The 70,939-nt window shown below is 41.0% G+C and overlaps 8 protein-coding genes across 10 annotated transcripts; 7 read left to right on the top strand and 1 right to left on the bottom strand.

The window, feature by feature from the left end:
* The first annotated feature begins 7,159 nt into the window (after positions 1–7,159).
* On the top strand, positions 7,160–8,761 carry LOC115682400 (uclacyanin 1-like). Its single transcript, XM_030606613.2, has 2 exons — positions 7,160–7,322; positions 8,086–8,761. The coding sequence occupies exons 1-2, from the start codon at positions 7,160–7,162 to the stop codon at positions 8,697–8,699; spliced, it is 777 nt and encodes a 258-aa protein (XP_030462473.1). The 3' UTR covers positions 8,700–8,761.
* A 27,446-nt stretch (positions 8,762–36,207) lies between these two features.
* Positions 36,208–37,161, top strand: LOC115682404 (cysteine-rich repeat secretory protein 38-like). Its single transcript, XM_030606618.2, has one exon. The coding sequence runs from the start codon at positions 36,262–36,264 to the stop codon at positions 36,982–36,984; it is 723 nt and encodes a 240-aa protein (XP_030462478.1). The 5' UTR covers positions 36,208–36,261; the 3' UTR covers positions 36,985–37,161.
* A 4,450-nt stretch (positions 37,162–41,611) lies between these two features.
* LOC115682403 (cysteine-rich repeat secretory protein 38-like) lies at positions 41,612–42,350 on the top strand. Its single transcript, XM_030606617.2, has one exon. The coding sequence runs from the start codon at positions 41,628–41,630 to the stop codon at positions 42,348–42,350; it is 723 nt and encodes a 240-aa protein (XP_030462477.1). The 5' UTR covers positions 41,612–41,627.
* Positions 42,351–46,280: 3,930 nt separating this feature from the next.
* On the top strand, positions 46,281–47,240 carry LOC115682402 (cysteine-rich repeat secretory protein 38-like). Its single transcript, XM_030606616.2, has one exon. It carries the CDS (start codon positions 46,343–46,345, stop codon positions 47,063–47,065), a length of 723 nt encoding a protein of 240 aa, XP_030462476.1. The 5' UTR covers positions 46,281–46,342; the 3' UTR covers positions 47,066–47,240.
* Positions 47,241–50,550: 3,310 nt separating this feature from the next.
* Positions 50,551–52,034, top strand: LOC115682401 (cysteine-rich repeat secretory protein 38-like). The gene is made up of 2 exons (XM_030606615.2): positions 50,551–50,924; positions 51,498–52,034. Exons 1-2 carry the CDS (start codon positions 50,584–50,586, stop codon positions 51,883–51,885), a joined length of 729 nt encoding a protein of 242 aa, XP_030462475.1. The 5' UTR covers positions 50,551–50,583; the 3' UTR covers positions 51,886–52,034.
* Positions 52,035–53,073: 1,039 nt separating this feature from the next.
* Positions 53,074–55,174, top strand: LOC115682406 (uclacyanin 1-like). Its single transcript, XM_030606619.2, has 2 exons — positions 53,074–53,701; positions 54,474–55,174. The coding sequence occupies exons 1-2, from the start codon at positions 53,539–53,541 to the stop codon at positions 55,007–55,009; spliced, it is 699 nt and encodes a 232-aa protein (XP_030462479.1). The 5' UTR covers positions 53,074–53,538; the 3' UTR covers positions 55,010–55,174.
* Positions 55,175–64,141: 8,967 nt separating this feature from the next.
* LOC115682270 (proline-rich receptor-like protein kinase PERK8) lies at positions 64,142–64,696 on the bottom strand. Its single transcript, XM_030606439.2, has one exon. The coding sequence runs from the start codon at positions 64,694–64,696 to the stop codon at positions 64,142–64,144; it is 555 nt and encodes a 184-aa protein (XP_030462299.1).
* A 1,350-nt stretch (positions 64,697–66,046) lies between these two features.
* On the top strand, positions 66,047–70,544 carry LOC115682293 (beta-amylase). Of its 3 annotated transcripts, none has more exons than XM_030606469.2 (8): positions 66,047–66,514; positions 66,951–67,022; positions 67,113–67,511; positions 68,767–68,931; positions 69,027–69,290; positions 69,388–69,597; positions 69,815–70,054; positions 70,129–70,544. In XM_030606469.2, the coding sequence occupies exons 1-8, from the start codon at positions 66,296–66,298 to the stop codon at positions 70,333–70,335; spliced, it is 1,776 nt and encodes a 591-aa protein (XP_030462329.1). In that variant the 5' UTR covers positions 66,047–66,295; the 3' UTR covers positions 70,336–70,544. The 3 variants fall into 3 exon arrangements, with proteins under 3 accessions (XP_030462329.1, XP_056158398.1, XP_056158399.1); XM_056302423.1 differs by having other exon boundaries at positions 69,800–70,054; XM_056302424.1 differs by lacking the exon at positions 66,951–67,022 and having other exon boundaries at positions 69,800–70,054.
* Positions 70,545–70,939: the final 395 nt, after the last annotated feature.

The raw sequence follows: 70,939 nt of genomic DNA, 5'->3' as shown, positions 1-70,939 counted from the left end.
CAACTCCATCATTCTAGACTCTCACTCTGCTTCTTCCCTTATTTAATCATCAAATCCTTTCTTCAAGGAGCCAAAACCTACCTAGTCTTCAATCTATACAAGAGTCACAAGAATGTTCCCCCCCCCCCCCCCCCCCCCAATTGATCCCTCTCCTCCTCCTTTCTTCCTTCCGTCTTCTCGACACGACCTTTGGCGCCGACCCGCTTTACCACATTTACTTCGACAAAGATAACTACACTTCCGGTAGCCCTTTCAAAACCAATATCAACAGCTTGCTCGATATCCTCATTTCCGAGGTCCCAACCAGCTCAAGTGGCGAGGAGAGTGATCAGGTGTATAGGCTTGCCCTTTGCCGGGGCGATGTATCAAGCTCCGACTGCAAAAGTTGCGCCTCTGATGCAGGCCCGAAGCTGCTATTGACACATAAATTTTAATTTTCCCATTTACTCATTTATTGCATAAAAAATTAGGAGTTGATCCTGACTTCTAAACAAATTTATTATTGTATTTTCATATTGTGTTCAAGTTGGACCTTGCTCAAGTTTGGCCACCGATAATTGCGCACGAAGAGTCCATTCATGCACATATATTTGACAATTAAGAGATTCGGTTCGTACTGTGGGGATGAATGAAAAAGGAAAAGAAAGGGTTGAAGCGAAGAAATTTCCATGAAATATTCTCCTCAACTTTGGCAAAAAGATCTCCCACATTGGAAAGCTCATCCCCACCATATCACACGGATTGTCTTTAGCATAACAAGGGGAGTTGTTTTCTAACGGTGGGAATTGGACAGCCCAGTCAAAGAATTGGTCATGTAAAGATTGGGAGCTTGAAGTGATAAGAATGAACCAAATCCCCATTCTTTTTTGAGCACCTCCAAATTTCATGAAATTCTTTTTGGCAAGACACATTCTGGAGAATTGAAATCGTGATAGGAATCAATGGGATTTGTCCAGCAAAATGGAAAGAATTAACACTCAAGAAAAGCCGAATGGAAAGATTGAGCGGAGAGAAAATCAAGGAGATAATGCTGGTTGTGAAATCGTAAATAATGACGAGTGAATGTGGACGAGTGCAAGGCAATGTGAGTGGGAGCAGAAAAGGCAACTTGAAGATTTTGAGGAGAGACGAGATTTGGAGGACTAATTCACAGCGACAAATCAAGTCTAAAATTCGGCAATCCCCATGATCATAGGATTATGGGTGTTCACACCTAAATTTTGCCTAGTCATTTAGGGTTTAACTGCATAGAAAATTAGGGATTAATTTTTAACCCCTAAACAAAAATATTTTCATTAAATTGCATGGCATATAGGCATTAGGTACATCTGCATTAATAGAGTCTATTGAAATATTTTTTTTCTAATTATAAAAAATGTAATAATTAAAAATATGGTTAAAAAGAAAAAGATAAAGAAGAAGAATAAGATTCGAGCCAGTTTGACCCGGCCCGTCCTGCATGAGCCCATTCCCTTCCTTTCTTTCCCTGGCCTATTTCTCTTATTTTGTTTAATCTTGGCCCAGCCTATGGCTTTCTCAGCCCGTAGCTCATTTTCCCTCTCTTCCTCTCTTCCTCTCTCCTTCCCGCGTGCATTCTGACCGAGACAGAGAGCAGGAGAAGACAGAGCAGTGAGGGTAGGTTGATCAGTGGCAGCTTCGAACTGAAAATAGAAAGAAAAACAGCTGGCTTCGTTGACTGACCTGGGACCGTTTTGGAGGGACGCCAAAGAGAGAGGACCGGCGGGGATCTAAAAGGAGGAGGCTCGGCGAGAGATATCGGGGGGGGGGGGGAGCAAGAGAGACCGAGAGGGAGAGCAAGAGAGAAAGGGCGAGAAAATCCACCCGCTCACCGGAATAGATGGGGTTTTCATAGGAGATTCACGTACTGGCCGCCATTTGTCGCCAAAAAGCCACACGAACCAGGTAAGCTCCAAAAATGCTCTGTTTTTCCCTTGCCTCTTGGGAATCAAAGATGACGGATCTGTTCGGGGATCTTTGGATTCTTTCAATGGAAGTTTATAGTCGTTTCATACTGATTGAGATCAACCTAAACATCGTATGTCGAAAAAATACCATGAACCTTGTTAAAATCGGATATGTAGCTCCATTTCTCAGTCACCTCCCACGTGTTCGACAAAATGCCTAAATGAAGCTCCGAATCTGTTTTTGCGAAACCGACACCCCAAAGCTTTGTTATATGCTTGCGTGGTTCTAATATAGTTCCTGACTTTGTGCTTTCCTTTGATTTTGTGGCATATCGCTCGATGTCCGAGTCGGTCGCGGATGAAACCTTTGCCGGAGGCGCCATTCCCCTCGCCGGAGGAGTTTGCGGTTTGAGGCCGCCTCAGTCAGTCCTATATTTCCTCAGCCTTTAGTGTGCATATACGTGTTTGATTTGCTGGAATGGCATTTGTTTTTTTTTTATGAGTGTTCTTGGTGACATTGACATCGCCGGAATGGTCCGACATTAGCCAGAGTGGTGGCCGGAAAGAGGACCGATGGACATGACTTGGTGGTGGTCGGCGATGTTGGCTATTGACGTCGACGGTTGGAGGTCGTGGTCGACGATGCTAGGGAAGTTCACAGGTGGAGAGGTTTCGGCGCAGTCTCGGCGTTGAAGAAGACAGGCGTGAGGAGGTCTCGGTGAAGAAGAAGGTATGCAGTAGGGGGGGAAGAAAAGGAATAAAAAATTAGAGAGAAAAAGAAATAGAAAAAGAGAGAAAATAGGAAAAGAAAAAATCAGAAAAGAAATAGGAAAAAACATCCCGGGCAGGTCAGAGAGAGTCGGGTCAGGTGTCAGGCAGATCGGGTCAGGGGACCGGTCCGGAATCTTTATTTTATTAATAAAAATTTAAAAAATCAAAATTTAAAAAATTCGAAAATGTTTAAAAGTCCAAAAAAATATTAATAAATCTGAAAAACATTAAAAATTTAAAAATTTAAAAAATTTAAAAAAATTAAAAGTTTAGAAAATTTTGGAAAAACTCCAAAAATCCATAAAATCAAAAAATATTGTTTGGGCTTTGGAACTTGCCTTTGCTTGCCCTTTTTGTGTGATTAATACCATGTTTGATTTCTCGCATCTTGAATTGTGTGTTTAATTTATGTTTGCCTGTGGTTGATTAGGCATGTTAGACTCGCATGTTGATTGTTACTTCCCTTAGCTTGGAATTTTGAGACTCTCAATTAGTGTGAACATGTTAGGCAGTAATTGAACAAGGTTAGGTACCGAAATGGCACTAGTTAGTCAATTAGTGTAATCAAGTCCCCGTACCCATTAAGTCTCTAGTTCGTAAAAGTAAAATATTTCACCCGTGCTTTACTTAGGTGTCTAATCGACCCACAAAAAACTGATTAGTGGTGACTCCTAGATGAAATTGATTTGCATGTTAACAACTCAAACTTTAAGTGGTGAGTTGGAATGGGCTTGGGAGAGCTCGAGCTAGGTTTAACTTAGTAATCTATTAGCCAAACCCCTTAGGCGACTAGGCCGGTTCGGGGAGGTTGCGACAATGGGTTCAGACTTTCCAATGATAAATGGAGGTCTTTTGCTGTAAAAAAGGGGCTGGTTGAGCCGTTGCAGAACATGAAGTGGAGCTCGAAATAGAGAGAGTTCAAAAATACGAGAAAAACAAGAGAGTTCTTTTCTATGGCTATGGTTTCGCCACATCTTTCTTCTCGATAATTTGTAGCAAATTCCTTTGTTCTAGTGAACCTAGTTGCGCCGCTCTTGCTATTCTCGATCCCGTGTCGCTTTTGTTTCTTCTTTGCGTCACTTCTTACATCGCTTCTTGTTTCTTCTTTGCGTCGGCGATGTTCGGCTTTGCGTTCTTGCTTGTTGCTATTGCTCATCGCTTCGTTATTTTTGTCTACCGTTGTTCGTCGTTGTTCGCTCTTTGTGTCGTCGCTGTTCGTTGTTGTTTCTTTTGTTCGCCTACTTGCATCCTCGCCGCCACTTGTTCGCCATTATTGTTCTTGCTACTCATCGTCGTTGTTCGCTCCCGTTTCTTTGCTTTGCTCTTGCTCGGCGTTGTTTTCGAGTTCATCATTGCTTGTTCGTCGTTCGCGATTCTTTGTTGCGCCACCTTGTTACCCGTTCTTCTTTGTTCGCCTCACTTTCCGCTATTGTTCGTTGCCGTTCATTGCTGTTCATTGTTGTTGCATACCTTCGGTTGCTTTCCGCAGTTCACTGTCAATTTCTTGCGGTTAGCTTAAACCAAGGTGAGGATGAGATCGGTTTAAATTTGTGGATTGTCAGTACATGATTTTAACTACATGTCATTTAGTCAATAAAACCTTAGCTTATCTAGTTATGTATTTTCTTTGCATTAACCAAGATATATTATGGCGTTTGGACCTTTAGACTCTAAGATCAAACCCTTAATATTATCTGGGTGTAATTCTTTGATCCGTAAAAGCATTTTTTTGAAATAAAGAGAAAAGATACCAAGTCCCTGAATCCCTTGAATCTCTAGTTCGTGGAAGTAAAATATGCTCCCATATTTTACTTGGGTATCTAATCGACCAATAACCGATTAGTGGCGACTCCAAAAGGTAAGATTAATTACATGATGGATTGAGTACCAAGTTGCGATCGGATGGGTTTGGGAGAGTCCGCACTAAACTTGAACGATTGCCTCGTGAGAGAAACCTTCGTTCTCGTTTAGTAAGTCCGTTAGCCTTCCCCCGTTGGTTTACCTTCACGAAGGTCGCGGCAGTTGCTGCGGCGGTGCCCTACCTAGAACGGTGCTATTATTTGGTATGGCAGCTTTAAACACTCCTCGACTCTTGTAGTCTGCTTTGAAGTGCAATATATACCCGATGCCAAACCGACTGAGAAAAGTGATAATTTCAAACTACACCAAAGGTTAACTTCTGCTTAAAATGGCTTCAACTTGAACTATATCTAGTCTAAAACAATGTTTTTTGTGGTAGGTATAATGTAGAAAATGCTCTTCATGTATACTACAATTAGATTAACTTTTTTAGCCATTAATTTAATAGGTTTTCAAACAAAAGATGTTCAATTTTTCAAATAGATCATTAATCCGAAAGTAAAAGGCGATGTCACTCATATGTTTGCAAAAGAATATGCTCTTGAGGCATAAATTAAGTGTGTTAAAGTAGGTAAATCATTTGATTACATTCTCAAATTAACCAATTCCACTTTCCCTCGATTCCTCCTATAGTTTCTCCTCCTCCTCCTCCTCCTTCTCCTTCTCCTTCTCCATCTCCTGCTACTGCTGCTGCTTCTTCTTCTCCTCCTCCTCCTCCTCCTCCTCCTCCTCCTCCTCCTTCTCCTCCTCCTCCTCTTTCTTCTTCTTCTTCTTCTTCTTCTTCTTCTGCTTCTCCTTTTGCTCCTTCTGCTCCTCCTTCTCCTTCTCCTGCTTCTCCTTCTTCTAACTCGGGCTCGGAGGGTACAAGACCTTGTTTGGCTTGGCTCAGTGCACGAGGGATCTATCGGTAGATGACTGCAAGACGTGCCCCGAGGGCGCGATAAGTGACCTGCCGAGCTGCTGCTATGGCAAACGAGGAGGGAGGACCGTTGGTGCTAGTTGCAACGTTAGATATGAACTTTACCCTTTCGTCGATGTTTGAGATTTGTTTGAAACTCAATCATCTCCGCAAATGGATGCGCCACGTATGGTGCATCATAGTTTGAAGAAATCAAATCCAATAATGGATGAATCTCACAAGGATGTTTAGTTTTTTCAGGTTTTAGCTTTATATAAAAAAAATTTCTTCTTGTTCCTAAGAGTGCCCATAGTAACTGAGCATGCATTAAAAGAAAGCAGTCTTAAACTTCAATGTAACACCTTCTAGGTCCTACATGAGAGAGGAGGTTGTGTGTTGATATATCAATGGAGACTCAGTTTAAGTTGCCAATTAAGGATCTCTTTGTGAGGGATTGGTTATGGACCTATATGAATTTGGATGGGATTGTTGCAAATGATATAAAGCATTAATTCTTGGACTGACTTGGGGGAAAATTTAGCTATAATATGTTTTTTTTTTTTGCTAAATTTTAGCTATAATATGTTGGTCCAAAGGAAGAGCGTCATTGGCCACTCTCGTCGGCTAAGAGATAAAAAAGAAAGAAAAGAAAAGACAAAATAAAATAATAAAAAAATCTAAAAAAATTGAAAATTTATAAAATTTGTCCATGTTGACGCCGGTTGTGCCAAGTAGAACGGTCGGCATCTATATCAGTGATTTTTAGCCAAAATTAGCTGGATAAACTATATTAACAAATCATTAAAAAGTTTAGAACTCAATTGCTACAATTGAAATGACTATGATTGAAATGACAGTTTGGTACAAATGTAATAGGTTTAAGACTATTTTGATACTTTTCCCTTCAGGTAGTTCAATCGTTTTCTTAAATTTCCCCATAACAAAACTAGGAATTTAAATCGTGAATCAAGGACGTATCGAGTAAACTTCATACTTCTCCTACAGTTTTTGTTTCGCAAAATCATCGATTGGGCGTGCTCGCCAGCTTCGTTGAAGTTGACCTATTGCTTTTGCTGCCATTGGTGGGTGGGATACATACAAAGAAGAAAAAGTCAACAAGTTTCTGCACCACATGGATGATGATCGCCACCAACTTCCCATAGAACAAATCCTAACCTCTCCGGTCAAAGCACAGGACATGGGGACGCCGCGTCCTCCGTCATCAAGCTCGACCTTCATCGCTAAAGAATGCCCCGGATGATGACGGCACCGATCTTTTTCCATCTCGGAAATACAAAGTCAAGCGCTGTTTGTCTGAACCAGGTCATCGTTATGTGAAGATCATGCATAGTTTAATGATCTCTCCTTGGCATTATGACAGCTTCAAACGATGGGTATTGCCACGAGAGGGATGATATGGAAGGCAAGCCAAGTCAACGAAGGGGAAAAACAAAAAGATTAACGAGTCAACTAGATCTTCCAATCTGGGGAACAACCTGTCCCGAGCCCAGAAGCTCTTAAGATGTCAAAACCAACCCCATCCAACAACTCATGAAAGATAATATTATCTTACTCTGTGAATTCACTTGCTCTGCTTCCACCTCCTATCTCTATATATATACAAAGCGCCCTTGCCAAGACAGAGGTACCAATTCAAGATCTCTCATTGAGCCTTTCTTCTGCAATCTTGTGACAGAGATCATAGATGGCAACTCTCAGATCATTGACTTGCTTTGTTCTAGCGGCATTGTTAATAGAAGTAGCCGCGGCAGTTAGCTACACGGTCGGAGGGAGCGGCGGGTGGGACACGAGTACTGATTTCCAGACTTGGGCATCATCTCAGAAGTTCATGGTAGGAGATACTCTGGGTGAGTAACATCCCAATGCTTCATTTATGATATGTTGTAGTCTTGATTGTATCACATGGGTTTGATTTGCGGCTTGTCATTTAAGTTGTGGTTGCATTTGCTTCGAACTTAGGCTCCGTTTGTTTCGCAGAATAATTTTTTTTTTTTTAAATGATCGCTTATAGTGCTCACAATGAATGAACGGAAATTTTGATCATCGTTCATGAAATTTAGATATAAATTGTTGTCGATAGCGAAGACATTTTTTATCAGCTAATTATTTCAAATGATATAAGCTATCATTTTTGGGACAATATTTTCTAAATTATTCATTTTTCGCAAAAAAAACGAGCCTTAAATATCTTTTTTTTCCTAAAAGTGTGAAGGACTTGAAAAGCAATGACATTCGAAATTGGGATATTACAGACTTCCATGACTTGATTATAAAGAAAGAAACAAACATATAAGATAGCCTATAATGCTATTTTAGGAGGGTTTTAGATAGTTCTACACAAATTATCCCTCAAATCACAAGTTGAATTTTTATTTGAGTTTCGATGCCATCACGGGTAGATCATAAATCCTTGGTCGGAATGAAAGCCTCCAAAATGGATCTCTGGTCATTGTGTGGTCCTAAATAACATGCTTTCTATACAAAGGGGTTCTTGCAAAAGTTTCTGTCAAAATGGCTCTAATTAAGCACTTGATGCTTGACCTCTATGCTAAAAATCTATGGGCGAGAGCAATACATTAGACACTAAGCGGTGCTCTCTATCCTTTACAGTCTTTCAGTACACACCAATCCATGATGTAACCGAAGTCACCAAGGCAGACTATGACTCTTGCCAAGCAACCAGCCCAATCAAAACAAGCACTGGTGGCTCCACCACTGTTTCACTCACATCTCCGGGCAAGAGATACTTCATTTGCGCTACCCCAGGACACTGCGCCGCAGGAATGAAGCTCGAAGTAGACACCCTCGCAGCCACTTCATCCCCGCCACCAGCCATTCCCGCCACCCCTCCACCCGCATCTCCCGCCACCCCACCACGGAGATCCCAAGCTGCTTCCCCGCCGTCAAAATCTCCACCTGCATCTCCCGCCACCCCACCACCGAGATCCCCAGCTGCTTCCCCGCCGTCAAAATCTCCAGCAGCCTCTCCTCCAGCAAAATCTCCAGCTAGTCCTCCACGTTCTGCTCTGTCTCCTACAACACCCGAATCCTCACCGGCAATGGCTCCTACAACACCCGAATCCTCACCAGCAACGACGCCAGGATTAGCTCCTCCAAGCGAAACTGGTGCGGAATCGGCAAAGTCATTGGCCAATAGAGGAAGTTTGACTTTTACTTGGGCCATGGGAGTATGCTTCGGAGTCGCGAGCCTTCTGGCTGTGTAAGGAGCTAAACATTCTTTTGTGATTCTGTTAGATCTCTGTATTTGATAATTTTTTTTGTATCTTCCCTCACATATTTCTGGTGTGTTTGAGAAGACACTGTACTTTTTAGAGCAGAGAAGGGATCATCATTCGTGACCCAATAATAAAATAGTCAGGCAGCTTTTACAGACACATGAGCGTTGTGGTATCTTGAAATTAGATTACTTTGGCGTCAATCCAACAAGGTAATCTTGAATTCTAGTGGCAGTTTCGTAAAGGACAGTCAAACCAGGGATATAAAATTCTGCGCACAATGGCCTCTTCCTCAGGACTGAAGCATTGCCTATCCGTTGAGCGAGTCATCCAGAGACTTTCAGATGAGATCAGACCCATCTCTTGATCTACCCTCAAATCACCACCAAGGCCATATATATGTTGAAAGTCTCGAGTCTCTCTATCTAAGCCTGGCCTGAGATTAGAATTGGTGGTAATTGCTAGCTGTCTGAAGTCAAACGATTCTTTTCCCCAACTGTTCTTCTCGCTTCAATTTCTGATTCTATCGAAACTAGGATGGTCCTTTGTACTATATAGTATATAGTACATACCAAGTCCCCAAAAACTGAAATTAGACTCTTATCCAATTCCGCACGGCACTGTCATCTAAATGGTCCTCCGACAAAAAGAAAAGGATGTAAGATGACCCTTGCATGCATTTCATTCACCAGTTCAATTTGGATTAATAATTACATCAAACCTTTGTGCCCATGCAACCGTTGACATAACATAAAGTACTGTGTACCAATATTATCCATATGTCCATTGGACCGGCCCTCCTTCCCCATCGAAAATGTCTATCACATGGCTGTGTTTGTGAAGAGTTTCACTTAGTGGGACCATCTACAATTGGATGCTTAAGATGGCCTAACAATAACAAAGAGAGAACCCCGTTCCAAGTTCAACCACCATATGCTTAGTAACAATAAGAAGTCACTTTTGGCAAAATTAGAAGAAGTCACAATACAAGATTAGAAGAAGTTGAAATAGTCAGCGGCGCCGACGAAGGGGACACTACAAATGTGCGTTATTACCTAAAATCACCAATTCTCTAGAATTTTTAAAATTCTGATTTGCTTAGTAAACGGAATTTAAGTGGCAAAAGGACACTACAAGTGCCATAAGTTGTGTACGGAGGCCACTTTGGTGCCATAACTTTTTTTTGGATCACTTTGGTGCCAAGTCGGAGGAAAAGAGATCACTTAAGTGCCAACTCCGGTAAGTTTGGCCGGAAATCCGACGTGGCATTTTTTTATTAATTTCTGACGCCGACGTGGCTCGCCGGAGGATGAGTCAGCGTGTACAGTCAGCATTTTTTATTTTAAATAATTTTTTTCCTTTTTTTCTTTTTTTTTCCTCTTCTTTCCTTTTTCCTTTCTTTTCTGTTTTTTCTTTTCTCCCCTCGCCAGCCGATTGGCCGGGCCACCGGCGAAGCCAGGGAAGGGCTGGGCGAGGGCGGCCTTGCCCATGACCGGCGAGGGGCAGCCTTGCCAGATCTAGGCGAGGCGACCCTCGCCGGCGACAGGCGAGGCGACCCTCGCCGGCCATGGGCAAGGCCGCCCTCGTCCAGCCCTTCCCGGGCTTCGCCGGTGGCTGGGCCAACCGGCCGGTGAGGGGAGAAAAGAAAAAAAAGAAAAGAAAGGAAAGAAGAGGAAAAAAAAAGAAAAAAAAGGAAAAAAAATATTTAAAATAAAAAATGCTGACTGTACACGCTGACTTATCCTCCGGTGAGCCACGTTGGCGGCAGAAATTAATAAAAAATGCCACATCGGATTTCCGACCAAACTTACCGGAGTTGGCACTTAAGTAATTTCTTTTCCTCCGACTTGGCACCAAAGTGATCCAAAAAAAGGTTATGGCACCAAAGTGACCTCCGTACACAACTTATGGCACTTGTAGTGTTCTTTTACCGAATTTAAGCAAATCAGAATTTACCAGTCAGATGGAATGTCATCCTAGGATATGCTCTGCTCAATTAATATTTATATTATTTTATGTGCTAATGTCGCAAATCAACGTTGATCGCTAGCAATAATTAAGAAACCACAAACAAAATATATTCATTCCTATTATATACACGTAGTTTTCCCTCCACTTATTAGCTTTTAATGGACTTTCTAATATGGTTTCCGTCCCACTTTATTTCGAGTGTGCGGCCCTGTTCATCAGATTTGCTATGTTGTTTTTATCTGGTTAAAGTGTGCCGCATTATTTGCTTGCGAAATTTATATCCCTTTGATATAGATGTGATTTCTTTTTATGTTTTAGTTTAAATTTTTGAATTGAACTTTCTAATGATCTCATTCGAGATAGCTACATTTACGCACAAGGTGAAGAGACTTTTGACTTGAGTAATTATTGAAAAATATGTCTGGACCCAAAGAGAAAACATGCATTGAGAAATACCCAAGATATACCAATGAGTTGTCTTCTAGAAAGATATATGTCAAGAAGAAAACAGATATGTTTGAGGTAGTATTTGCCTAACTAGTCAAAACTTGATGTTTACTTTTCCCCATTTGCCCTATAAGTCTAGCTTATTTGATAGATTTATCCAAAAATTAATTCTAGAAAGTGGAGTGCGTTACTAGATAATTTGTAATTTTCAATGGGGGTGTTTCTGCAAAAACAACTAAAACCTTCTCAAACTTATACAAATACTACATAGTGAAAATTTTCAAAACCATAAACATATTATACGATGATCAATTCAGTCTTAAATCTTTCAATTGTATCAATTTAGTCTCTTTTGATAATTTGTCAATGTAGTCATTTCGATCGATTTTGGGGGGAAATCGTTGACATGGATGCCAATCGTGGCCGTTCTATGTGGCACGGTCAACACTAATGTAAATGATTTTTAGAGTGTTTTTTATTTCTTTTTCTTTTTTTCCGTTGGCTCTGGGAGAGGGCCACACTTGCCACCTGGCCAGATCTCAGAGGGCGGCCCGCCCTGACTCTCCCTCAACCTCACAAAATCTGGGCAATGGGTGGTTGGCGAGGGTGACCCTTGCCTACTTGTGGCAGTTGCCAGAATCGACAACCGACCACAGGCAAAAGAAAAAAATAGGGAAAAAAGAAAAGACAAATTAGATAAGAAAAGAAAGAAAGAATAAATAAATAATTCGAAAAATTAACATCCAAGTCAGCGCCACCTATGTCACGTAGGACGGTCGACGTCCACATTAGCGAGTTTCGAAGGACTATATTAGCAAATCGTTAAAATATTTAGGACTAAATTGACACAATTAAAATGTTTAGGACTGAATTGGCCATTGTACAATAAGTTTTGGACTTTTTGAACAATTATCCCATACTACATGACCTACCCAAATTATATATAAGTATAGGTACCTTCATCTCATTCATGGATTATAAGAATAGGGTTCGCAATTGATAATTAATATGGTATAAATAGTACCACGTCAGCTTCATCTCATTCATGGATTATGAATCGTGTCTCGAATTTGAATCGTGTATGGAATCCAATCTATTGGAAGATATTGATTTGTTCAAAATCTGATGGGTCTCAAAGTTTGACCATGAAGTGAATTTAAATTAGGAAACTTTTGCTCACTTGTCTTTTTTGGCACAAGGGTTTTTTAGCTACAAGACAAAATAAGGGGCTCATCCGTTCCATAAATATATATTTTATTTAAGGGTTAAAAAAAGAGCTTGTCATAGGAAGATATAAAAAGCGAAGGTCTGCTTTTTTGTTTCCTAAGAGAAAAGCACCACTCAAAGGAAAAGAAAAAACGCTTACAGAGACACTTCTTGGTTGAGTCGTACACGATGATTTGTGTTTTGAGCGTTACATCCAATTGAGTTATTTATTTATAAGCATTGTGGGTTTGGGCTTAATATAGACGATAAAAATACTCGAGCATGTAAACAATTATAATTCTGATTCTTCGAATATTACTGGATTATTTACTGCTAGCTCTATCAATACTCAGACCAAATCACGTAAATATCTTATGTTTTTTATCATTCCTTATTTATTTCTCTAGTGATTTCGCTTTCTTCAACTGCAAAATCATGTCAATTTCCACTCTAATTTAACAACAACTGGTATTAAAGCTTAGGATCGGGTTTTCTAGATTTTAATTTGGGGCTTTTACTTGTCTAATTATTATCTGGAAATTTATGTTGTTACAATTATGTCTTAAACAAAAGTAAAAATTGAGAAGTTTAATGGGAGGAACAACTTTGGGTTATGGAGCGTTAAGATGCGTACGCTATTAACAACCTAAGGTTTCGCCAAGGTATTGGATCACAAAGATGGGTTGCCAATTTCGATAAAAGAGCTGATAAGGTATAGTTAATGGAGAAAGCAAATCAAATGAGGTATTAATAGAGGTGGTCAAGGAGAAGGATGCGGCAGAGTTGTGAGCAAAACTTCAGGCATTGTATGTAACAATAAGTTCGAACAATCGCTTGTATATGTTAAAGAATATATTTTAGTTTAGATACATTGAAGGTACGTCTATTAGATCTCTCTTAGATGAGTTTAATAAGCTCATGGGGAATTTAAAGAAAGTCAATAGATCTTAAATGATGAAGAATAGGGCATTATGTTGTTAGTTTCTTTACTCACTTTATTAATTTACTATTACTGGGGTGTACTACTATTATCTCAAAAGAGGTAAAGTCTGCCTTGTTTTCTAAGGAATGGTAAAGAAAATTGTCATCTAGCACAAGACGTAGCGTGGGGAATAGTGATACGAGGTAGAGATCACCAGCAGGGGTTTGGTAGCAACTGAGGTAAAAGCAAGCCGAAATCACGCCATAAAAGTTAAAGGGATGCGTGAAGTGCTTTGAGTGTCACGGGGAATGGCACATAAGGAGAGATTGTCTAAAGAGATGAGAGATAGAGTTGACAAGCAAAGTACCACAAGTAGTGGTGAACGTTGTCGAAGAGAGCACCAGTGATGCAGAGGCCACCGCACAGCATCCGCGACACCATAGCAAAATGACATTGCAGAATGGAAGAAGAGAACTTTACTAAAGCGAGCTTGATGCATGCTTTTATATGCAAGATTAGGCAAGAAATTTTGAGCCGAAATAGTAAACATGGCATTTTATTTTGTTAATTGATATCTATCATCCGCTATCAAGTGGAAGACTCCTGAGGAAGTATGTTGGGGAAACCTATTGATAACTCCGAATTACTAGTATTCAGATGTCCTACATATGCTTATGCGAGTGATGATAAGCTTAAGCCAAGGGCGAAGAAGTGTATATTTCCAGGTGATGCACATGGATAAAAGGCTACCGGTTGTGGTGCACTGATCCCAAATCACTCGATTTTCTAATGCAGAGACGTGATCTTCGACGAGACCACAATACTTCGACACAATAGTCATTGAGACACCATTAGTAAATCAAACAAATTATGGTGTTAGTAGTGAGATGGAGCTTTAGGTGAAGATTCTGGAGACCTCGAAGGTAATAGATGTTGAGATTGCATATGAGGCCGCAATTCCTAAAGTTGGTGATACTGAACAACTAGTAAGGCCACAACATACTATAGTCAAAGGTAGAGAGAGAAGGCAAATTAAATCATCGGTACGTTATGGTCGTATAAATATTTCTTATGCATTGACTGTAGTAGGTGATGAGATAAAGACATATGAGCCTTCATTTTACTCCGATCCAGTGGCTAACACTGAGTTGTCATAGTGGCTATGCCGTATGAGTGAAGAGATGGAATAACTCCATCGAAATTAGAGGGAGCTAATTAATGGGTCTACAAATAGAAGGAGGGCATTCTTGGTGTCGAGGTAACAAGATATAAGGTATGACTTGTTACGAAGGAGTATACACTGCAGGAGGGCATTGACTACAACCATGTGTTCTTTCCTGTAGTAAGACATATTTCTATTTGTATATTACTTGCATTAGTTGTTGCACATGATTTTGAGCTGGAGCAGCTAGACGTAAAATGACGTTTCTTCATAGTGACTTAGACGAGCGGATTTACATGAGGCAACTAGAGGGATTTGTCATTCTATGTAAGGAAGATCATGTTTGTTTGTTTAAGAAATTTTTTTATCGGCCGAAACAATCTCCTAAACAGTGGTATAAGCATTTTGATACTTTCATTGCTAGTTAGAACTATTTGAAAAGTCATATAGATAGCCGTTTTTACTTTAGGAGATTGGATGATGGATCTTTGATATATCTGTTATTATATGTTGAAGACATATTGATAGTAGTTAAAAATGTATTTGATATTGTTGTGCTAAAAAGATAGTTGAGAGTTTGTGATGAAAGATATAGGTTCTGCAAAGAAAAATATGGAAATGGAGATTTTGCATGAAAGGACTGTAGGAGTTTTATATTTGTCTCAAAAGCAATATATTGAGAATATTGTAATACGTTTTAACATGTAGTCAGCGAAATCTGTGAGTATACCTTTAGCGAAACACTTTAAACTTTCCAATAAGTTATCACCGCAATCTGAGGAGGAGGAGCTTATGTCTCGTGTTGCTTATTCTAATGCAGTGGATAACATTATGTTTAGGTTTAATATTTTACAAGCTGAGAGCGTAGTTAGTTATTATATGAAGTGTCTGTGAAGTTTATCCTCAAATATTTCAAAGGGACAATAGACGTTAATATAATGTACAGAAGAGACGGCAATAACAATGAGACCACTGGTTATATGAATTCGGATCACGCCGATGACTTGGATGAGTGTAGATCTTTAGCATGATATGTTTTTACGCTAGTAGGTAATGCAGTGAGTTTTAAAATGTCCTTACAAGATCATGTTACCTTGTCTCCGACTAAGGCATTGTACATGGCACTAACCTTTATAGCGAAAGAGGTGATATGGCCAAGGGGTTTGCTTTTGGACTTTGGGTTTAGGGCACAAAAGTGTTAATATACATTATGATAACTAGCATATAACCTGATTTATCACGAACTAATGAAGCATATTGACATCGGGTACCATTTCATCCGAGATATTTTAGTGAATGGTAAAGTTATTGTGAAAATGATCGCTATAGTAGAGAACCATGCGGACATGATGACTAAGCCCGTTCCTTGGGCAATCTTAATTGGCGTATGTAGAGAATTAGCGTCCGTCGATGCGTTAGGAGAGCAGCATGAATGATGAGCACTATAACTTGGCTTCAAATATCGAGTTAAGCTGGAAAATTGTTAAATTTTGTCTCAAGTTTGAACCGTGTACAGAGCCCAATCCATGAAAATATATTGATTTGTCCAAAATCTGACAAGTCCCCAAGTTTGACCGTCAAGTGAACTTAAATCAGGAAACTTGTTGTTCACTTGTCTTCTTCGAGCGCGAGGGTTTTTTTTTACAGTCAAAACCTTTCCCACTACAAAACAAAATAAGGGCTCATCTCTTCCATAATATATATTATTTGTAGGGTGCTACTTTTTCATTTCCTAAGAGAAGAGCGCCGCACAAAAGGAAAGAAAGAGAAGCGTACATAGACACTTCTTGGTTGAGCCAACACGGTGATTTGTGTTTTGAACATCACATCCAATTGAATTATTTATTGGTGAATTATTTGCCGCTGATTTTCTCCGTGAAATATGTACCGACACTCGGACTAGACCACGTAAATCTTTAGTATCCTTAATCGTTAATCATTTATTTCTCTGGTGATTTTACGTTGATTTAATTGCAAGATTCTATCGGTTTCCGCGTTAATTTTACAACTTAGTACTGTTGACACCTAAATTTTTTGAATTTCCCATGTAGTCTTTTATCACATAAAAGTTAGCGATTGAAGTTAACCTTCAAAAAAATTGATACCTCGTTGTTTCATTTTGTTGTATTTATTTGCATTAGGCACTTATAGTATTAACATGTTTAGCATTATGCATATTTGCATCAAGTCAGCCATGGGTGCTCGTATTAAATTCCAAAATTGCGGAAATTTGAAGGAAACCTTGATCAAAGATTTCAATCAAACTGAGCTAGCTGAATTTGGGGATTTTGAGGAATGCTTGGATTCTAAAGATTGATCAATGAAGCTTTCAAGGAAAAAGAATTTGGAGATGGGGATAGAGATTGGCCGAGGGATCTTGCAAAGCGTGATTGGTGAAAGAGGGTGAATTTCCTTGATGAATAAAGACCGTCATGAAGGCATTAGCTTCACGCCATTTTGGGAAGGGGATTTTCTTACTCTAAATCAATTAGAGAGATCTTCTCTCCGGCCAGCTAAACGGAGGAATTCTTGGGATATTTTTCCATAAATGATAAGTTCACGGCTGAAGACAAACGAAAGCGCGACAATTAAGAGGCGAAATCGGTGAAATAGACATCAATAAAAGGATAAAATTAAAGTAAGGAGCTGAAAAAGAATTTGGAGATGGGGATAGAGATTGGCCGAGGGATCTTGCAAAGCGTGATTGGTGAAAGAGGATGAATTTCCTTGATGAATAAAGACCGTCATGAAGGCAGTAGCTTCACGCCATTTTGGGAAGGGGATTTTCTTACTCTAAATCAATTAGAGAGATCTTCTCTCCGGCCAGCTAAACGGAGGAATTCTTGGGATATTTTTCCATAAATGATAAGTTCACGGCTGAAGACAAACGAAAGCGCGACAATTAAGAGGCGAAATCGGTGAAATAGACATCAATAAAAGGATAAAATTAAAGTAAGGAGCTGATTGGAATGTGCAAATGGGCTGGCCAAAATCGTGGAATTTCGTGAATCAAGGGAAGAGAAAAGGAAACTTAAAGATTTGCAAAGAAAGAGAGGTGCCCAGAGTCACTATAAAAGGGCACCTTCAGTCAAGAACAACTGGTGGGGGGTGGAGAAGATCCGGAGGAGCTCGTTATAGAGAGAGATCCAAATATGTGAGAGACAAAGGAGTTCTTCTCTGTGTGTGCAAAAGTTGGTATTCTCGTCGAACCACAAGAGCCATGGATCAATAAGATTTGCTGGTTATTCCAGTTCTCTCTCTCGCCATGAGAGCTTCTCTCTACCCTATTTTGTGGTAGCTCCTTTCAATCTTGATCCAAATTTCAAACCCTAATCCCTTTCCTATGTCAATCCGCTTTCTTTTTTCAATCTTTCAACTTCTCGTGGAAAAATCTTTTCACCTTCCCCCGTTACCCACAAACTACCAGCTCTTTCTTCTTCTCTTCTGTGTCCTTGGTTTTGACAACTTTTACCGGTCCACAAATGGTTATCGATGCAGTGGCCTTGGTGACAGAAGGTCGCTTGGTCTGCTAAAGCGACACCCCTCGGAATAGCCAAATCTGCCTTGGACAGCCCCATCTGCCGTCTTTTCATTGTACTGTTTTACTGGATCATCATTGAGCCATTGCCGCAAACGAGATTCACCGTTTCTTCGGTCCACAAGGTTGTACGTACTGATGTTCAATAGTGATGTGTTTGGGTGCAATGCGGTGGTGTCAAAGTATGGATGGTGCCATGTGTTAGACGATGCACAGAAGGTGTTCGATGAATTGTCCGAAAGAGGGATTTATAATGTTGCCTCGCTGAATTCGATTAGGCTCAAGCAGGGATCTAATGTGCTTATCTCGTTTAGGGGATTTCATCTCCAACAAATGATCTAAGTCAAGCATCTCTCTGTTCTTTTGCTTGTTCCTACACTTTTAGGGCTCTTTTTTGTGTATTCCGCTTTCTATGCATCTGTACTTCGGTTGTACTTTGACTTATACCGTTGTAAGTCTTTATCCTATCCCACCAGTATCTACATTTTATTCCTCACGCAATTCAGCAGACCACCATCAACTTCACCCCATTCCCCTGCTCCTTTCGTTCTTTATCAGAAGTTGCCTTTGTTTGCGTAGCAATTGGACCGGAGCTCTAGTCCTCCTCCTTGTACGTATCTTTTGTTTGTGCAGCAACGGGATCGGAGCTTTAGTCCTCCTCCTTATCTTTATCATCCAGATTAAGTTTGTTACTAATCTCTTCGATCGCCGGGCTGGAATCTTGCCATTGTGTCGGTGATGGTCGATGCCATATCTTCAGAAGGTCGCTTGGTCTGCTAAAGCGGAATTCTGGAGGCAAGCCAAGTTTATGTGCCCATTGTAGCCATGAATATTTTAGCCTGGAATTGTCGAGGCATTGCTGGAAACAGGACAATGAGAGAGTTGAAAGCCACATGCCGATCTTGCGACCCTGATATTGTGTTTCTATCGGAGAAAAAATGTGATACTAGCCGGATAGAAACTCTTACAAGAAGGATTGGATTTACTCGGTCCTTCTCTATTCCCGCGGAAAACAATCCGGGAGGTCTAGCAGTCATGTGGAAAGATCCCGTAACTTTATCCTTTTCCTTTGCAGACAAAAACCAAATCCATACAGAGGTTTCTGACAAAGAAAATCCAGAACAATTGCGGTGGCTTTCGTTAGTGTATGCACCTCCTTATTGTGGGCTTAACGAGTATTTTGGGAAGACTTCACAAGCCAGGTTCAAAACTTGGGAGAAGACTGGGTTGGAATTGGAGATTTCAATGAGACTATCTACGGCTATGACACATCCAATAGAAGAGGTCCGGGCCCATCTCGTCACTTTCTGGTGGATTTTATGGATGCCTTGGGTTGTATTGATCTTGGGTTCAAAGGCAAACCTTATACTTGGACAAATGGCAAAGAGGGCTTTGCAAGCGTTCGGAAAAGACTTGATCGAGCAGTTTGTTCGACATCATGGTGTGAGAAATTCCCTCGAGCAGGGATTGTCCACCTGCCGGTGGTAAACTCAGATCATTCTCCTATTTTGCTGAATTCAACTTCTATTGAGGATAACTCGAAACGTCCTTTTAAATTTGAAGCCGCATGGCTACGGGATCCAACTTGTGTTAATGAAGTGGAAAAGGCTTGGAACAATAATGTGGTTGGCAATTCATTAACCACATGGCATAGGAAGCTGAAATCGACAGAAATAGCTCTCAAAATGTGGAATAAAGAACATTTTGGTATTTGCCAACAACGCCTCAAGGAATTGATGGTAGCACTTGATTCCATTCAAAGGGATGACCCTTCAGTAGAGCATAGCAGGAGGGAAAAAGAAATCAAGGTGGCTATTAACGAGCAATGGGAGAGATTGGAGATGATATGGAAGCAAAAATCAAGACAATCATGGCTGCAGGAGGGTGATCAGAATACCAAATTCTTCCATCTTTCTACAACTATCAGAAGGCGCAAAAATTATATCCTGGCAGTTCAGGATGATGGAGGCCAATGGCTTATGAGTATAGATGAGATTAAAAACTTCTTTTTATCCAAGTATAAAGAGCTTTTCTCGGGACCATCACTAGATCCACACCCTCTCATTAGGGAACTCTTCCCTAAGGTAGTTTCTGATGAAGAAAACTTGGATCTTTTGGCACTTCCAACTGAGGATGAAATATATAGCGTCTTGAAAGAGATGGTCCCTCTTAAATCATCAGGCCCAGACGGATTCCATGCTATTTTCTACACGAAATGCTGGGAAGTGGTGAAGGCCCAGATTGTCCAATTTGTGCAGCACTTCTTTAACACATGTCAATTGCCTCATCTTCTCAATCATACTTTTATAGTTCTTATCCCAAAAACTCATAATCCACACACATTTAACCAATTTCGGCCCATAAGTCTATGTAACGTGAGTTATAAACTTATCTCTAAGTTGTTGGCAAATAGACTGAAAGGGTACCTCAGTCGTATTATCTCACCTTAGCAATCGGCTTTTGTTCTGAGTAAAAGCATACAAGAGAATTCTGTAATTGCACAAGAAATCTTACACTCCATGAGGAAGAAAAGAAAGGGGAGTCTATTCATGGGAGTCAAGGTTGATATGTCAAAAGCTTATGATAGAGTTGATTGGAATATACTTGATGCAATACTCTATAGTTTGGGGTTTTCGTCTCACTTTTGCAGGCTCATAAAAATATGTGTATCGTCGGTTCATTATTCTCTTCTCATCAACGGCAGACTTGCGGGAAGTTTTAAATCTCAGAAAGGACTCCGACAAGGTGACCTATCTCACCATACCTGTTTGTGATTTATTCTGAACTTCTTTCTAGAATTCTATCTAGAGCAGAGGATTTGAAGATTATTGCAGGTATAAGAGTAGGGCGAAAAAGTCCGCCTTTAACTCACCTTATGTATGCCGATGACTTGTTGTTATTTGTCGGAGCTACTAAACATCAAGTGAGAGCATTGAAGGAATGCCTTGAACTTTATTGCTCGTGGTCAGGTCAAAGCTTGAATCATCAGAAGTCATCTATCTTTTTTTCTAAAAATACTTCCACGGGCATGAAAAAGTTTTGTATGGATAAGCTCCACATGCAAAAGACAGATCTTGAATCACTATACCTTAGAAATCCCCTCTTCAATACAGGAAAAAGCAGGACAAAATATCAATTCCTTGAACAAAAGGTTGATAACAAACTTAGCTCCTGGAAAAGAAAGACACTATCTTGGGCGGGTAGAGCAACATATATCCGATCGGTTGTTCAGAGCACACCGATTTATGCTATGCAATCTAGTCGTTTGCCTCGGAGCACTGGTGATAGACTTGATGCCTCTATAAGAAAATTCTGGTGGGGTGTGCCAACCGAGAAAAATAGATATTTTACACCTAAATGTTGGGATTCTCTGTGTAGAAACAAGAAGAGTGGAGGAATGGGTTTTCGGCAGAATAGGGACTTCAACAATGCTTTGCTTTTGAAGCTCAGTTGGGGAATGATCCAAGATAGAGGCAAGTTATGGGTTCGAGTCCTTGAAGGGAAATATTTGCAAACCTCAAATTTCTGGAATCACAAGGTCAAGGCATCAGCCTCTCCTTTGTGGAAGGCAATCATAGATACCAGAGAAGTACTCAAACTTGGAACTCTATATCAAATAGGGGATGGAAAGTCAATCGAGGTCGGAAATCACCCATGGATTCCTAACGTCTCAACTCATCTGCCTTCTTTTATTGATCCAGACCCTGTTTTGAAGCACAGAAAGATAGAAAGCTTCTTTATCCCAGGGACAAAAACTTGGGATGTATTAAGTCTAAATCAAACATTTTGCCCAACCTTAGTCCAAGCCATCCTTCAGATCCATGTGCCAAACTCCATTGGGGTAGACAAACTGATTTGGCATCTAGCTATCGATGGAATATTTTCTGTTAAATCTGCTTACAAACTCATAAAGTCGCCAAATGAAAATGGTAACAACCGCGGTATTTTTAACAAAATCTGGAAAGCTAGAGCTCATGAGCGACACAAAATGATGCTGTGGAGGATAGCGACTAACGTTTTACCTTGTCGAGCCAACTTGTTTCAATTGATCCACATCCCATACCCCTCTTGCCCGTTGTGTGGAGCTTCGGAGGAAAATACAGTACATTTGTTCACAAAATGTCCTCTAGCCCAAATTATGTGGAGACAGAGCCCATGGGGTATTATCTCGTCTGCTTGGAACTTCAGGTCTCCGGAAGAGATGGTGAATCACTTTTTTGATTCAGGAAAAATAGTACAGAGAACGGGAGTGGATTGCAAGCTCTTCACCCTCTATGCAGCAATTCTTTGCACTAGAATGTGGCGTTACAAGAATGCAAAGATTCATGATCATACTACTCTAGTTCCTTCTCAGGCCATTCAGATGGTCATACAAGATTTCTTGGAATATTCAAATATGTTCAGGAGGGAGGACAAAGTGAAGTTAAGCGAGGAACCGGATTTTATTGGGGTAAGGTCAAACTCTTGGATACCTCCATCAAATCAAGAGTTGAAATTTAATGTAGATGGTGCGTGGAAAGATAACAGAGGTGCCATAGGTATTATTGCACGATCGTATAGAGGCTCAGTTGTCCAAGCGTGGACAAGACGAGGAAGATGGAACTCGCCAGTGGAAGTGGAAGCTGCAGCTCTTCTTCTCGCATGCAAAGCTGCTCAATCTCTCGGCATCCACAAAGCGGTTTTTGAAAGTGATTGTAAGATGTTAATTGATGCTATTCAACAAAAGGGCATTTGTCCTTGGTGTATTCATGCTTTCGTCTCGGACTCTCGGTTATTTCTCAGCAACAACCCAGAATGGAGCTTCAAGTGGATCAACAGATCTAGTAATGTTGCTACTCATGAGCTTGCAAAATGGGCTTCTTTTCATTTAGGAAATGCATCATCTTTCTCTTTTAATGATCTCCCCTCTAAAGTCAAAAGCTTAGTGCTCGCGGAGTCTTCTTTTATTTATCATGTTGATGTAGGCTCCAACTCTTCTGTGTAATATTTGTACTTCTATGATGCAATGGAAGGTTCGATTTAGCAACAAAAAAAAAAAGGAGTTCTTCTCTGTGGCTGTTGTTCTCCCATCTCCCTTTTCTCCGTGATTCGCAGCAAATTCCTTTGTTCCAGTGAGCTTCTCACAAGAGCGATTGCATCGCTCTTGCTGCTCATTGCTGCTGTGTCGCTGCTGTTTGCTGCGGCACCACTGCTGTTTGCTGTTGTTCGTCGCTGTTCACTACTGTCTACTGCTCTTCATTGCTGCGCCGCTGCTATTCGTCATTGTTTGCTGCTGTTTATCGCTGTTCGCTGTTCACTGCTGCTCGTTGCAGTTCGCCGCTCGCTGCTATTCGTCGTTGCTGCTCACCGTTTGTTGCTGTTTCACTGTTGTTCATCGCTGACACTCGCTGCTTGCTGTTGCGTCACTGTTGCTGCTGCTCGCTATTGTTCATTGCTGCTGCACGTTGCTGTTCGCTGCTGCTGCATTCCTCTTCTTCTGCTGTGACTGTCTTGCTCACGACCTGCTGGTGTCTCCTCAAATCCACTGTTGCTGCCTTTCGTGACTTATCAAGTCTTTCCTCGGGGAAATCCTAAATAAGGTAATCAAGGTTTGACAAATTTCATGTAATGGTTTCATTTTAATATGTAGTTTTTAAACACATGATATGTAGTGATGAAACCTTAGGGTGTTCTAGTTGTTTCAGTGCATCAACAAAGACATATTTGGCTTTCGAACCTTTAGACACTAAGGTCAAACCCTAATATTGTCTTGCGTGGATTGCTATGGTTGAGTATGATATCAATGACGTGATTAATTTGGACGTCGTCATTGCGCAAATTTACACTCTAGGTTTTCACATTAGAGCCATGCATGGTTAGTCTCGTAACACATATAGGTTTCGAATATGCTAGTTTTATAATACATGTAGATTCAGGTTAGTTCATGGCTTTCATAAAAAAAAATCAAATAAGAAGGTTATTTAGAATCATTTAGATTGCATGTAGACCTAGGGTTAATTAGGCTTAGGTCATACAACACATGTCATTTAGAACTAAGTTTTAATAATTGTATCATGTAGATAGTTTTAGTTATTACATTACATGCGTCGTCCGCATTGCTCAGAGTTCAATATTAGTGGATAGTTCATTAGGCCATATTAGAGTCTTAGGTTTAAACCTGCTATTTTTAAAATAAAAATAATAGAAATAAATTCATGGTTTCTTTTAGGTCATTCATACACGTTAATGAACTTAGAAGTACATGCATGCATTATCGTGAGAGGAACCTTCGTTACCATTTAGTAAGTCCGTTAACCTTTCCTCTGGTGGTTCACCTCCGGGAAGGTCACGATAGCTTGGCGACTCCGCTGGAGACGTGAATTAAAATTCATAGTGGACTTAGGCCTGAATTTCTCTTTTCGAAAAATGTTTTTGTTTGGCAGTGCGGAATCAGGTACGCCACTAACGTTAGGTGTTAAATGATTTTGTAGATGGAAGTTATAAGGGGTGGAGTGTATGCTAACCCTTGTTTTGCAGAGAGGTGTTGTGAATGAATGCTTTAGTTTATTATTGAAGCGGTATATACATTGTATAAACTATTGTGCCTGTTTTACATGCTTTAGCACTACACCTTTGCACACACGTCCCGTGACCGGACCCGAGTCACATGCTAGGAAAACAATTAGGATGGTGTTAAGAGGTTTCGACCACGCCTGCAGACGCGCAGATTAAGAGCCGCCCTCTTTAACCCCGCTTTTTCTAGGTGTCGAAAGTGTTCGTCTTTACTCGCAGACCCGCGACAGTAAGGACAAACTTTCGACTAAGCCGGTATCAAGAGGACCCAATTTAGCCAGCAGACACGTCTGACTAGTCAATATATCCTCTTGGACTATAGTTTCAAGCCTTTTAGTATATCTCACCTATAGGCGTCAAACCTCACATGTACATACGCATGTCTTTGTGCTTTGCTAACCTCCATTGTCACTGTAAGTGTTCTATACTCCTTGTCCCTTTTTTTTATTACATCGTGTTTCCCAATCATTCCGTCTCGATCAATTATATGCCCTCCATGATCAAGTACAAACATTTTCAAATCAATGGGGCATTTGTTTTGATAGGTGTGGAATACCTCTTCAGTGGTACTTTCTAATGAAATCACTGCAAAAGACCATATCCCCGTTTGATCTGAAGATAAGTTGAGTGCTTTGTTTTCATTTCCAGAGACAGTCTCACTGAAGACCCCAATTCCCTTTTCTTTATCATTACACTGATTTTCGTTTTTTGAAATAAGGAAAATGACACTCAAGAAAAAGATGACCAAGAAATGGGTGCCCAAATGGAAGGATGACGACAAGATGGCACAGTTCCAACGTCGAGTGGACGAGTTGAGAATTGTACTGCTACAACTGTTGGATCGCCTAGACAACTTCGCTGCGACTCCACCTCTGCCTCCTGAGTCGTACTTGATAAACTGAACAAAGCCCACTGATGTCAACTCGAGCAGTAAAGTTGTAACAAGTGCTAGTTCTTCTCGAAAGCCGAATGCCTCGCTCCGGAAGAGGTATGAAGAGGGTGATCCAGAAGTCGGTACATTGAGACAACCAAGCGGCAAGTATGACTACCATATGCTATACTCTAGACCGCCGAGTGTTGACATTGACATCAAGGACATTATACCCACCGGATGGGATAATTTGCCAGATGATGAAGCTGTCTAAACGATAGGTGATGTCATTTACCATTGGAACAAGATGATAGGATGAGTTCGAATCGCCTAGAGAGGGAGCATTTTTAATTATTCGCACACTCCTTTGTGTATGAGTCTTTCTTGCTTTTCAGTTTTTTTTTTATTGCTTTTCAGGACGTGATTGCTTTCTAGCACTTTCCTTTTTCAATAATGTAGTTCATTCCTTTAGTTCAATAAAATTGCAGTTCATAAAAATGTTCATGTTTTGAGGGCATGTTGAAGTATACCAAACGAACCCTATGATGAAATCTCTTCGAAGGTTGGGCTTTTGCATAATCCCTCCAAAATTTGTGAAAATCAAAATTTTTGGCATGCATAACACCTCGCATTAAAAAAAAAGAAAAAAAGAAAACCTGTTGATACTTTGAAATAAAGGGGCTTGACAGATTCCGATGATCTAGCGGAGGAATAAACCCTTGAGTTTTTGCAAACCGAGTTGCAACTTGATATTGCCATTCATTATCTACCTTGGAACATTCTTGCATTCAAGATTCGAGGGAGGATTGACAACACATCATCAGGTCCTAACATATGCTCTTGTATTTTATGCAGATGTCAGAAATGCATTAGTTTTGCGGAGGCTAAATCACCTTCAAATGTGTCCTTGAGGAAATGGTGGTATTCGCTCCAATTTAAGCTTGAATTGCTTCGAAAATAGACTTATCTCTTTTTCTTTTTTTCTTTTTTAACAGAATTTGCAAAGATGGAAAAGATCAATGTGGGCAAATCTCATATTGATAAAGGATTGTCTCCTAATTGGGCGCGAAGCTATCTCCAAGAGTGAAAAGGAGTGTTCTCTCTTAAAAGTCCCTACACGCCAGTGACAGTCGACAAATTGGGGCAAGTTGATAGCAAATGTGGAGATCTAACAGAACGGAGAGTAAAAAGGATCACCCAACTTTTGAAGAATAGCGTATCCCAAGATCAATTATGGAAATAAAACCCCCTCTTTTTTTTTCAGGTGACAAGCTGAGGGGCATGTACGATCGGAGTCCTACAAGTGTCGATTGTTTCGAGGATGCCTCTTTGTCTAAATTGAGTAACAACTTAAAGAATGGACTTGAATGGGTGATTAGTCAAAGATCCAGAGTCCCAAATCTTTGTATAGAACCTCTATGAGCTCTCTTTTCAAAGAGGGACAAGGCACGACACCTAGTAGTTTTGATCTAACACTTGGTCTTTTGCATATATGCTTGTGTCTTTGTGGTAATCAAGTCTTTCATGATACAATGGCTTGTCTATCCAAAAATTGCAAGGTCACTTGTGATGAACCAATGAGTTGATGGAATGTTCAAACTTTCTCAAATGAGGTTTTGCATGATGTTTTGTCTATCTAAGTCACCAACCTCCTTTGAAATTTGTCTAGTCAGACGATTTAATGTATGACGTGTGGTGCTGAGAATGCCAAATGAGGCGTGTCAGGATGATGAAAGGCAAACTCTATCTTACACACAGTCCCTTATACACTGAGAGGTGAGCCTAGAAAAATTTTGTGTTCTCAAGGTCAAGGGTTTTCTCGTGAAAGGTATGCAACCCAAAATGATGAGGGGCATTCCATTTCTATACCCTAAATAGTACAAGTGATCCATCATTTCACCCATTTGAGCCTGAATGTTAGAAGAAATTCTTTCAAAGTAGCCATGTCAAGAACCGCCTTACATTGGGGCAAACTGGAGGTAAGGGTGACATTACAAGGTGAAAAATGGATAGAACTTTATTGCCTTCACTTGCATCAATCTTCGAGTGTTATTAATACATATGAACTCAAATGTGAATTTAAGTGCCTTAAAGTGATGAAGAGCATTTCCTTCTCTATCATACGCACTTTATCCCTTGCGTAACCCAATTGAGCCTGTAAATTCATTTCTCAAACCCGATTGGTGATCATCCCCTATACTGGGGCAAGGCAAATGAGTTACTACATTGAGTCAGCATGATTCGGAGCATCAACTAGAGATAAAGACCCTGAGAATTCAAAAGAACTAAATTGTTGATGGCACATTTGGTTGAGTCCTTTGGAGCACCGCAAGAAATGTGTCGAAGAAGAAAAAAGAGAAAAAAAAAAAAGAAAAGATGAAAAGAGAGGGGTGAAAGAAAAACTGTTGAAGCCCACTCGTTAAGGCTAAAAGCCAAGTTTGCGAAACTCATCCTCATGAAAAGGTGGTGATTTCGTAAAGATCAGTGTTACTCTCATGGTCGGTAAAGCATTTACACGAGAAGACAATCCTTGTTGAAAGAGAAGATTGGTAACGATGCCAAGATAATCACCAACTTCAAACATGCCAGCTGCAAAAGAAGTAGTCGCGCCCTCTGAAACTCATTCCCTTTGGTCCAAAACCATGGCAATTTGGCGCCTTCACTGGTATCCTCTCAATGCCTATATAAATGCATGCAAACAACACTCTCATCTCATTCTCATCACAGACTCAGCACGAAGGTGACACCACTTCATCTCACAGCACATATCTATCACATCTTTAAGTAACAACGTCTTCGGCCGGCTTTGTCTTGCTCTCGCTTTGTTCCGTCCTCCTCCTCCGGGCCGCCCTCGGCACCAACCCGCTCTTCCACTTTTGCTCCACCACCGAGAACTTCACCACGAACAGCCTGTACCAATCGAACCTTGACAAGCTCACCAGCTTCCTCTACACCAAGACCCCTTCCTCAGGCTTCAGCCTCGGCTCCGTTGGCCAGTACCAAGACCAGGTCTACGGCCTCGCACTGTGCTGAGGCGACACATCGCCCTCGGTCTGCAAGGCCTGCATGGCCGATGCTGGTGCCGAGATCCGCCGCCTCTGCCCACGCAACAAGGGGGCAATAATCTGGTACGACAACTGCATGTTCAAGTACCTCAACTCCGACTTCTTCGGCCAGATCGACAATGTCAACAAGTTCTACATGTGGAACCTGAACGACGTGAGCGACCCTGTGGCGTTCAATGGCAAGGTAAGGGGGATGCTGACCAGGCTGACTAAGGCAGCCTACTCGGTGCCGAGGCTGTACGCGACCGGAGAGCAGGGACAGGGGGGTAAGACGAAGCTGTATGGATTAGTGCAGTGTACGAGGGATCTGTCGCCGGCTGAGTGCAAGGAGTGTCTGGAGGGCGCAATCGGCGAGCTTCCAAGCTGCTGCGACGGGAAGGAAGGTGGGCGAGTGGTTGGCGGGAGCTGCAACTTTAGATTCGAGATTTACCCTTTTGTCAATGTTTAAGAGTCCTTAGCTCAAGGACCTAAGTGTGGTTTGATTATACCCTAGCTAGGGTGTTCCTAGCCTAATACATGGTAAATAAAGGGGAAAAGTCCCAATAAAGTTCTAAAAATACTGCACTCATACCGATTCAGTCCTTAACTTTTACTAATTCAGTCCTGAACTTTTGAACTGTGTCAAAAAAGTTCTAAACCATTAGATGAATTCATCAATATGCTCTGACTAGTTCTTGCACAAATGTTCACGTTATGTTTATTATAACGTAGCAAGGGCTATGCACAAGTCTATAATTTGTGGTTGTCATGACATAAGAGTGATTATACGTGGGTACATGATAGTGTGGTCTTTCACAAGTTGATGCCGACAACATTTTTGTCTAATAATTACATATAATCTTCCATCGCCATTTTCCCAATGTTATGTAGGTAAAAATGTTTTTGGAATGGTTGATGCGGAACTTATTATTATTATTGTGGAAACAACTTTTGCATTTGTGACGGTTCAATACCATAGGCAAAGAGAATTTCTGGGGTTGTGTCCAAATATTGACATATCTAATCGTGTCAATTTTTAAAATTGTATTACATATGAATGGTGTGTTAACATTTTTTTTTTGGTCGAGAATGGTGTGTTTACTTTAAAAAGGCCAAAACAAATAGGTTCCATGCAGTAGGAATTCTTTAAATCTTATATGGAGAATGAGTAAAGTCTAGTACACTCGATCTTGGTGGGCACATGCTCTAATATCACCACTTGTACCTTTAAACACATTGGCAAAAAAAATTAAAAAGAAAAATAACGAAAAAAAGGAAATCTACGACTCTCTCGCCCTACTCATAATTTCCCTCTCCTGGGTTCGAGCCGTGAGCTCAACTCATTGGCTGCCATCCCCTTCGTCCACGCCACCACGACGTCCACACCTTCTCGGACGTGGTATTCACTGCCCATCTCCATCACGAAGCCATTGCCGAGCCACCATGAACTCGAGAAAGCAGCCTCTCTCTCTCTCTCTCTCTCTCTCTCTCTCTCTCTCTCTCTCTCTCTCTCTCTCTCTCTCTCTCTCTCTCTCTCTCTCTCTCTCCAAACACACTACTAGCTTCTACAGCATCAAATCAAGGCCGATAGAAGGTCGTGAACCTCCGACGGTCGCAGATCGAGAGGCGGGTCTGTGGTTGCCTACCTCGAAATTGGCCTCGATGGGAGGTCGTGAGGGGGTGGGGAGAGAGACCAACGAGGACTTGGATAGTAATGACAGAGAGGTAGGGAGACGTGATGGTGAGGCCTTCGATGGCTTGGTGAGGCTAACGATGGCATAGAGAGAGGGCACAGGTTGCTGAGAACATATTACATACACACGAAGAAGAGAAAGGAGAGAGGAGTGGGGAAATTGTTGTTGCGACCTTCCCAGAGGTGAATCACTAAGGGAAAGTTAATGAATTACTAAGCAGGTTCGAACATTTACTCAATAAAGAGATGGTACCGTCGTTAGCATAGACTCTCTTAAGTTCATACTAATCACAATTTTGAGGTTTTAATTAAATTATTTAGACATGTAATTCAATTCGTTTAAGAGTAGCCACTAATCCATTATGAATCGATTAGAAACTCAAATAAAATGTGTGAGAATCACTTTATTTTTGCAAACTAAAAATTTAATGTTGGGGGGGGAGGGAGGGGAAGAAGAGAGAGCGAGAGAGAGACTAACGAGGGCTGGGATAGTACTAACAGAGAGGTAGGGAGTCACAGGGTGGGCTGACCTGGCGATGGCGAGGCCTTCGATGGCCAAAACGGCAGCTTGGTGAGGCTAACGATGGCGTAGAGAGTGGGCACAGGTGGTTGAGAACATTTTACATACACACGAAGGAGAGAAAGGTGTGGGGGAATTGTTGTCGTGATCTTCTCATAAGTGAATCACTAAGGGAAAGCTAATGAATTACTAAGCAGGTACGAATATTTACTCAATAAAGAGATGGTACCGTCGCCAGGAAAAATTCGCTTATGCATCTATTGAATAATTATTGGGACATATAAATCAATACACCTAGAGGTAGTCTCGAGAAAATCCAGCCAAGAAAATGAACATAGGGGGTGTTTGGTTGGGCTTTGCCAAGGAGCTTTGAGCCTCCAAAGCCCTTTGGGGGAATTATTTTGTGTTTGGTAAATTATTTTTGAAGCTCTTTGGCCAAATGTTGGCCTTCACAAGGCTGAAAGCTCAAGGCACCCCAGTCTTCACACTCAGTCACGCTCACCTCACCTTGCTCACCTCGCTCATCGATCTCCCTCACTCGACTCGCGACGCCTCGCTCGCCGACCTCGCCTCACTCTCCGGCCTCGCGTCGCCTCCTCTCCGGCCTCGCGTCGCCTCCTCGCTCGTCGACCTCCCTCGCTCGGCTTGCCGCGACTCAGGAACAGTTCTTCCTTTTTGCTTCTCAGCTGCGTGCGAGCCAGCGAGGTTGCTCGGAATCGCGAATCGCTGCCTTCTTTCCAAGTAAATCGAAGCTAAAGATCGTTCCTTTACTCGGGAATACCGCGGCGAAGCCGATCGGCGCGTCGTTTCCTCGCTTGTTCCGGCGGATTTGGTGCTGTTCCGCGGTTGTTGAGGCTTTATTTGGCTTGCTTACTGGTGGTAGTGAAGTGGGGGTGGGTCGTTTGCCTTCGGGTTTGTCGTGGGTCGGTTCGTTGCTTCGTTTGGCGAAGTGGGTGTGCATGGTCGGGGATCGATGTGATGAGGCTGAGTCCGTTTCTTGGTCGCCCTTTTGGTGTGTGTTTTGAGGGTTTTTTTTAGCTGCTTCGGCCTTGTTTGGTGCTGATGTGTGGGTTGAAATGTTGTCTTTGTCTTTGCGCATCTGGCGCTTGTGTGGGCATTTCGGTGGGCGATGATTGTTTAGCTCCTGGTTTTGTTTGTGGGTTTGCGAGATTCGTGTTAGAGTCATGAATTTGTTTGGGTTTTTTTGGGTTGATGCGCCGCTTTGCATAACTTTTTTTTTTGGGTTGGATTTAGATTTTGCGAGGCTTGCGAACTCTGTCGGTGTTGCTTCTCTCCAAGTAGAGAGGCAACTCTCGGCCCTTGTGAAGCAATGCTAGTTCCTGTTTTCGTGAACTGAAAAATGTGCTGCATACGATTGGGTTTTTCCTCTTTAGGTTATAGTTTTTTTGGTCCTTATGATGTAATATTTAAGGATAATGTATTTCATTCTTAGGGATATGTGATGTGTATTATAATGAAATGACTCCTTTTTTTTAAAATTTGTGAATATATTTCTATTATGTTATTCTCGTCGCGAAAATATAAAAGTTACCGTCATTATTGTTTTTACTTCAATTTTAAACAATTAAATTTAAAAAAACATAAATTGGTTACACCAAAGGACTTTCTAAATATATGTTTACCAAACAGCTTGCATTTCCCCAAAACACTTTTCAATGGATGTTTGCCAAACAGTCCTGCATTTCCCCAAAGCCCTTTGTGCTAAATGGCTTTTCATTTGGCCAAAGACTTTCCCCAAATGCCGAACCAAACAGGCCCATAGTCACCACTGCCCAGCAACCTTTAGCTGTCTCATAAATAATCAAGCATGGAACGTCACAATACGGATTTTTAACTTGATGACTTTGTACAGATGTTCACTACATCTAATCGTATTTGGGTTCAAAATGTACTAAAGCGCAAAATTTTAATTTACAACATTTTTCCCATCGAAACTAAAAAGTAAAACATCTTAAAATGATTTTTGTCTGTTTTATGATGTTATATTGTTTATTTGTAATCAAGTGTAAATGGGATTCTTTTATGAAGAAAATTATCTAAAAAGTCCTAAACCATTCGGTCCTAAACCTTTCAATTGTACAAATCTAATCCTATACCTTTTGACGATTTATCAATTTAGTCATAAACCTATCAATTACGTCAATTTAATCCTAAACCTTTTGGCGATTTGTCCATATAGTCATTCCGGCCAAATATCCAAATAATAGATTTAGGATTAAATTGACAAATCTTCAAAATGTTTAGGACTAAATCGACACAATTGAATGATTTATGATTGAATTGGCTGTGGTGCGATAGGTTTAGAACATTTGGACAATAATCCCTTCTTTTATGTGCTCTACAATACTTTACAATGACTAATGGTGTTTTCACCATAAGCAAGGGGAAAACGTTGTAAAATGTAAGATCTCATAATTTATGGTGTCATGGCATTTCATAATATATAAAAGTATTAATTCTTTTAATTGAATGAGGCCACGCTGATTTTCATAACTATTCTACAATGTCATAAAAACACAAACAAATGGATTCTATAGTACAATAAAAATCCCATTCTATAATTTCAAAAACTCTTCCAGTTGCCTACTCTTTGAAAAAGTTTCTTGTGGTCATAATTGCACCCATCTTCGTTGAATTAAGGACGAGACACACAGCTTCGGTTGATTCAACAAGTTATTGAGTCGCATGTCTTTACAAGCGCAAGATACGCTCTACACGAGAGAACTACTGTATTCAACAGGGAAAGTGACACAAATAGTTTATATACGATGTCGTTCGAAATTCGAAATCATTTGAATATTTCATAACCACGTGATTCGTTTTACCATGCCAGAGGTGGAATGGATAATTCTTCGTAGCGTAAATAATTCGCCGGGTCACAACGAAGATCAGAAGAAGTTCGAGATGGTCAGCGACGCTGACGAAGAGGACACTAGATACGTGCGTGATTACCTAAAATCACCAACTCTCTAGAATTCAAAATTCTGATTTGCCCAGTAAACGCAATTACCAGTCAAATGGGTTGTTTATCTGCCATTATCTTGGGGGATGTTGTCCTGGGTCATGCTCTGATGAATCAATCATGACTAAAATTATAAATTTGTTACATTATTTTATGTGCTAATGTTGGATGCCATTGTATTTAGCACTAATAGGTAATCACACAAGAAATATATTCATTTCTGTTAAAATATTACGGATCACTTGTTTTCGTGGTTTATATGCTCTTAATATACATGCGAGTCTTCCTCCATCTATCCGCTTAAACTTTTGGTTGGACTCTTCAATATGGTTTCAAATTCAGGTTCTGCCCCAATTCATATTGCGTGTGCGGCTCCCAGTTCATCAAATTGTTCGTGTCGTAAATTCGACTTGTGTGTGTGAAGCGCATTAAGGTATCCAATATCATTTGCTTACGGGATTCATATGTTTTTTTTATAAGTATGTGATCTACATTCACCTATCAGTTTAAGTTTTTGGATTGTACTATCCATCAATTTTCCGTGATACAAATCCGTTTGCACACACGGTGAAGGGACTTCTAGACTTGAGTAATTATCGAAAAATATGTCTGGACCCACAAAGAAAAAATGCATTGAAATATATGCAAGATGTGACCTCGTAATGCCTTCGAGAATCATACATGTGAAGAAGAACACAAATACGTACGAGGTAGTATTTGCTACTAGTCAAACCTTGATGTTTAGTCACTTTACTTTTCACCATTTGCCTCATAAGTCTAGCTTATTTGATAGACTTATCCAAAGATTGATTCTAGAAAGTGGAGACCCTTACGGGACAATTTGTAATTTTCTCTCGGGATATTTCTGCAAAATCAACTAAACTTTTTCAAATTAATACAAATATTACATGCACCTATACAAATTATACTGGTATAACTATAGGTACCTTCATCTCATTCATGGCTTATATGAATAAGGTTCGCGATTGAATAATTAGTACGGTATAGTTAGTACCCTTTCATTCGCGTTGTAATAGATTCTTATCATATTTCGCCAATTTCATTTACCGTTATTCCCCAACGTCAGTTTTTAAATTTTGCATGTAGAGATTATCTCTTTTCCCCTCTTGCTGTATGAAATGAACCTATTTCTAATTTTTCATTGTTATAGTAACCTTGCGACAGTATATAAAGTTGATAAGAAAAAGGAAGTAAGATACATGATTTCCAGTCAAATTTAAGTTGTTACTTCAAATGCGAGTTGAACACAATCGGAAACACAGATTGTGCAACATAGCAATGCAGCTAAAGCAAATTATATTTCAGGTTAGTAGAACAAGAAAAGAAGCGGCAAAAGAACACTACAAGTGCCATAACTTGTGTACGGCGCTCACTTTAGTGCCATAATTTTTTTTTTGGATCACTTTAGTGCTAAAATTTTTGAAAAATGATCACTTAAGTGCTAAAATTTTTGAAAAACGATCACTTAAGTGCCAACTCCGGTGCCGTACACAATTTTTCGCCGGAAATCTGACGTGGCATTTTTTTTATTAATTTCTGAAGCTGACGTGACTCGCCGGAGTCTCGCCGGAGATTGGCACTTAAGTGATCGTTTTTCAAAAATTTTAGCACTTAAATGTTCGTTTTTCAAAAATTTTAGCACTTAAGTGATCGTTTTTCAAAAATTTTAGCACTAAAGTGATCCAAAAAAAAGTTATGACACTTAAGTGATCGTTTTTCCTCCGACTTGGCACTAAAGTGATCCGAAAAAAAGTTATGGCACCAAAGTGAGCGCCGTACACAAGTTATAGCACTTATAGTGTCCTTTTGCCGAAAAGAAGCACTTGGTGTGCTAATCCATTATCTCATACCTACAAATTTTAATGATAACAACTCTCAAGGGCCACAGACTTGTGTGATTCTATAATTACACGATCTGATCAGATAAAAATCGTCACAGTCGACAGAGGATGGCGTTAGCCATTAATTACCCCTCGGCACTCCTAACCACGTTAAAAAACCACTTCATATGGTAATTTTAATTTAACTTGGTCATAATTTGTTATGGCATAGTATTTGATAAACCAATCTTTACACCGGTAATGCTACTGTTCCTACCTATAGTATGATGATGATTGCCTTGTCACATTTTGTTTCTTTGCATATGATACTTATTTCAGAGCTCAAGTTGTTGTCTCGAAAACATCTTTTTGCATGATTTACCCTTTTAATGCGTAGCGAAGCCTCCCACATCAACTTAATTATACAAGTGCGCGAACAATTTCTTGCGAAAACCGGCCTTCGCTCCCTATAATCAATCCCATGCGGAAGATTTTTTCGCGAATTATCTTTGGTTGAATACAATACAATAGTTTCTCAAGTTGTCGTTGCCCGCATTTTCCGCGAAGTTCTCCGCGAGCTAATCCAACTAAAAATCGAACATGCGAAGCTGCAAAAGAAAAAATCGCGCCCTTTGAAACTTCTTCCCTTTGGTCCAAAACCATGACAATTTCAAGCCTTCACTGATCTCCTCTCAATGCCTATATAATATGCACGCAAATAACATTCTCATCACAAACACAACACGAAGGTGACACCACTTCATCTCACAGCTCATACACATCAAACTATAAGTAACAATATGTCTTCGGCCCGCTTCGTCTTGCTGTCGCTTTGTTCTACCCTCCTCCTTCGGGCCGCTCTCGGCGCCTTCCCGTTCTACCACGTTTGCTCGACCTCCGGTAACTTCACTGCCAACGGCCTTTATGAATCCAACCTCAACAAGCTCACCAGCTTCCTGTACACCAAGACCCCTTCCTCGGGCTTCGGCCACGGCTCCATCGGCCAGTACCCAGACCAGGTCTACGGCCTCGCGCTGTGCCGAGGCGACCAATCGGCCTCAGACTGCAAGGCCTGCGTGGCCGATGCTGGTGCCGAGATCCGCCGCCGCTGCCCTCGCAACAAGGGGGCGGTAATGTGGTTCGACGAGTGCATGTTCAAGTACCTCGACACCGACTTCTTCGGCCAGATCGACAATGCCAACAGGTTCTCCTTCTATAACATTAACAACGTGAGCGACCCTGAAGCGTTCAACAGCAAGGTAACGGGGCTGCTGACCGGGCTGGTCGAGGAGGCTTACACGGTGCCGAAGCTGTACGCGACCGGAGAGATGGGACTGGAGGATAAGATGAAGCTGTACGGATTGGTGCAGTGTACAAGGGACCTGTCGGCGACGGAGTGCAAGGAGTGTTTAGAGGGCGCGATCGGCAAGCTTCCGAGCTGTTGCGACGGGAAGGAAGGTGGACGAGTGCTTGGCGGGAGCTGCAACGTTAGATACGAGATTTACCCTTTTGTCAACGTTTAAGAGTCCTAGCTCAAGGACCTTAGTATGGTTTGATTATTCCCTAGCTAGGGTGTTCCTAGCGTAAATAAAGTGAAGGCGAGTGTGGGAGTTTACCTGACACTCTTTCATTAAATGAATGGATTATATAGGCTGTTTGCATATAGAAGTTTGATGTATTCATCAATATGCCATCACTAATTTCTTACACAAACGTTCTCGTTATGTTTTAAGTTAGCATAACCGGTGTTATGCAAAAGTCTACATTCTGTAATTGTCATTACATAAGTGTGATAGTGCACGCGCGCGTGTGTATATATTTGTGTGTGTGTATATATATATTAATAATCCAATCTTCCACAACTTGATACGAAATGATTGATGCAGAACGCACTACTATTGTGAAAATTTCTTTAGGGTTTTGTGACCATTCAATACCCTAGGCAAAGAAAATTTCGGTGATTGTGTCCAAATATTGACCTACCCAATTACGTCTATATTTTTAAATGTATTACATATGAACCGTACGCTTACAAAAATGAACAAATAAAAATATTTTCAGCAACTACAGAAATAGTTAGGTATAGATTATTGTCGATAATGAAAATATTTTTCGTTGAATTTCTAAGTGAAATAACCAATCAATTTTTGAAAAATATTTTTCAAATCTCGAGTTTACGGTGAAACAAACGGACCCTTTCTTCTCCATGGTCACCGACATATATAGCTAAGGTTTATATTTCCTTCGATCAGGATCTTGACGGGCACATGCTCTAATATCACCTGCATCCAACTTTAAAGACATAATCCAATAACTGAATAAGAAAAATGAAGGAAAAGTAGGAATCTATTGCTCTCTCTTCCCACTCATAGTTTCTCTCTACCGAGTCCGAGCCGAAAGCTACACTCGTTACAATAAAAAAGTAAATGGGTAGTGACACAAATGGTTCTTAAACTTTAGCACAATATGCAATAGGGTCCCCGAATCTAAAATTTGTTCAATGTGGTTTTTGAACTTTTGGTACATGTTTAATTTAGCCCCTGAACTGTATGAAAATGTTCAACTTGATTTAATAGAAAGTTAATAGTGAACATTTTCATACAGTCAAAGAACTAAATTGAACATGCACCAAAAGTTCAAGGGCCACATTTAACAAATTAAAAGTTCAAGAACAATATTGCACATTGAGCTAAATTTCAGGGATCACGGTGACTAAATTTAAAGTTTATAGATGGAGCCAAAGTTCAGCGACTATTTGTGTCATTCACCCAAAAGAAAACCTCGTTTACTGTAGTTGTGCCCGTGTCCACGGCCACGAGAATTGACATCTTTTCGGAAGGTGGACATGGATTCATTTCTTTGGAGCTTAATCTAATTTGACTAGTATAGGGCACTTTAGCAATCCAATATAAGTAAGCAATAACACTATTAGAGAGAATGGTACTACACGGGGTTATCCAAAAAAGAATTATACATTGTATTTATATTGAAAATGAGACTGACTTTGTGTCAACTCGTGCGCAGGTACAGACACTATAATTTCGTCATTCGACTTCGAGCTAGTTTCGCCATTTTGTTTTTTTCTGAAGTTAAAGCCATAAAAGCAAGGAAAGCTGCGGCCAAATTAAGGTCAACACCGTCGTTTTAGCCATTAGTCAACCTCCCCTCCTCTAGAAAGGTTGACTTCCGATGAGATAAGAGCTCATAATTGTAAAGGGGACCCGCAAATTTTGTTTTTTTATTTTTTATTTTTATTTTTCCTCCATTGCACCATTCAATAGAATCTAGAATCTGCGACGTCGCCCTCTTGCTGAGCCTAAAGGATATTCTTGCGGCAATTAAGTCCATACATGGCCGATCACAATTGCAATGACAAATGAGAGAAAAGGAAGGTTATGTTTGTTCTTTTGATATTAACTGGGATTGAAGCGTGCCCTATGTTTGACGTATATTTATGGTTAGCTGAAAACTCTCTATTAAGGAGTATTCTTAGAAATATTAGTAGATATTAGGGTTATTATATGACACTTTGTTATCTTATAAGATAGCTAATTTTCTTATTAGATTGCACTATTTCCTTTCATATGCATATTGTTCGGGTTTAAATGTGCTTCTCTAATAAAGTGTAATGTCAAGTGGGAAAATTACCAAAAAAGTCCTCAACCTTTTGCAGTTGTGCCAATTCAGTCCTAAACCTTTTTTTTTTTGTCAATTCAGTCCTAAACCTTTTGTAAACCAGCCAATTCAGTCCTTTTGGCCGGGCAGCGCTAACGTGGACGCCGGCCGGCAGCCCGTCAGCCGGCCAGCGGCCATGTCAACGCCGGCAGGCCAAAAGGACTGAATTGGCTGGTTTGCAAAAGATTTAGGACTGAATTGGCCAAAAAAAAAAGGTTTAGGACTAAATTGGCACAACTGCAAAAGGTTGAGGACTTTTTTGGTAATTTTCCCAATGTCAAGTCAATTGAGTAAAGATATAGTCTTTATTGATTTTCTCTCTTTCTCTCTTGAATATCCTAGAATAGTTACACCATAACCCCATAAGATCATGATTAGATATCAATTCGAGGTGAAAAATTTCTTCGGAGTAGGGAATGCCGATCCATGGAGAGTTTTGCAACATTGATTTACTACGATCAGCGGTTCTCGTGGACCGTCTTTGTATCCTAGGGCCACGCCATATAAGTGTTCCCAAACCATGTGTACTTGCCCTATGCGATCAAAGTGGGAGAGACGTTCTGGCATTGGAGAAAAGGAGAAGCGAAAATCCATTAACGGAAGCGTACATTTTCAATCTGGTTATGTGTGCCAGACCCACGTGAGATCTCCAAGAGCAAGGACAGTAATACGAAAATAAGCGATCCAATAATAAAATAAGATAATAAATTAATCACCGAATTTATGTGGTTCGATCGATATGACCTACGTTCGGAGAGAGCAGCAAATAATTCCACTATAAATTAAATGATACGACGGAAATTACAACCACACTAGAGTTACTCAAAGTGTTTCCAATCTCCAATTACATCCAAGAAACAACAAATGTTTAGCCCTATAATTCTTCAAGAAATAACATCTCGATTTCACAAAAAGAATCCATAAATATTACTAAGCTTTAATGAGAATGAAGGGCCTAGTCTGCTAATTTATTCTCTCATACATACAAATTGTAATGATAATGACTGTCAAAAGTCATAGACCTTTGTAATCCCGTAATTACCCAATCTGATCAAATAGGAATCATTACAGTCGAAAGAGGACTTCACTAGCAATTAACTAGCCCTCGCCACTCCCAAAAACACCACAAAAATACTTTAAATGGCAATTCTATTAAACTTGGTCATATTTTGCTATGGCATGGTAATGAATGGCCGTATAAAACTGCGCAAATCAATTTGATCAACCGATCTTTACATCGATAATGCTACTGTTCCTACCTATAGTGTGATGATGATTGCCTTGTCACATTTTGTTTTCTTTCCATGGGATACTTATTTCAGAGCACAAAGTTGTGGTCACGTGATCATCCCCCAGACACATAGAAACGGATGAACAGCTAATCAAAGCATAGCAAATACCAAGTCTGCGAAGTGGGTAGAGGTACAGAGAATAGCACAGCCCACGGCAGTTTGTCTCCTTTTTCCATCGAAGATTGCCCTGTCATGTTTAGCTAACTTTGATAGTCATTAGCCCTAAAGTAGACCTTCATCTTTCTGCTTAATTTATATGGCATCTTCCATCACCATTTTGCCAATCACCATTTTGCCAATGTTATGTATGTAGAAATGTTTTCGGAATGGTTGGTGCAAAACTTATTATTATTGTGGAAATACCTTTTTAGTTTGTGACCATTCAATATTCTAGGTCAATGTCCATGAGTCAAGCTCTAACTGGATATTGGGAGAAAAAAAATGCACATCACCTCAGCAAATGACGTGGCGCTTTGAAACCACCGAATATTTTCTCCTATTTCAGAGCACAAAGTTGTGGTCCCTTGATCATCCCCTAGACATATAGAAAGAGATGTACAGCTAATCAAAGCATAGCAAATACCAAGTCTGTGAAGTTGGTAGAGATAGAGAGAATGGCGTAGCCCACGGCAGTTTATCTCCTTTTTCCATCGAAGATTGCCTTGTCATGTTTAGCTTACTTTGATACAGTCATTAACCCTAAAGTGGACCTACATCTTTCTGCATAATTTACCCTTTTAATGCGTAGGGAAGCATCGTACGTCGACTTAATTATACAAGTGCGAGAACAATTTCTTGCAAGAATGGACCTTCTCTCCCCAAAATCAATCCGATACATTAGACTATTTCACGAGTCATCTTTAGTTGTTGTAGCCCACATTTGCGGCCAAGTGTTCTGCGAGCTAATCCACCTTAATTTAACCCCATCTCTCTTATAATATTCCAACGACGCCACCCAAGAATGAAGATTTCTACGCACTCAAAATCGAGCATGCGAGCTGCAAAAGAAAAAGTCGTACCCTTTGAAGCTCCTTCCCTTTGGTCAAACCACGACAATTGACAACTTCAGTGTTATCCTCTCAATGGCTATATATATGCATGCAAATAACATACTCAATCTCATTCTCATCACAAACACAACACAAAGGTGACACAACTTCATTTCACAGCATATCTTATATCGAATCTTGAGTAACAATATGTCTTCGGCTCGCTTTGTCTTGCTCTCGCTTTGTTCCGTCCTCCTCCTCCAGGCCGCCCTCGGTGCCAACCCTCTCTTCCACTTCTGCTCTACCTCCGAGAACTTCACCGCAAACAGCCCATACGAATCAAACCTCAACAAGCTCACCAGCTTCCTCTACACCAAGACCCCTTCCTCAGGCTTCGGCCTAGGCTCCATCGGCCAGTACCAAGACCAGGTCTACGGCCTCACACTGTGCCGGGGCGACACGTCACCCTTGGACTGCAAGGCCTGCATTGCCGACGCTGGCGCCGAGATCCGCCGCCGCTGCCCTCGCAACAAGGGGGCAATAATCTGGTACGACAAGTGCATGTTCAAGTACCTCGACACCGACTTCTTCGGCCAGATCGACAATGCCAACAGATTCTCTATCTATAACGTGAACAACGTGAGCGACCCTGAGGCGTTCAACAGCAAGGTAAGGGGGTTGCTGACCGGGCTGGTCGAGGAGGCTTACGCGATGCCAAAGCTGTACGCCACTGGAGAGATGGCACTGGAGGGTGAGACGAAGCTGTACGGATCGGTGCAGTGTACGAGGGATCTGTCGGCGACTGAGTGCAAGGAGTGTTTGGAGGGCGCAATCGGCGAGCTTCCGAGCTGCTGCGACGGGAAGGAAGGTGGGCGAGTGGTTGGCGGGAGCTGCAACTTTAGATACGAGATTTACCCTTTTGTCAATGTTTAAGAGTGCTTAGCTATAGGACCTGAGTTTGTTTAATTATTCCCCGGCTAAGGTTGTTCCTAGTGTAAGATATGGTGAATAAAGTGAAGGCGCGTGTCGGAATTTACCTGACACTCTTTCATTAAATGAATTGATTATATAGGTTGTTTGCATATAGATATCTGATGTATTCAACTATTCATCAATATGCCATTACTAATTTCTTACACAAAGTTAGCATAACCGAGGCTATGCACATATCTACATTCTGTGATTGTCATTACAAGAGAGTGATATATATAAAATAACAATCCGATCTTCCACAAGTTGATACCTACAATGCTGTAGTATGCAAATTATATGGGGTTAGAAATGCTTTCGGAATGGTTGATGCAGAACTCATTATTATTGTGAAAATATCTTTAGCGTTTGTGACAATTCAATAACCTAAGCAAAGAGAATTTCGGTGGTTGTGTCGAAATATTGACCTACCCAATTACGTCTATTTTTTTTAAAAAGGTATTACAAATGAATCATATGCTTACAAAATGAACGAATAAAAATATTTTCATCAATTACGGAAATAGTTAAATATAAATTGTTATCGATAATGAAAACATTTTTTGTTGTATTTCTAAGTGATATAATCAATTATTTTTTTAAAAATATTTTTCAAATCTCAAGTTATCAATGAAACAAATGCACCTTCTCTTCTCCATGGTCACCGACATATATAGCTAAGGTTTATATTTTCCTTCGATCAGGATCTTGATGGGCACATGCTCTAATATCACCTACATCCAACTTTAAACGCATAATCCGATAACTGAAAAAGAATAATGAAAGGAAAAGTAGAAATCTACTGCTCTCTCTTCCTACTCATAGTTTCTCTCTCTCCCAAGTCCGAGCTGAAAGCTCCGCTCATTAGCTGCCACCGCCTTGGTCCTCGCCGCTTGCCGGCGTCAAATCCACCGCCCCTCTGCTTCGTGAACCTGTTGCCGAGCCACCATGAGCTCGATCATGCACCTCTCTCTCTCTCTCCCTCTCTCTCCCCAAACACACGACTAGCTTCCGGGGCCACAAATTGAGGCTGATCTAAGGCCGTGGACATTCGTCAACTGCATATTGAGAGGCAAGTCTTTTGTCACCGACATCGGATCAACCTTGAAAATAGTATCATATCTCGAGACATAATATGGTCCATAAATTTTAAATTTGTTCAATATTGTCCATGAACTTTTGGTACATGTTCAAATTAGTTCATAAACTATACAAAAAGTTTCGATATTAACTTTATATTAAATCAAATTTATGGATAACATCGAACGTTTTCATACAGTTCAGAAACTAAATTAAACATGTACTAAAAGTCTAAGGACCACATTGAACAAATTATAAATTCAGGGACGACATTATACATTGGGTTAAACTTCATGGATCACGGTGAACAAATTTAAAACTTATAAATCACATTGCACATGGGGTCAAAGTACGGCGACCAATTGTGTCGTTCACCCAAAAGAAAGCCCCGTTTAACGTAGTTGTGCCCGTGTCCATGGCCATGAGAATTGACATCTTTCTAGAAGGTGGACATGGATTCATTTCTTTTGAGCTTAATCTAATTTGACTATTATAGGGCACTTTAGTACTCCAATATAAGTAAGCAATAACACTATTAGAGAGAATGGTACTATATGGGATTATCCAAAAAAGAATTATACATTGTGTATTGAAAATAAGACTGACTTTTTGTCAACTCGTGCGCAAGTACAGACACTATAATTTCATCATTCGACTTTCCACTTTTTTCGCCATTTTGTTTTCTCTAAAGTTAAAGCCAGAAAAGCAAGAAAACTGCGGCCAAATTAAGGTCAACACCGTCGTTTTAGCCATATCGGTCAACCTCCCCTCCTCTAGAAAGGTTGACTTCAGATGAGATGTGAGCTCATAATTGTCAAGGGGACCCGCAAATTTTGTTTTTTTATTTTTTATTTTTATTTTTCCTCCATTGCACCATTCAATAGAATCTAGAATCTGCGACGTCGCCCTCTTGCTGAGCCGAAAGGATATTCTTGCGGCAATTAAGTCCATACCTGGCCGATCACGATTGCAGTGACAAATGAGAGAAAGGAAGGTTATGTTTGTTCTTTTGATATTAACTGGGATTGAAGCGTGCCCTATGTTGGACGTATATTTATGGTTAGCAGAAAACTCTCTATTAAAGAATATTCATAGAGATATTACTAGATATTAGGGATATTATTTGACACTATGTTATCTTATAAGATAGCTAATTTTCTTATTTGATTGGACTATTTCATTTTCTATGCATAGTGCTCGGGTAAAAATATGCTTCTCTAATAAAGTTTAATGTCAAGTCAATTGAGTAAAGATATAGTCTTTATTGATTTTCTCTCTTTCTCTCTTGAATATCCTAGAATAGTTACATCATAACCTCATAACATCATGATCAGATATCATCAGCTCAAGGTGAAAAATTTCTTCGTAGTAGGGAATGCTGATCCATGGAGAGTTCTGCGGCAACCAATTTGCTACGACCGATGGTTCTCGTGGACCATCTCTGTATCCTAAGGCTATGCATCCAAGTGTTCTCAAACCTTGTGTACTTGCCCGATGCAATCAAAGTGGGAGAGATGATCCGGCATTGGAGAAGCGGAAATATGTTTGCGAAAGTTTTCAACATTGGGAAACTGCATCCAGTTCCGTGTGCTAGACCCTCATTCTTCTTTTTCAAGAAGAACTCCAAGAGCAAGGAAATAAGCGATCGAATAATAAAATAAACAGAATAAGATAATAAATCGGACATGAGATTTATGTGATCCAATCTGACATATATATTCAAAGAGAACACAAAAGAATTCCACTATAAATTAATTGACGGAGATCACAACCACATTCAAGTTACTTAAACACTTTCAATATTTCCCAGATCCCATCTTACTGACCTTTAATGAGAGTGAAGGGCTTGGTCTGCTAATTTATTCTCTCATACATGCAAACTTCAATGATAATGACTCTCAAAAGTCATAGACCTTTGTAATTCTGTGATTAATTACCCAATTTGATCAAATGGGAATCGTCACAGTGGATAGATGACTACGTTAGCAATTAACTGGCCCTCGACACTCCCAACAACATCACAAAAATATTTTAAATGGTAATTTTATTTAACTTGGTCGTATTTTGCTGTGGCATGGTAACGAACGGGCGTATAAAACTGCACAAATCAATTTGATCTTCCAACCTTTACGTCGGCAATGCTACTATTCCAATCTATAGTGTGATGATGATTGCCTTGTCACATTTTGATTTCTTTCCATGTGATACTTATTTCAGAGCACAAAGTTGTGGTCACGTCATCATCAAAGCATAGCAAATACCAAGTCTGCGTTGTGGGTAGAGATAGAGAGAATACCGTAGCCCTCGGCAGTTTATCTGCTTTTCCATTGAAGATTGCCTTGTCATGTTTAGCCTCCTTTGATAGAGTCATTAGCCCTAAAGTAGACCTACATCTGTCTGCTTAATTTACCCTTTTGATGCGTAGGGAAGCATCGTACGTCGACTTATCTATTCAAGTGCGAGAGCAATCTCTTGCAAGAATGGACCTTCTCTCCCCAAAATCAATCCGATACATAAGACTATTTCACGAGTCATCTGTAGTTGTTGTAGCCCACATTTGCGGCCAAGTGCTCTGCGAGCTAATCCACTTAATTTAACCCCATCTCTTCTAAAATATTCCAACGACGCCACCCAAGATTGAAGATTTATACACACTCAAAATCGAGCATGCGAGCTGCAAAAGAAAAGGTCATGCCCTTTGAAACTCCTTCCCTTTGGTAAAAGTCAAACCATGACAATTTACACCTTCAGTGTTATCCTCTCAATGGCTATATAAATGCATGCAAATAACATATCTCATTCTCATCACAAACACAACACAAAGGTGACACAACTTCATCTCACAGCACATATTATATCAAATCTTGAGTAACAATATGTCTTCGGCCCGCTTCGTCTTGCTCTCGCTTTGTTCCGCCCTCCTCCTCCGGGCTGCCCTCAGTGCCGACCCTCTCTTCCACTTCTGCTCCACCTCCGAGAACTTCACCGCAAACAGCCCGTATGAATCAAACCTCAACAAGCTCACCAGCTTCCTCTACACACAGACCCCTTCCTCGGGCTTCGGCCTCGGCTCCATCGGCCAGTACCAAGACCAGGTCTTTGGCCTCGCGCTGTGCCGGGGCGATGCATTGCCCTCAGACTGCAAGGCCTGCGTGGCCGACGCTGGCGCCGAGATCCGCCGCCGCTGCCCTCGCAACAAGGGGGCGATAATCTGGTACGACGAGTGCATGTTCAAGTACCTCGACACCGACTTCTTTGGCCAGATCGACAATGCCAACAAGTTCTACATGTGGAACCTGAACAACGTGAGCGACCCTAAGGCTTTCAACAGCAAGGTAAGGGGGCTGCTGACCGGGCTGGTCGAGGAGGCTTACGCGGTGCCAAAGCTGTACGCGACAGGAGAGATGGCACTGGAGGATGAGACAAAGCTGTACGGATTGGTGCAGTGTACGAGGGATCTGTCGGCAACTGAGTGCAAGGAGTGTCTGGACGGCGCGATCGGCGAGCTTCCGAGCTGCTGCGACGGGAAGGAAGGTGGGCGAGTGGTTGGCGGGAGCTGCAACTTTAGATACGAGATTTACCCTTTTGTCAATGCTTAAGAGTCCTAGCTCAAGGACCTAAGTGTGGTTTAATTATTCTCCAGCTAGGATGTTCCTAGTGTAATACATGGTAAATAAATTGAAGGCGAGTGTGTGAATTTACCTGAAACTCTTTCATTATTTGAATGGTTTCTATAGGTCGTTTGCAAATAGAAATTCGATGTCTTTATCAATATGTCATGACTAATTTCTTAGACAAACGTTCTCATTATGTTTTGAGTTAGCATAACAGGGGCTATCCATAATTTGTCGTTGTCATGACGTAGAAGTTATAGTGCGCATGTGTATATATAATCATAGTCCGATCATCCACAAGTTGATACATAAATTCCATCACCATTTTGCCAATGTTATGTAAGTAGAAATGTTTTCGGAATGGTTGGTGGAGAACTTATTATTATTGTGGAAATATCTTTCCCGTTTGTGACCATTCAATACCTTAGGCAAAGAAAATTTCGATGGTTGCGTCCAAATATTGACATAGCCAATCATATCTATTTTTTGAGATGTATTACCTATGAATCGTATGTTTACTTTGTAGAGTCCAAAACAGATAGGTTAGATGCATCATCAATTCTTTAAATATTATGTAGAGAATAAGAAAAATCTAGTAGACTTGATCTCTTCTCCATGGTCGCCAACATTTTTTTACTAAGGTTTATATTTTCCTTCAATCAGGATCTGGGTGGGCACATGCTCTAATATCACCCACATGTAATGTTAAACATATTAATCCAAAAAAATAAAAAGAAGTGAATGAAAAATAGAATCCACAAACCACAACTTTCTCTCCCTACTCATAGTTTCTCTCTCCCGGGTCCGAGCTGCGAGCTCCACTCATTGGCTGCCATCGCCTTCATCCAAGCCGCCACCACGTCCACACCTTCTCCGGAGGCTTGCCGACGTCGAGTCCACCGCCCATCTCCATCATCAGCCCGAACTAAGCAGCTCCCCCAAACACACGATTAACATCCATGGCCTCCAATCGAGGCCGATCTAAGGTCGTGGACCTCCGGCAACCGTTGATCTGGTCTATGGTCGCCGGCCTTGGATTGGCCTCAATGGGAGGTCGCAAATGGGGAGAGAGAGAGAGAGACCGACGAAGGCTTTGACAGTATTGACAAAGAGGTAGGGAGACACCGGGTGGGTTGAATCGGCAACGGCGAGGGCTTTAACAGTTGGGATGGCGGCTTGGTGAGGTTGGCAATGACGCGGAGAGAGGGCATAGGCAGCCAAGAACATTCGACATTCACATTAAGAAGAGGGATAATTACCGAATCAGTCCCAAACTTTCAAATTTGCGAATCTAAATGTAACATTTACGGGAAATTCTAACGTAGTTCTTTCAATCAATTATCACAGAAAATTGATAACGTAGCGTCCAGCCATCATGAGCTATCCTACATGGCAAGCCGATGCGGATTTATTGTGGTTCACCACGCCAGCGATGTCCGAGGACAATTTTCCAAAATGATTATATTGGAATTTCGCTAAATGTTTAAGAATACATTGGCAAAATTGAAAAGCTTATGATTGAATTGGCATTCATACAATAGATTTGGGACTGATTTGGTAATTTTCCCTAGATAAGAAGAGAAATGAGAGACAAGAGAGAGGAGGGTGGGGTGGGGGGAAATTTTAGTTCCGAGAAAATCCACTTATGCATTCGTCGAATAATTATCGGGGATACATAAATCTATACACCCAGAGGTAACCTCGAGCAGCCAAGAAAGTGAATATTGTCATCACTTGACCAGACACCTCTTGGGATTAGCGAGGCTTAGTTATTGGAATTTAGAGCACATTATTCTAATATGATAGCCAATGAACAATACACTCACTCGCTGTGAATTAATGTTTGGTGCCCCAGATCAGAAACAATTGGATTATAAAAGCCAATGATTACCATTAGAAATGTGCTCGTTTTGTCGACCAATGCCATACAGCAATCTATGACATTTCATATTAGTCTATAATACGATGATAGGATATGATTATTCACACGTCCACAGCCACGAGAGTCGACATCTTCCCGGATAGTGCACGTGGATTTGCTTATTCTAATTTGGCTAGTATAGGCCTACTTAGCAATCCGTGACATGAGGTTCCGTGCACCTTTTGAGAATACTACTGCTAAAAAGAACTTGTCTTATATCGAGTTATCCAAAGATTCACGCGAAATTCCGGAAGGACTGCATTTGACTTTGAACCTAGTTTTGTCATTTTGTGTTCGTTATGATAGCTACGTAGCGGCAACATGTGGGAGCAAGAAAAACTGCGACCTAAATTAAGCTCAACACCGTCTTTTAGCTATTTGTCAACCTCCCTTCCTCTAGAAGGGTTGACTTCAGATCAGACCTGAGCTCAAAAGTTCATGATGAAATATCAGCTCGAAGTGCTCAATCAACTCATATTTTGTAATAAATTTACGAGATAAGGAGCGATTTACACCGTGACCACGATCATTTTCTTTTAGGGAATTGAAATTTGTAAAGAGTTAGTGGATGGCAGTCGTTTCTGGTCGACATTGGTGGTGCATTGCTGGTCCTCGCCATCCACTCAGAATTAAAAGCCAACACCGAGAAAACCCATAAAAAAAGGGAAGCTTCTCTTCTGGAATTCAATCTCAGTGATTGCTCGTGCCTCAAAAGTGGACCGGAAAGCAAGTCAAAAACAAATCAGATGCTCTGTCGTTCAAGAATAATGGCTATTAGGCCAAACCCGACGGTCGCGGCGGCTCTCGGTCGAATCTTCACCTCAGCACTGGCCTCGCTACGAATTCGATCATGCTACAATCAGAGCTTACATTTTTTAATGTGATATAATATGTACTTCGACGTTTCTTGAAACGTGACCGATTGTCGCTCAATTAAAATAAATTAAAACATGGTGGAATTCATGTTATGTAGATAGTCTTGTGAAATATGATTTTCAAAAGTTAGTTGGACCTCTCAACATATGTGCATGTTTCGCGTTTGATAACTATGCGCACTTGTTAAATGATCTATTGATTTGTATGATTTCATCGGTCTATCACACCCTTGGAGTATTTGCAGAGATCCTCTAAATTTAAGATCCAAAAATCTATTCATATTGTCACGATAATTCGCTTAAAAATTAATTAAGATGAAATTTTGAAGCGATCGAATTTCTTTGAACTTTATAATATATTATGGACCTTTGTGGATGGACTTAATTGACTTTTTCATCATATCCCAATATTTCATTGGTACTTCCATGATGCATAAGGAGTGACATGATGTCTAGGGCTACTTTTTTATCTCTCAGTGCACATCTACATCATTTATCATCCACAAGCAGTTTGTGATGGTGTTATTGGCTGAAATATCTATGGAGGGGTTCATAAGGTTAATGCCACTCAATTGCTTAGTCAAAGTCAACATTTTCAACTCCATCATTCTAGACTCTCACTCTCCTTCTCCCTTATTTAATCATCAAATCCTTTCTTCAAGGAGCCAAAACCTACCAAGTCCTCAATCTATACAAGAGTCCCAAGTATGTTTCCCTCCCATTCGATCCCTCTCCTCCTCCTTTCTTTCTTCCTTCTTCTCGGCACAAGCTTCAGCGCCGACCCGCTTTACCACATCTGCTTCGGCAAAGATAACTACACTTCCGGCAGCCCTTTCAAAACCAATCTCGACAGCTTGCTCGGTACCCTCGTTTCCAAGGTCCCTCCTAGCGGGTTCGGAACCGGCTCGAGCGGCAAGGGGAGTGATCAGGTGTACGGGCTTGCCCTTTGCCGAGGCGATGTATCAAGCTCCGACTGCAAAAGTTGCATCTCCTATGCAGGCCCGGAGCTGCTGCAGCGGTGCCCTACCCAGAAGGGTGCTATTATTTGGTATGGTAGCTTTAAACACTCCACGACTCATGTAGTCCGCTTTGAAGTGCAATACATACCAGATGCCAAACCGACTGAAAAAAGTGATAATTTCAAACTACACTGAAGGTCAACTTCTGCTTAAAATGGCTTCAACTTGAACTATATCTAGTCTAAAACAATGTTTTCTGTGGAAGGTATAATGTAGAAAATGCTCTTTATCTATACCACAATTAGATTAACTTTTTTAGCCATTAATTTAATAGGTTTTCAAACAAAAGATTTTCAATTTTTCAAATAGATCATTAATCCGAAAGTAAAAGGCGGTGTCACTCATATGTTTGTAAAAGAATATGCTCTCGAAGCAAAAATTAAGTATGTTAAAATAGGTAAATCATCTGGTTACATTCTCAAATTAACCAATTCCATTTCCCCTCGATTGCTCCTATAGTTTCTCCTCCTCCTCCTCCTCCTCCTCATTATTATTATTATTATTGTTATTATTATTATTATTATTATTATTATGTTTGCTTTGCTTCAACCCAATATTTGATATGTCGATAATTCACGATTCTCCCGATTGGCTGTGCTTAGGTATGACTATTGTCTCCTCAAGTATTCCAACGCGTCATTCTTTGGCAAGATCGACAACAAGAACAAGTTCTACTTGCTCAACGTGCAGGATGTCGACATGGACTTCATGGAATTCTACAGGAAGATAAAGGAACTGCTGAGCAGCTTGACGGACAAAGCCGTGGCGGGTCCCAAGAAGTACGCGTACGGTGAACTCGGGCTTGGAGGGTTCAAGACCCTGTTCGGCTTGGCTCAGTGCACGAGGGATCTATCGGTAGATGACTGCAAGACGTGCCTCGAGGGCGCAATAAGTGACCTGCCGAGCTGCTGCTATGGCAAACGAGGAGGGAGGACCGTTGGTGCTAGTTGCAACGTTAGATATGAACTTTACCCTTTCGTCGATGTTTGAGATTTGTTTGAAACTCAATAATCCCCGCAAATGGATGCGCCACGTATGGTGCATCATAGTTTGAAGAAATCAAATCCAATAATGGATGAATCTCACGAGGATGTTTAGTTTTTTCAGGTTTTAGCTTTATATGAAACAAATTTCCTGTATTTCCTGAAAGTGCCCATAGTAACTGAGCATGCATTAAAAGAAAGCAGTCTTAAAACTTCAATGTAACACCTTCTAGGTCCAACATGAGAGAGAAAGAGAGAGAGGAGGTTGTGTGGTGATACATCAATGGAGACTCAGTTTAAGTTGCCAATTAAGGATCTCTTTGTGAGGGCTTGGTTATGGACCTATATGAATTTGGATGGGATTGTTGCAAATGATATAAAGCATTAATTCTTGGACTGACTTGGGGGAAAATTTATCTATAATGTGTTGGTCCAAAGGAAGAGCCGTCATTGGCCACTCTTGCATGTGAGTTGAGTTCATATATGCACTAAGATCCAGGCAAGGGCCTCAAGGGTATCATGGCCCTCGCCCAAATCCAAGCAAGGGCATCGCGGCCCTCACCGGCTCAGAGACAACAAAGAAAGAAAAGAAAAGAGAAAATAAAATAATTAAAAAAATCTAAAAAAATATTGAAATTTTGTAAAATTTATCCATGTTGACGCTGGTTGTGCCAAGTAGGACGGTCGACATCCATGTCAGCGATTTCCAGCTAAAATTAGCTTGATGAACTACATTAACAAATTGTCAAAAGGTTTAGAACTCAATTGCCACAATTGAAAGGTTTATAACTGAAATGGCAGTTTGGCACAAGTGTTATAGGTTTAAGAGTATTTTGATACTTTTCGCTTCAAGTAGCCCTATCCAGTCGTTTTCTTAAATTTCCCTATAACAAAACTAGGAATTTAAATAGTGAATCAAGGACGTATCGAGTAAACTTCTACTTCTTCTACCGTTATTGTTTCGTAAAATCATTGATTGGTCGTGCTCGCCAACTTCGTTGAAGTTGACCTATTGCTTTTGCTGCCATTGGTGGGTGGGATACATAGAAGAAAAAGTCAACAAGTTTCTGTACCACATGGATGATGATCGCCACCAACTTCCCATAGAACAAATCCTAACCTCTCCGGTCAAAGCACAGGACATGGCAACGCCGCGTCCTCCGTCATCAAGCTCGATCCAAATGCAGACCTTCGTCGCTAAAGAATGCCCCCGACGGTGACGGCGCCGATCTTTTTTCATCTTGGAAATACAAAGTCAAGCGCTGTTTGTCCAAACCAGGTCATCGTTACGTGAAGATCATGTATGGTTTAATGATCACCCCTTTGCGCATTGACAACTTCAAATGATGGGTATTGCCACAAGAGGGATGATATGGAATGCAAGCCAAGTCAACGAAGGGGAAAAACGAAAAGATTAACGAGTCAACTAGATCTTCCAATCTGGGGAACAACCTGTCCCGAGCCCAGAAGCTCTTAAGATGTCAAAACCAACCCCATCCAACAACTCATGAAAGATAATATTATCTTACTCTGTGAATTCACTTGCTCTGCTTCCTCCTCCTATCTCTACATATATACAAGGCGCCCTGCCAAGACAGAGGTACCAATTCAAGATCTCTCATTGAGCCTTTCTTCTGCAATCTTGTCACAGAGATCATAGATGGCAACTCTCAGATCATTGACTTGCTTTGTTCTAGCAGCACTGCTGATAGAAGTAGCCGCGGCAGCTAGCTACACGGTCGGAGGGAGCGGCGGGTGGGACACGAGTACTGATTTCCAGACTTGGGCATCATCTCAGAAGTTCATAGTAGGAGATACTCTAGGTGAGTAACATCCCAATGCTTCATTTATGATATGTTGTAGTCTTGATTGTATCACATGGGTTTGATTTGCGACTTGTCATATAAGTTGTGGTAGCATTTGCTTCGAACTTAGGCTCTATTTGTTTCGCGGAAAATAAATAATTTTGATAATTTTTTTCTAAAAATGATCACTTATAGTGCTCACAATGAATGAACGGAAATTTTGATCATCGTTTATGAAATTTAGACATAAATTTTTGTCGAGAGCGAAGACATTTTTTATCAACTAATTATTTCAAACGATATAAACTATTATTTTTGGGATAATATTTTTGCTGAATTATTAATTTTCTGCGAAATAAACAGAGCCTTAGATACATTTTTTTTAAAGTGTGAAGCACTGAAAAGCAATGACATTCGAAATTGGGATATTACAGACTTTCTTGACTTGATTCTAAAGAAAGAAAGAAACATATATGATAGCCTGTAATGCTATTTTAGGAGAATTTTAGATAGTTCTGCACAAATTATCCCTCAAATCACAAGTTGAGTTTTTATTTGAGTTTCGATGCCATCACGGGTAGATCATAAATCCTTGTTCGGAATGAAAGCCTCCGAGATGGATCTGGTCATCGTGTGGTCCTAAATCGCATGCTTTCTATACAAAGGGGTTCTTGCAAAAGTTTCTGTCAAAAAGGCTCTAATCAAGCACTTGATGCTTGACTAATATGCTAGAAATCTATGGGTGAGAGCAATACATTAGACACTAAGTGGTGCTCTCTATCCTTGACAGTCTTTCGGTACACACCAACCCATGATGTAACCGAAGTCACCAAGGCAGACTATGACTCTTGCCAAGCAACCAGCCCAATCAAAACAAGCACCGGTGGCTCCACCACTGTTTCACTCACATCTCCGGGCAAGAGATACTTCATTTGCGCTACCCCGGGACACTGCGCCGCAGGAATGAAGCTCGAAGTAGACACCCTTGCAGCCACTTCATCCCCGCCACCAGCCATTCCCACCACCCCTCCACCCGCATCTCCCGCCACCCCACCGCGGAGATCCCCAGCTGCTTCCCCGCCGTCAAAATCTCCAGCAGCCTCTCCTCCAGCAAAATCTCCAGCTAGTCTGACTCCTACAACACCCGAATCCTCACCGGCAACGGCTCCTACAACACCCGAATCCTCACCGGCAACGACGCCAGGATTGGCTCCTCCAAGCGAAACTGGCGCGGAATCGCCAAAGTCATTGGCCAATAGAGGAAGTTTGACTTTTACTTGGGCAATGGGAGTATGCTTCGTAGTCGTGAGCCTTCTGGCTGTGTAAGGAGCTAAACATTTTTTTGTGATTCTTTTAGATCTCTGCATTTGATAAATTTTTTTGTATCTTCCGTCACATATTTCTGGTGTGTTTGAGAAGTCACTTGTACTTTTTAGAGCAGAGAAGGGATCATCATTCGTGACCCAATAATAAAATAGTCAGGCAGCTTTTCAATACACATGGGCTTTGTGGTATCTTGAAATTAGACTTTGGCGTCAATCCAAAAAGGTCATCTTGAATTCTAGTGGCAGTTTCGTAAAGGACAGTCAAACCAGGGATATAAAAATCTGCCCACATTGGCCTCTTCCTCAGGACTGAAGCATTGCCCATCAGTTGAGCGAGTCATCCAATGACTTTCAGATGAGATGAGACCCATCTCTTGATCTACCCTAAAATCACCACCAAGGCCACATATATGTTGAAAGTCTCTAGTCTCTCTATCTAAGCCTGGCCTGAGATTAGAATTGATGGTTGAAGGAAACATATTCCTAAACATAATACAAAAATTACGGAAAAACGTGCCCATTCTACGCTTGAATCACCGATCGTTCGAAGTATATTACGTGAAATAAACATAACTCTTTTACCACAGATTAAATGCATTTATCACAACCTCGAGAGAGAGAACAATCCTTGAATTGTTGAACAAAGCCCCTTCTTCTTTGGCCTTTAGTGAGAATGAGTTTTCTGATGATGAAAATGCAACAACCACACACTCTTACGTGTGTTCTCACTTTTGTTTCTAGACAATAACTGCCAAGTGCAGTTACTTTCTTTCATGGGCTGGGTTAGCCCATCATGGGCGGCCCATCTTCACAAAGAAAATTCATCATCTCCCACTCGCACATGGTGGGCTAAACATTAACTCTCTCTTCTTTGCAATATTCATACTAGCAAATAATCCGTGCGACCAGCATACTTCGAGAGCTCGTTGCGATGCATCTGTTAGGAATACATAGCAGCTCAAAATTGGGTACAACGTTTTCCGAGTAGATATAGTATGTAGTCCCCTAGATCAATCAGTCACATTTATATCCCCTTTGATCTCTTTTAGTATCTCGTATATTGTATTCACAACTATGATTTACTTAAAATCATAATTGGTCGACCTGTGAATACAAACATAGAATGTGACATCATAATAAATTGATCTTCCTCTTTCCTTCAATCTCTCTATTTCAGTCCAGCTCGCTTTTCTAGAAATGCCCCATTAGATCGAATCATTCATGACCATTGGCAACATCCTAAGATAGCAAACACTGAATAGAAACTTTGAGAATAAGTTAGAGTCGTGAGGGCACTAAATGAGGAACTCATATTCTCAAGAGTCTCACACGGCATAAAGTTGAGATCAAAAAACTTTTGCCACTCTTATCGGTCGTCTTATGCATACGTAGTATGAAATACGTATTACGGTATTAACTCCTTTCCCGTGGAGCGTATGTCTTTACATTCAATACCGTACAGATGATAGTTCAGACATACCTAATGTCTAAACTTGAGTTCACGTATCTACTCCTCTAAAGAATCCATTAGAACTCACATCTTGCATCAAAGACAGATAAAGTAAAATATGTGGGTTATTTTACTTTCGGACATAGTAAATGTTATGTCCTCATCTTGGCACTTAGCTAAGGCAACATTTTTATTTTAAGCTTGAGCTCTCGATTATCACCTAGATAATAAGCCTATAAATTGTCTCATCTCTATTTATCGCACAGTAAATAGAGGCGATTACCCGTGTAAGTGGGCTAATCTCATCTGTCAGACATACTTTCTCGATATAATGCACTAAGCATTAAGATGCATAAATATTAAATAAATTCATAGGCATTAATAATGAGATAGCAACTTCATTAAATGTGAACACTCAGGGAAAAATACAATATTCAGTACATCACTTTCTACGCAGTCCCAGAGATTTTACATGACCATAGAAAACATCTCTTGGAATTGGCTTCGTCATAGGATCTGCTATCATTCTATAGGTAGATATGTACTGCAAGTTCACATCTTTTCGTGCAACCATATCCTTGACAAAGTTATACTTGGTATCTATATGTTTGGTCTTGCCATGATATTTCGGATCCTTGGTGTATGCTATCGCTGCTTGACTATCACTATTGACTAACAATGAGTTTTCAGCATTCTTAGCAACACCTAAATGATCCAAAAATCTCTTAAGCCAAACACCTTCTTGTACTGCTCCTGACAATGCCACGAACTCAGCTTCCATCGTGGACAATGCTATACATGTTTGTTTCTTACTGCTCCAAGATATGGCGCCATTATTCAGTAAGTAAACAAAACCAGAGGTAGATTTCCTTTCATCTAAATCTCCTCCCCAATCAGCATCTGAGTAGCCTTCAAGTCGCAGATCCTTGCCTTGATAACTCAGTGAATAATTAGCAGTACCCTTTAGATACCTCATGATTCTTTTTACGGCTTTCCAATGTGCTTGACCTGGATTGGATTGGTACCTACTTACCATCCCAACTGCAAAACATATGTCAGGTCTTGTACACATCATAGCGTACATTAAACTTCCAATAGCACTAGCATAAGGAACACGTTTCATTTGTTCCTTCTCTTGTGGAGTCTTAGGACACAACCTATGGCTCAATCCTTCACCTTTTGCAATAAGAGTATCCATGGGTTTACAGTCTTGCATACAAAATCGTTCAAGAACTTTATTTATATAAGTCTCTTGCGAAAGAGACAATAATCTCTTGGAACGATCTCTTGAAATCTTAACTCCAAGAATATATGCAGCCTCACCCATATCTTTCATCTCAAAATTGGATGATAACTAACTCTTAATAGTATTAACCAACTCCATATTGCTTCCGGCAATCAGTATATCATCAACATATAATGATAAAATCACAAATTGATCTTTGGATCTTTTGATATACACACAATGATCTTCATCAATCATTGTAAAATCAAACGCTACTATGGCATTATGAAAACGTATATACCATTGTCTCGAAGACTGCTTAAGGCCATATATCGATCTTAGAAGTCGACATACTTTTTGTTCTTGGCCTTTCACAATGAAGCCTACTGGCTGCTCCATGTAAATTTCTTCTTCTAATTCTCCATTTAGAAAAGCAGTCTTTACATCCATTTGATGTAATTCAAGATCCATGCTTGTCACTATTGCCAGAATAAGGCGAATTGAGGTAAATCTCACTACAGGAGAGAAAGTTTCTTCATAATCAATTCCTTCCTGTTGATTATACCCTTTCGCCACTAGGCGAGCCTTATATCTTTCTATTGAGCCATCGGATTTGCGTTTTATTTTGAGAACCCATTTATTCCCAATAGCTTTGCGTCCTTCTGGAAGATCAACCAGTTCCCAAACATGGTTTGATTTCATTGACTCCATTTCTTCTTTCATTGCAATCATCCATTTTTCTTTGTTAGGGCAATTTAGAGCCTCATTTACATTCCTTGGCTCGTCTTCATTTTGTGGAGCGATCATGAAAGTTTCCCCTTCAATGTCAAAACGTCGTCGGGGAATACTTTTGCGACTTGTTCGCCGTATGGGAGATTGTACATGTGGTATATCGTTCTCCATTATGCTCCCACTTGGATTAGATAATGACGGAATCGTCTCATCAAAAGGTTGCAATTGAGATTGAGTCGAATTCAATTCCTCACTTCTCACATTGCTTCCACTTGGACGAACTTTATTGATTTCACTATCAGGATCCAAGGTTTCAAATAGTGAGTAGTTCTCACCTATTTCGCCCTTCTTAGGAAACTCATTCTCTAAGAATGTGACATCTCGTGATTCAAATTCAGTTATACTCCCACTTTCTTGCTCACCTATAAATACATATCCTTTTGAGGTTTCCGAATACCTTATGAAGATACTCTTCTTACCTCTAGGACCTAATTTCCCATACTTATGAGAAGATTCATGTGTATAAGCGGCACAACCCCAAGGTTTCAGAAAACTCAAAACGGGTTTTCTACTTGTCCATAACTCATACGGAGTGGAAATAACTGATTTAGAAGGTACACGGTTAAGTATGTAGGCAGCAGTTAATAAAGCGTCACCCCAAAAGGTGATTGGTAAGTTAGCCTGCGCCATCATGGACCTAACCATTTCTAGTAGGGTTCTGTTTCTCCTTTCCGCAATACCATTTTGTTGAGGAATATAGGGAATAGACAACTGTCTTTCTATTCCCTTTTCATCACACAAATTTCTGAACTCATCAGATAGATATTCTCGACCTCGATCGGATCTCAATGCTTTTATTTTCTTATCTAATTGATTTTCCACCAAGTTCATAAATATCTTGAAGCAACTAAAAGCCTCAGATTTATGAGAAATCAAATAGACATATCCGAATCGAGTATAATCATCAATAAATGTGATAAAATAAACAGCCTCATGTCTAGCCCTCACATTCATTGGACCACAAATGTCAGAATGGATTAACTGCAAAGGAAATTCAGCTCTTGTTCCTTTTCCAAATGGTTTCCTTGTTGTTTTCCCAGCTAGGCAGTGTTCACAAGTGGGCAAATCGACTTTTTCAATATTGCCCATTAAGCCTTCTTTGGCTAATCTATTCATTCGTTGTTGGCCTATATGGCCAAGCCTAGCATGCCATACGTTCACATCATTATCACACGAAGTAGAAGACGTGAAGTGGGAATAACAAACATTGACATTTACAGAATCAACATCCAGTACAATAAAACCATCTAGAAAATAACCACAACCATAATAACTCGTACCTAAATACAAGTCTACACCATTGTTATGGAAGTTCAAATTAAAACCAAGTCGAATCAACACTAAAACAGACACTAAGTTCCGACGAATTTCCGGAGCATATAATACATCATGTAGGAACAAAGTGCGTCCACCACGCATAATTAACTGGCAGGTGCCAATTCTTTTAATCTCAGCTCTGGAGTTGTTCCCTACATAAATCCATTTAGTTCCCGTTGGAACTCGTCGGAATTCTACGAAGGCTTCTCTATCCTTCGCTACATGGTCTGTTGCTCCCGAATCTACAGTCCACAAAGGATTTGATTCAGTTAGAAATATAGAACTTGATACATAAACAAAGTTCTCAATAATACAAGATGAGTTAACCTTCTTTGGCTCACGACAATCGCGAGCAAAGTGGCCTTTCTTGCTACAGTTGTAGCACTTCACTCTTGACATCTTTTTCTCATGAGGACGCTTTCCTCTTTGGTGTTGTTCATCTCTTGGTTTCTTCCCCGAAGAACTCGCTCTCTTACCTCTCCACCTTCTGAACGAATCAGGACGCTTGCGCTTAGAGCTCGAAGGCCCTTGTGAGCTAGAACCTGCATAGTAAATGTCAATTACCGGCTTATCCGCCAGGAGGCGGTCCTCCTCTAGCTCTAAGTGGCGCATTGCATCTTCAAAGGTTTTGATGTTCTCATTGTGAGTTAGGTGCAACTTCATATGCTCCCAACTTTGAGGCAAAGAACGAATCACTGCTTGCACTTGCTGCTCATCAGTCAGAACATGGCCAGCATCCTTCAGCTCATTAATCATGTTTGACATTTTTCCTTAAATGTTGTTTCATGGACTGACCATGTGACTTCTTATATGAGTCAAATCTTATAGTGAGCTGTCTAAGCTTGGTTACAGATGTATGACCAAACCTTGCTGCCAATGCTTCCCACATCTCCTTAGCATTTTCAAAACGCCTAAACTCTCGCATGACATCATTTTCCATGCTACTCAGCAACGTGATGCGAGCAAGGGAGTTCTTCCTTTTCCATACAGCAAATGCATCCTTATCTCTCTTATGTTGTGCAGTGTTTCCGTCTTCAAGCTCTACCATAACCAGGTTAAGAGCTTCAAGAGCCTCTTGCTCTTCCAGCACATATTGGATTTTCATATGCCAAATTTCATAATTATCACCGTTAAGCTTCTCTCCTTTGTTCAGTTCAAGAACTATATTCTTTGATGTCAAGCCATGGTATCTGAACATTTCGACATATACGCACGAATTATTAATGCCACTCATTTATGCATCAATTTTACACAAACTGATTATATTAATGAATAATTTCACATAGGCTTTAGATTCGAAAGTTCACTATGTTCCCAATCATCATCAAAAATCCTAATGTGAAATTACCGTTAATGTAATCATTAAGGTAAAATTACGTTCTTTAAAGTTACTAAAACTTTTAGAACTCCCACTCAACCAGATAATATTAATAAGACAGATATTATAATATAATAGCACCATAAACTATTCATAACAGAAAATATCCGTCAACATCTATTCATTATAGAACTATTTACATGAGGAACAAATCCATCATAGGAAATAAACATAAACACCAACATAAAAAGAACCATCCACCCAAGATATTTAACACCAACCTATATTGAACATATCCATAAGAGCTTATGAAAAATAGATAAACACAATCATGTGGAGATCTGCTTTCTATAAACTGGAAATGACTCATGAAAATCCTCAGGAAATTCTATTTTCTTTGGCATCCAAATGGAGGCACCAGGAAAACCCCTAGATTCGGGCAACGTATTGCGCCGAGACCGATTCAATGCAAGGGTTGACGTCCTTCTTGCCCCGACCCGTATGTACTCTATCATGAATTGCTCCACAATCATCTTATAGCTCGGACCTTCTAAGGTGTCCCAAACCCTATCAATCATTCTTCCTAACTCATCAGGAATGGTGCATTTAAGGGCTCCGACCATCACATACCCTGGCATTACGAAACCGTTCCAAATGATATCTTGTATCATTTGGTTGACCTTGATGATGTGTGTCATCATGTCATCATCAGCATCCCACCGGTAAAGAGCCAGCTTGATTCTTAGTTTCTCAAGCTTCTTCTTTTGAGCCGCCGTTCTAGGGATAATAGGGGTTCGATATCTTCGTACCATTATTCCTGCAACAAATGCAGAAAAAATGAAAGGATTACTCATAATCCAAGGTACAACATTTCAAGAAACACATTCTTCCCCTTCTGCCCTTTTTTTTTTTTTCAACGCCGGTCAACGGTGGTCAACGCCGGTCAATGGTCAACGGGTCAAGTCTACGGGTCGGGTGGACTATCGGGTCAAGCCGGATCCGGGTCGGGTCGGGTCTGAAAAACCCGGTTGGGCAATCGCATGGCTGATGTCAGCGTGACGTCAGCCACGCCGCACACGCCCTCATGGCGCGTGCGGTGCACGCGCGCGGGGAGGAACCGCCACGCACGTGCCACGCACGTGCCGGCGAGACCGCCACTTGCGGCGGCGCGTGTGGGCGCGTGCGGCTCCTCCCGGCGGCATGCCACCCATCAAAATTCTCGTTTCGACGAGTACTACGACCCTATGCCATCAAAAATAAAATTTATCGCACGGAATTTTGAGAAACGATCCCGAACAGTACGGTCGGTGTCGGTTTTCGTACCCGAGCGTTCGTCGGCGCCGTTTCACGAATTCCGGCCATCAATCCGTGTAATAAGCATATTAAACGATCAGGAAACAAGAACACATGCTCTAATACCAATGAAGGAAACATATTCCTAAACATAATACAAAAATTGCAGAAAAACGTGCCCATTCTACGCTTGAATCACCGATCGTTCGAAGTATATTACGTGAAATGAACATACCTCTTTTACCACAGATTAAATGCACTTATCACAGCCTCGAGAGAGAGAACAATCCTTGAATTGTTGAACAAAGCCCCTTCTTCTTTGGCCTTTAGTGAGAATGAGTTTTCTGATGATGAAAATGCAACAACCACACACTCTTACGTGTGTTCTCACTTTTGTTTCTAGACAATAACTGCCAAGTGCAATTACTTTCTTTCATGGGCTGGGTTAGCCCATCATGGGCGGCCCATCTTCACAAAGAAAATCCATCAATGGTAATCCATCAATGGTAATCGCTAGCTGTCTGAAGTCAAACGATTCTTTCCCCAACTATTCTTCTCGCTTCAATTTCTGACTCCAACGAAACTAGGATGGTTCTTTGTACTATGTAGTATATAGTATATACCAAGTCCCCAAACACTGAAATTAGACTCTATCCAATCCTGCACGGCACTGTCATCTAAATGGTCCTCGGACAAAAAGAAAAGGATGTAAGATGACACTTGCATACATTTCATTCACAGTTCAATTTGGATTTATAATGGAGTCGGCTATCTACAGTATACATCAAACCTTTGTGCCCATGCAACTGTGGACATAACATAAAGTACTGTGTACTGATATTATCCACATGTCCAATGGACCGGCCTGATATCGAGCTTTATACATCTCCTTCCCCATCTAAAATGTCTATCACATGGCTGTGTGTGTGAAGAGTTTCACCAAGTGGGACCAAAAACACAATCCTGGCATCTCTCTGTTATTTACATATGAACACCGCACGTATGACTACATTTAAGTGGATTAGCGTCAAATGGCGAAACAGAACCTCCTCAATTTCCGTTTCTTCTTTGTTGGACCATCTACAATTGGATGCTTGAGATGGCCTAACAATAACAAAGAGAGAACCCCATCCCAAGTCCAACCACCATAAGCAGCTCCTCCTAATTGCATTAAACTACAACACCTCCTTTTCGGGTTTGTTCCTTATTGCAGTGCTCCTCACATCAAAAGCCAGAAACGAAAGATAAAAGAGCATGTTCCAGAAATTGTATTTGCTGACCTTAAGAAAGAGTTAATTCCAGCACAATTTGGTTTACTGTTGAGAGGTGCAGGGGAAAACCGATAAAGGGCAATTAATCCAATCGAAAGAGACCAGAGGAGTCAAAACGACATGACCCAATTGACAATCTTTTCATGGAAAAAGCAAGACATCGTGAATTCTACAGGAATGATTTACTCGAGCACAAAGTAAAGTTTTTCAAAGAATAACGAAGAGATTTGAGAGAATCCAATGTTGCAAAGGAAAAACAAAAAAAGAAGTGATCTTTGCTAAATTTTTAGGAAGCAGAAACAACACCAACCATCCAAGCTACACCTTCCGTCATCTATACACAGCCCATCCCAGATCAAGCTAATCCTTCACTCTAAAAACTCACAAATTTGTATTCGCCACTCAAAATGAAGAAAGAAAATCGAAGCACTGTGTCTCGACTAATTCTTGAGATGAAGAAAGAACAGCTAAGCTAAAGCATGCACAGGGCCTGGAGTCACCACCACCGGGCTCGGCGGGCTCGTATAGGGCGGCGCCGCAACGGTAGTAGCTGGGGGCGGCGGAGGCGGAGGCGGCAATTCCGTTGACGGCGTCGGCGGAGGCGGCAATTCCGCTGGCGGCGTCGGCGGAGGAGGGAGCGGCAATGATGGCGACGCCGGCGGAGGAGCAGTGGGGTTCGTCGTGACGGGCGGGCTCAGGATCGGGCTCGGCGGCGGCGGGTACGACGAGGTAGTAGCAGCGGCGGTCGGGCTGGGAGGAGGGTTCGAGCCAGACGGGGCGGGCTGGGTCGTCGACGAGGACCCGGAATCGGGGGCAGAAGGGTAAACCTGGGTGGTGGGGGCGGCGGGGGAGACCACGGGGGAGGAGAAAGTGCAGGAGGCGGAGTCGCCGAAGCATTGGTGGGCGTGGGAGTGGTGGCGGAGGGAGTGGCGCAAGGGGCCGAAGCCGATGACGAGGCCGAGGACGACGAGCGCGGTGACGATGAAGATGAAGATCTTTGTTGCCTTCCCGACATAACACATTCTGCCGGCGGTCGGTCCTCGGACTCTGCTAAAAAAGGAGACAAAAGGAGGGAAAGCCCTTTTGAGACCGATGTCTGACGCCGGAGGAGATGGGTCTTGGCCTAACGTTGCTGCGCGTCTCTTCTGCTGGTTTCAAGAGAGAGAAGAGAAAGTGATGGGGATGGGGGTCCGGATGTGCTGGTTCTTGTTTCTTGTTTCTTTGGGTGTCGCTTTCGTCGTTTTCTCATGGCGATGGAATACAATTACAGTAGGAGGAGGGGGAGGGGGGGGGGGGAGGAGGCGGAGGGAGGAGATGGAGGGTGAGTTTGCATTTGGGATTTTCTTGGTTGGTGGTGCTGCGGTGCTGGTGTGGATATGCGTGCTGTGCTTTTTGGCACTGTGGCACGTGAACCCCATTATGGGACAAAGACTCGTTTAAAAAACCAATCTTTGTTAACAATGTCATAAGACAACCCCCCCTTGTGTTCTGTAAGCATCAAGCGACCAAAACAAATGAGAATTCGCGACCCTTTTCGTGTCCTTAAAGATCGAGTTTTTCTGAGTTGCAAGAAGACCCTCTTCTTGCTGCTGCTGCTGCTGCTGTTTTGCTGTAGGCATCGTTACAGGAGCTCTGCTGCGCGAGATGCCCCCCGGAAATGGAGAAAGGCGGACTTGGCTTGGCGAGCCCCTTAGTTCCGCTTGGTAGTGCGAAACGGGCCGACCAGTGGGCATGCCCCACGTGTTCTGACAAAGGGCGTCGGGTCCTTAATTGATTGGGGAATTTTCTCTGTGTGGTGAATTGGGAGTGGGGGTTCCGCGCCGTACCATGTGGTTGGGAAACTCGTACGCCTTGAAAAGTTGTCAATACTTCGCCCTCAACTCAAACCGGACCAAGCCGGCCACTTTACAAACTTCTGTCCTGTGCATGGCGAGGACAGTACGCACTTTTTTTATTTAATGAGATTAGATTGGGAATTCTTGGAAGAATTTCTTCGGGATTCTTTACGACGGAGGAAGAAATTGTTCCTTCTGTGATCTTCCTAACAACTTATTTTACTTCGCGAAGGTTATATGGCGAGCAGATTTGGTATTTAGAAATTACTTCTATCAATCATCTAGTCAATTATGAATGATTGATAATGAGATCATGGAAAAAGGATAAATGATCCACCGTGAGTGTCCCTGCTTAACTTTTCTTTCTCGAGGGAAAAGGATAAAGCTGCTCATTTCCCCTCCCTCAAGTTTAGGACAATGGCTAGAAAAAGACAACAAAAGCGAGAACAGTGACTGGGAAATTCATACATACCCAGAAGACGAACATTCATGATTGAGAGATATTCATAACATTGGCCTCTTATCCTATGAGAGTGTCTCGACCACCCATTGCATTCCTCACTGGAGGTTTCCTTCATATCATGGAAAAGCCTATATGCAGACCGCAAGCGACGGATGAGAAAAATGTGACGGAAGAAACAAGAGAGACTAGATTTTTCTTGCAAATAGGGGTCTTTTGAAGGTCATTCGCATGAAAACATACAAGCCCCCAGATAGACACAAGGAATTGCCATTCAAAAGCACTGACAGGCCAGAGGCAACGAAGGAGAGAAGTTGAAAGCCAACATGACGAGCATTTTGTACTCTGCATCACCTGCTGAAATGGGGTCGAAATGTAGATTCTTCCGCGGAGAACTCTGTCAGGATTGGACAGTGGTCAATCATAGCGTACAAGGAGCCAGGCAAGTGGAGAGGCTTGATTACAGGAAAGCTCTATCATCCAACTCTGGCAGGGTATTCAAGAATCTCAAAGCAGTGGCGTACGAGGTGTCCACAGAGTCAGAGGCAAGTGATACCCTTTGCTCAACCCTGATTCAATTGAATTTTATGTCTCGTTCAAAAGTTGGAGCATCCTGTTTTTTTTTTTTTTGGTCGAAAGTTGAAGCACCCTGTTAAGATTAGCAATTTAGCGTAGGCTTTCATGTTGCATTGTCGGGATGTGGAAATAACACTATAGAGTTTATAGCTGTCTCTGTCTGTCCAAAACCCCGGACCCAAATGACTCTAGCCACATTGTATCATTTGTGCCTGTTTTTCCAATTTCCAAGAGGGGTAATTGCCCCACCCTTGTTTCCGAGAAGTTTGTCTCCCATTCCATCATCTCTCTATACGCCTTCTTGCGGTCATTATTTTCTCCATATATCCCATCTCTGAAAGCAAGACAGAGAGAAAGTTTAATCTAAAGAAAAGCTCTAAACCTAGCTGTCATTACAATGTGCAGGCTACAACATCTCCTGGCGCATATGATGAGAAGATGTTAGCAAACTATGTACCAATCTACGTAATGCTCCCTGTAAGTACCAATAAATCTTCTCTGACAAAAAACGCAAAATGCAACTAAAGATGACAAACTAAAAAATCTACGACCAATGCTTATTTTCAGCTGGAGGTCATCACAGTTGATAACACTCTCGAGGACAGATATGAGATAGAGCAGCAGCTCAAGAAACTGAGTGCAGCAGGCATTGATGGAATAATGGTTGATGTCTGGTGGGGAATTGCGGAATCCAAAGGTCCTAAACAGTATGACTGGACTGCATATAGGAGCCTATTTCAGATTGTTCAAGGATGCAATCTGAAGATACAAGCCATAATGTCGTTCCACCAATGTGGTGGGAATGTCGGAGATGAGGTAAACATCCCAATTCCTCAATGGATAATTGGCATCGGAGAAAAAGACCCCGATATATTCTACACAAATAGAAATGGCAACAGGAACAGAGAATGTCTCACAATCGGTGTGGATAACCAACCTCTCTTTTACGGAAGAACTGCTGTGCAGGTGATTATGAGCTTCATTTATCATATTTGAGCCTTGCATAGCTACTGTTAGCCACTGAAATAGTTGAGTTGGCTGTAAGATAAGCATAATGATATCATATATGCTAGGGAAAATTTCAAAATCCAACTTGAGTTTTTTCATCCATATCAATACGAATCCCCATTTTTCAAAACCTGCAATATGCACCTCAAGACATAATTTAAAGCTTAAATTGTGCCCTGAACTTTTTTTTGTCTAAAAGAAATCACAAAATTTTACTGTAGTCTTGAATCTGCCTCCGCGTTCAAAAATTGAATCTGATTTCTTCAAAATTATCAACATCAAGGCTAGCTCGAGGTTCATTATCAGAACCTACATCTTCACTAACACTCTTGCTTTCGTATGGAACAACAACATCCTCCTGATGCAGATAATTTTGAAGAAACCGCTGGTGAGTTTTGGACGCGGTGGCAGATTTGGGACTAGAGTGAAAGTTAATAGATTATCTTTTTAGTCAAAAAAAAAGTTCAGGGTAGGGATTGAACCTAAAGTTGGGCGGTTTTTAGGGAATTAGGCCGTTGGGACACGATGAACGACTGAGGAGGAGGAAAGAGGAATGGATTTTAGGGTTAAGGTTTTCTTTTGGGAGAAGGGATAAAAGAGTGATGAGGCCAATATGGAAAGAAAATGGCAGTTTGGTAAATAAGTGGATAAGGATCATGAGTAGGAGAGGCAAATTGAAAATAGTAACAAAACACAAGATGCAAACTGTAGGTTTTCAAGAGTGAGATACAAATTGATGTACGGGTATTAAAGTGAGGACGGTAATTGATACTTTCACCTATGTTTATCCAGGCAATAATGAGTCTGTCCTAGAATGAACACAACAAACTCTAGACAGAAATACATAAGGTTTATCTCATACTAAGAACCATTAGAATGAAATAGAGGTTTGAAGCATACATTACTGAAAAGGGCAACATAAATTGAGAACTAGAAGAAATGTTTTTGACTGGAAAAGGCATCCCAAGAATATACATAGCATGCGCACTCATGATCATGAATTTTTAACTCATGCTATTAAATATTTAGACTTGATTATTACGGACAAATGACATCAGCCAGACTGCTGCAATTTGCATAGTGATCACTTTTTATACTAAATCAGATGTAAGAACATTAAATCCAAATTAGGAATTTCTTTTGGTTGTTCTATCCATTTATGTAATAAATTGTCTGATTCACATTTAAAATAGATGTCCTATTGTGTATTCAGATGTATAGTGACTACATGAAGAGCTTCAGGGAAAACATGTCAGATTTCCTGGAATCAGGACTGATAATAGACATTGAAGTAGGTTTAGGACCTGCAGGGGAGCTGAGGTACCCCTCTTATCCAGACAGTCAAGGCTGGGTTTTTCCTGGTATCGGGGAATTTCAGGTAACAGTCACCCTTAAACAATGTCTGCATAACTGTATGACATTCTCTTGGATGTTAACCAGGGTAATAACAGAAATGACGGACTTTAATTTCAGTGCTACGACAAGTATCTCAAAGCAGAATTCAAGGAGGCTGCAATAAATGTGGGTCATCCCGAATGGGAACTCCCTGATAATGCAGGAAGTTACAATGCCACACCTGAATCAACAGAATTCTTTGGTCCAGACGGGACATACCTCACCGAGAGAGGAAAGTTTTTCTTGACTTGGTACTCAAACAAATTGATAACCCATGGTGATCAGATAATGGATGAAGCCAACAAAATATTCCTAGGCTGCAGAGTCAAGCTAGCGGCCAAGGTGACTCCCCATATCACGGGCAACTAAAGCATTTATCTAGTAATGTGTTTTCAGAATCAAAACTTAGCTATATCAACCAAATGCAATCACGAATCAGGTATCTGGCATACATTGGTGGTATAAAGATGATAGTCATGCTGCAGAGCTCACTTCAGGATACTACAATCTTAACGACAGAGATGGCTACAGACCTATTGCGAGGATGCTGTCAAGGCATCATGCAATTCTTAATTTCACATGTCTTGAGATGCGAGACTCCGAACAAATTGCTGCTGCTAAAAACGGGCCTGAGGAACTTGTACAGCAGGTACATCTTTCAATTCTTTAAAACAGTAGAATAAAAAGTAGTGAACAACAATAATGATGATTGAAAATAATTAAGGGAAAACTTTATCTCCAGTTGAAATTTCCGGATAGAAGATCTGTGATCTCTACCAGAATTGAACTTTTACTATAAGAAAATCATGATATCTAGTGCAAGATAATCAAATAAAATGACTCCGCTTGAGGTTCATATTTTGCAGGTTCTGAGTGGAGGTTGGAGAGAGAAAATTGAGGTAGCAGGAGAAAATGCACTTTCAAGATATGATCGAGCTGGCTACAATCAGATACTTCTAAATGCTAGGCCCAATGGGATCAGTAGGGATGGCCCACCAAAGCTGAAAATGTATGGAATAACATACCTTCGTTTATCAGGCAAGTTACTCGAAGGAAACAACTTCAAGATATTCAAGACATTTGTGAAGAAAATGCATGCTGATCAGGTAAAGGAAACCCACACGAGATCTTTGCATAAATCTTCAGTGAGATGTCCAAACACTTTCTTTGTTTGGTCCAGGACCACTGTGCAGACTCAAGAAAGTATGGCCAATGTCTAGATCCACTAGAGCGTTCAAATCCAGAGCTTTCAATTCAAGATTTGCTAGAAGCAACCGAACCAATGAAGCCATTCCCATGGGATAAAGAGACAGACATGGGCGTTGGTGGTGCACTTGCTGATTTCTCAGACAAATTCATAGAAAAAATCACCTCTATTTTGAAGTGAGAAGACCATAGAACGACAGAGTGAATAGCAGTACCATAATGGCCGCTGTGGCACGGAAATCTCCAAAGATCACAGAACGTCCTTTCATGGCAAATCAGATCCCGTAGGAGTAAAGCTGCTGCTCTCCACTTTTTGTTCCTATACAAATAGAATGCGTCCAAACTTAGTTCTCACCAATAATCGCCACAAGAACAATTTCCTTCTCTAAATTGGCGAAACCTACGAATATCCCGCATACTGATCTCGTGACTTGAGTTCTGAATTAAACTTTGTCACAGTTTGGCAATCCCCACAAACACGAAGATTCTTGGTTATCCTAATTATGGTCCTACAATGGTGTTAGCACCAAATCCTCTCTTAACCATATATGAATGAACAGACATGCCAAAATGCAAGGCCGTGATCCGATCACAAGCTCCAAAAACAGCTGCAACAGTGACTTCATCAGGTTTTATACTTTCACGAACCATCCGACAGAAAAGCTTTATGCTTTCCACAGCATCTCCAATCTTCACATAAGCAGATATCATGCAGTTCCATGACAATATATCAATAACCGTCGCCTCAAACAATCTTCTTGCATCCAATACAAAATAGGAAGCAC

This window comes from Syzygium oleosum, unplaced genomic scaffold (assembly GCF_021117445.2).
Source record: "Syzygium oleosum isolate NSW1041296 unplaced genomic scaffold, Sole_v2.1 Sole_v2.23, whole genome shotgun sequence".
Classification (NCBI taxonomy): Eukaryota; Viridiplantae; Streptophyta; class Magnoliopsida; order Myrtales; family Myrtaceae; genus Syzygium; species Syzygium oleosum.
Note: the sequence above shows the minus strand (reverse complement) of the source record. Positions and strands in the feature narration are given on the sequence as shown.

Bases quoted from the DNA above. Each gene is read 5' to 3' on its own strand.
- LOC115682400 (XM_030606613.2), top strand. From the start codon at position 7,160: ATGGCAACTCTCAGATCATTGACTTGCTTTGTTCTAGCGGCATTGTTA. The intron at 7,323-8,085 runs GTGAGTAACATC...TATCCTTTACAG, and splicing joins CATGGTAGGAGATACTCTGG to TCTTTCAGTACACACCAATC.
- LOC115682404 (XM_030606618.2), top strand. From the start codon at position 36,262: ATGTCTTCGGCCCGCTTCGTCTTGCTGTCGCTTTGTTCTACCCTCCTC.
- LOC115682403 (XM_030606617.2), top strand. From the start codon at position 41,628: ATGTCTTCGGCTCGCTTTGTCTTGCTCTCGCTTTGTTCCGTCCTCCTC.
- LOC115682402 (XM_030606616.2), top strand. From the start codon at position 46,343: ATGTCTTCGGCCCGCTTCGTCTTGCTCTCGCTTTGTTCCGCCCTCCTC.
- LOC115682401 (XM_030606615.2), top strand. From the start codon at position 50,584: ATGTTTCCCTCCCATTCGATCCCTCTCCTCCTCCTTTCTTTCTTCCTT. The intron at 50,925-51,497 runs GTATGGTAGCTT...GGCTGTGCTTAG, and splicing joins CAGAAGGGTGCTATTATTTG to GTATGACTATTGTCTCCTCA.
- LOC115682406 (XM_030606619.2), top strand. From the start codon at position 53,539: ATGGCAACTCTCAGATCATTGACTTGCTTTGTTCTAGCAGCACTGCTG. The intron at 53,702-54,473 runs GTGAGTAACATC...TATCCTTGACAG, and splicing joins CATAGTAGGAGATACTCTAG to TCTTTCGGTACACACCAACC.
- LOC115682270 (XM_030606439.2), bottom strand. From the start codon at position 64,696: ATGTGTTATGTCGGGAAGGCAACAAAGATCTTCATCTTCATCGTCACC.
- LOC115682293 (XM_056302423.1), top strand. From the start codon at position 66,296: ATGACGAGCATTTTGTACTCTGCATCACCTGCTGAAATGGGGTCGAAA. The intron at 67,023-67,112 runs GTAAGTACCAAT...GCTTATTTTCAG, and splicing joins CAATCTACGTAATGCTCCCT to CTGGAGGTCATCACAGTTGA. The intron at 69,291-69,387 runs GTGACTCCCCAT...ATCACGAATCAG, and splicing joins GAGTCAAGCTAGCGGCCAAG to GTATCTGGCATACATTGGTG.